The following is a 72089-nucleotide window of genomic DNA, read 5'->3' as shown; positions in this document are numbered from 1 at the left end:
TTTTTTTTGTATTTTTTGATTTTTGACTCTTTTTATTGAGATTTTCTCAATAAGGACACTAAAACCAAGGATTAGTGTTGTCGAAACAACCCTAATCAAGGCTTTGATACCAAATGATATCCTAAAGAAAGGCTAAACACAAAATTGGTACTAAAGATAACAAAAACCAGCAAACACACAAAAGGAAAATAATACACAAGAGAAAGGGGACGAAGAAGAATTGCTTGAAAATTTAAGATAGGTAGAAAGACCCTTAATTCTATCAAATGAATAGCACAAGAAGGTGTCTCAAACCTTCAAACACACCTCACCAATAGAATTTCAAAACATCCTCTTAGGTGGACCAAAAAACTCACACCTCCTCAAGTTCACCTTTCTTGCCAAATAACCCAATACAAGTGAAAACCAATTCAAATGCATTCAACGCTTCCTATTTTCAAATTCTACACTAAAATTAGAGGGCTAAAGTTACAACTTAGAGTAATATCCAATGTCATTCGAAAACCCATGAAAAGAGAGTAAAATGGTATATTTATGCTATTACATTCAATGGACAAAATGCCCTTAATGTGGGAGAGAATTAGGGCACCTCTTGAGTGTTACTTTGGAGAGAAAAATGTCTTCGATGCCCTTCACTTGAGGTGCCTCTTGAGTGTATAAGTTCCCCTCCTTCCTTCTCCTGACCAAGGATTCAAAATACTCCAAAAAGTCTTCAATTGCTTGCTAATTCCGAAGCCCCCTTAGATAATACCTTGTTCTCTTGGTGCTCCTTGTGCTTGTATAATCCTCTCCTTCTGGAAGGAATTTGTCGTCAAATTTAGATCTTCCAAAACCAAAGAGAGATCAAACAAGCACACATTCCTCATGGTATGAGGGTTAGCATTAGAACCACAAGTAATAGAATTATGCCAAGGGGGTTGACTCTTGGAATACACCCAATCATCCTTTGTTATGAGTAAGAAACATCGACCACTAACATCACAAAGGATTCGACCATGGCAAACATCAAGAAATGTAGAATACAATCTGAAACAATCACATATTCCATCGCTCACCACATTCCAATGAACATGATCACCACAAACCATACTACCATCAAGGTCTTCATCCAACCAAATAAAAGGACCATATTCATCATCAAGACCTATATTATAAGCATCTACACTAACTTAAAGGTTTTCAATCACACTATTCTCATGATCAAGTAGTGAGTTATCCTTAGGAGCACATGGTTCATTATACACATCAATAGAGATAACAATAGGATAAACATGCGCATCTATATCAAGAAAAATTGAGATCACTTCATAAGGAATCACCATTAGTACGACACTCATATCATCAATCCTTGGTTATTCACACTAGATATACACCCACACATCTATGGTACTTGGCATAAAAGAATTGCAATAAAGGGTACCAAGGAAGTGGATAGAAATAATAGCAAAAGATAAGGAGCATGAATCGAAACTACGCTTCCAACACCTCACAAGTACCCCAGGGTCAAAGGTAAGTAGTAGACATGGGTCAAGGCCGTAACTACCTACCCTCTTCTCTTGAAGATCAAAATCATAACTTCCCAAGACATTAAACACAATTTTTGCATACACATGGTCACCTTGAACAATACTAACTTCATAGCTTTTATCACACAAGTTCAAAGGACCATACTCATTGAAAAAATCAACATCACAATATTTTAAACTTAAGGGAGTGTAGAGTGTACCAATTTCAACTTGACTTTTACTAGGGAAGCCTACTTGTTTTTCACAATGGCTACTAGTGTGTGAATACTCTTTTCACTTGGTAATGAAACCTTATTTATGTTATAAGTGCTATCACTAGATGGACACAAAACATTTTTACTAAAAGAATCAATTTTGTCATCTAAAAGATCAACTAATGCTTTCATACTCATAATAAGAGCTTGGTCCCTATTAAAACTAACAATAGCAAGAGCATCACAACAGGAAGATTCATACACTCCTATATTAGGTAATTCCAAAACTACTCCACCTTGGCCACTACTATCCACATCACCACAAATCAAGTTTCTAGGAGTGTAGAGAATAGCTTTGTTTCCTTGTAGATCATGGGAAGTGGGTTCTTCACTTGGTTTTGCATTATGGCAGCCTTCATGCTCCATATTACAAGGAAATATGTCAAGGTTTCCCTTTGGACTAACTTCTTCATCACTTATCCCAAAATTAGGATTATTACCCAAGGGCTTGAAGGAAACTTCCTTGGGCTTCTCCTCGGGAATTCTAGGGTCTTGAACTTACACATGAGAAGTGAAAACACTAGGAAAAATGATAGTATTTGGGTTAGATAATAATAAGGATTCTTTGTGGACAAGATCCACAATTAAGCATTTTTTTCCCCTTCCAACTTCACTACCCATGGTTTCCCTTTCCATTTCCCTTTTTTTTCATATCCTTCTTGTATCCCACCCCTTAGTTTCTCTATATCTTTAGGCTTGGCCTCATTTTCCTTGGGTGCTAATTCTCCCACTTCTCTTTCTTGAGTGGATTAAGTTCGATTTAGTGGATCTTGGGGAGGAGGCATTGGATCTGATTGGTGATGGATTTGGATTTGTGGCATAGAATTTTGTCGAGTGTAGGGCCTTTGGTTTTGAGAGCTTTGGACTTGTCGAGGCTTTGATGGACATAGACTATCAACCGTTGCTTTAATTTTAGCCACACTACCCTTCAAAGCATCCAAGTTACTCTTCAAGGCATCACCATCACTCCTCATATCTCTCCTCAAAGCATCATTATTATCCTCTATTTTTTTTAGGCAAAGGCCTCAAACCGAGCCATCAAGGTTCCAATAGCATCATTTCCCAAAGGTTGGGAAGTATTCCCTTTGGATTACATGGCAATGGTACCTAAAAAATCAAAGAAAAAACCTACAAAACGAACAAACAAGTTAGTCCAAATATGGCCTCACTTCACTCACACGCAACCTCACCTCATACTTGGTCTCACAAGTATTGGAAAATCAGCAATAATTTTAAAATTACTTGAAAGGTGAGAAGCTTTGGTCTAGAATCTATATTTGTTTGAATGACTCAAATAAAGTGATGCACGAACTTGAACAAACAAAATACTACGACTTTAAAATGAGAAAAGCACACAAAAAAATGAAGACAAGAAATTAACAAACTCTAGACTAATTACCAACCTAGTAGGTACTTACTAATTTACTAATTAGTGATAGAATTAACTTAAAAGGAAACTAGAATCAAAAAGGTGAAACAAAGAAATATAATTTTAGAGATGAATTCGGTTGATCACAAGAGATGAAATGGCACTACGTAGTTGGTTGTCACTTTTCCAATTTTCAATTTTTTTCCAAAACCTTGTTTCGGCCAAATACCACCCTTTGGGAAGGAGAGTTTCAGATTTGAGCGGGTAAGGAGGCAATGTAGAGCTCTTCAAGCTGCCTATTGAAATTGAAATGAAATGATCCCCCCTCCTTGTACTTGTAAGTGTACTTATTTGTTCCCTTGTCCTCTCCTCCTTCTGAAAGAATGGAATATTCTTTGAATATGCTTTTGGACTAACAATTTTTGCACTCTCTTTCCTCCCTCTTTTAGATCAAAAAACACCTTTGAATATTCTTATTCACTAAGATATGAAGATCATGGATGAACAAGATGAATATTCAAGTGTTGACCAAGTTTGACCAACAAGAAAATGAACTCCAAATCTGATTTTTTTTTGTAGATCTAGGTTCCTTAGGCCAAAACCAACTCAAGCAACTAAAATTCAGCTACAAATTTGTTCAAATCTCAAGGTCAATTTCGGATCTTGCTCAAAAAGCTTCAAAACACCATAGCCATGGTGGATCTTAGCTCAAACTCAACCAAACTTCACGCTAAAAGTAGATCTAGACTCCCTAGGTACTAGAGAGCAAGGATCTAGTACAAGAAACTTCAAAAACAAAGTAAAATATTGTAGATCTAAGAGTCTAAATTTGGATCTAACAGAAGACAACACTAAGCACCTTTTTTTTGTATTTTTGGATTTTTGACTCTTTTTGTCGAGATTTTTTTAATAAGGACACTAAAACCAAGGATTAGTGTTGTGGAAACAACCCTAAGCAAGGATTTGATACCAAACGATAGCCTAAAGAAAGGATAAACACGAAATTGGTACTAAAGATAACAAAAACCAGCAAACACACAAAAGGAAAATAATACACAAGAGAAAGGGGATGAAGAAGAATTGCTTGAAAATTAAAGATAGGTAGAAAGACCCTTACTTCTATCAAGTGAATAGCACAAGAAGGTGTCTCAAACCTTCAAACACACCTCACCAATAGAAGTTCAAAACTTCCTCTTAGGTGGACCAAAAAACTCACACTTCCTCAAGTTCACCTTTCTTGCCAAATAACCCAATACAAGTGAAAACCAATTCAAATGCATTCAAATGTATTCAAGGTTTCCAATTTTCAGATTCTACAATAAAATTAGAGGGCTAAAGTTACAACTAAGAGTAATATCTAATGTCATTTGAAAACTCCTGAAATTAGAAGTAAAATGGTCTATTTATACTATTACATTCAATGGACAAAATGCCCTTAATGAGAGAGAGAATTGGGGCACCTCTTGAGTGTTACTTTGGATAGAAAAATGTCTTTGATGCCCTTCAATTGAGGTTCCTCTTGAGTGTATAAGTTCCCCTCCTTCCTTCTCTTGACCACGGCTTCAAAATACTCCAAAAAGTCTTCAATTGCTTGCTAATTCCAAAGCCTTAACCCGTAGATAATGCCTTGTTCTCTTGGTGCTCCAAAGGTCTTGTACTTTTTGCACCCGTATCACCTAGTGATATTAATAATAGATTATTCGGGGTACATGGAATCCCCTAAGTTTTGGTTAATGACATTGCTTGCAAGCTATAGTTGGTATGACAATACCACTTAATAATGACTTAATAACTAATTCCTAGAATTGGTGATTTGGTTATATGTTAAATATTTTAATTGGGAAATAAGGGGGTTTTAATAGCTATCCTTGTAGGTGTGAGTTCGAAGGATAGATACTAAAAACTCATGTTTGCCGATATGAAGGGTGGTCTTGATGACCGTGAGCTTATGGGGTACAAGGGAATCTCCCAAGTCTTACTTGTATATATATCATGGAAAGTTAAAGGTACAAGAGAATCCTCGACCATCTATGATAACTTCAGTTCATGTGGCTACATGCACTAGGGCCCGTACTGAGGGTTACACTGGACCCATATATCCCATGTATGGATTTATGATGATAAAGCTACTCTACCCAGGTTAAGATTTTAAAATGCATGCTAAACCTTGTTCCCTATCCCGACATGGTATATATGTATATATGTAATTGCATATGGTTATTTGCATTGGTTTGATTTATTTTGAATGGATAGCATTATTTTATCTTTATCCCTTAGTTACATGCTTGTGTTTACCCTGATAACCATCTTTGGGCGTTGTATCCCCACACGATGCAGGAACCATCTATATTACCACTTCTTCTGCTCAGTGACTTGGTGATTTGATAAATCTATTGAGTCAGACTAAAGTGGTGAGCTTCCATACTCTAGAAAACCCTATTTCATGCTATGGACTTTATTATGTCATTATTATTATGTGTTTTTGGGTTTTAGCTATGGTCGGGGGCATGTCCTGACTGGATGTTCTTTGGTTTTAACTAGAGGCTTTACTGGACTACTATGGGCATGGGTGGTGTCGGTATTAGTGTTAACATTAGTATTGGTATTGGCATTGGATGGTTAATTGGTTGTGGATTTCAGTTTTTATTTTAAACTTATTATCATGTCTTTAAATTAATATTATCTTATCTTGTTATATGTTTGGAATTCATCTGACATGGGGTAAAGGATGGTCAATGGTATGGGTATTGTGATAGTCTCCTTACCTGGTTGGACTTGAGATACCCGACACGGCCAGGCCCTAGTTTGGGTCATGTCAGTTTTTGTCGCTTCTTTTCACTCTTTGTAATTGCAAAAACCATTTGATGAAGAAGCATCTTTTTTATTTTATAGATGAGTGATGATTAGGGCTGAAATATTATTGGACCGGGTATCCTAATCAGCATGAGATGCACCTATAAATTTGTTACACAATAGGACAAAACTGTGTAGTCACGCGTGCCAGTTGTACTGTACCATGAACATCCAGGGACCTGATCCCTTAAATTTAATTGCTCATCATCAAAACTACATACAGAAATTTTCCCCTTTTTTGATAATAACAAACGAACCATACAACTTTGAGCATTAATGCATATTCATCACATTTAATCAGTGTGATTACCACTCTGAAGATGAATGTTCCCCCAATTATCATGCTTTCCCCACCACCATTATGCAACACAGGGACCTGGTCCCTTATTATCATTTACAGCAAAAACTCTGAGAATATGAGCACATTTGCTTCCCTCTACCACTGTGCCTTACCATACTTCCCCTATCAACATACACCATATGAGCACACACACCTAGTAACTAGTAACTTGGTCCTTACATATGAAGTCAGTATCCTATTTTGTCATTATTGAAAATGGATTAGCAGTAAACTAAGAGTAAAAAAAATAAGTATATGTTAATTAACACATGGACACTAAGGCAACACTAACATAAATAGTAGATTTAAAATAAAGGAGACAAATAAGGTACACAAGCAAAATTCATTCATTTTCACAAAAAGGTCAGTACCTGTATAATCATACTAAAATAATGCATAAAATAAACTATCTTCAAGGTCCAACCCAATAGAGAACCTATGAGACTGACACATTATTGATAAGAGGATAAGGATAACGGGGATTAGGTAGAGGAAGGTTTGGGGGGAAAATACTTAAGCAGCATCTTTGTTCTTGCATTTTCAGCATTGTAGGTATCCAACAACTGTTTGGTAAGGACTTTCACTTAAACATTCAATCCTTGAAGTTCACCAATCAGTTCTACCACTTGTTCCTGGAGTTCTGCATTTTTAGCTGTAAGCTCATCAGTGGTACCTGATCCCTCAGAAGACAACTTTTGATTCTGCAACTTCAGATGTACTATCTCAGCATCTTTGGCAACCAACATAATTCTTAACTCCTCTATTTCTCTGCCTAACCTTTCCTAAATAGGTAGAAACTCAGATACTTAAGACACAGATCTAGCTTTGCCCTCTATACATTTATTTTCCACAAGAGTTGTAAGGTTGATCATCTACTTGGTTGTTCTAGGTGTTCCTCTAGTTCTATTCACACCATAATGTTCAAACACCTTGTGCAGTTCATATCCATATGACATTCCATGTTTGCCTTTTTTTTAATAAAGCACTTAATGCATATGCTCTATCATTAGAGCAAGAAGACTAATCAATTCAAACTTGCTCAAGCATTTAATTTAAAAAATATCAACACTAGAGGCAGTTGTTCCTTTTTCATACCTTGGCAATAATACCTTATTGATGAACTCAAATACCAGCTGATACTCACTCTTCAGAAACTTCTTTTTCACTATAGTTGTTGATGTCCCTCCTACCTTTGATGCCTCAACCATGAATTCAGTAGTAGGTTATTGATTCACCACAGTTCTCACCCCTAACACAGGTACATCCAAGATTCTTCCCAGTGTTTCTTCTTCCACCTGAAGAACCTTTTCCTGCACCTGTACAGTCAAACACAAACCATCTTCTAAGAATTCTATAGAGTAGTAGAATTCTCTCACCTCACCTTTAAAAACAATGGGAGTTGGTTCTTCTAGCAGGTGCAACCATCCTTGATGACTCACATACTCCACTAGTTATACCATCCCTAGTTTCTCATGGTTTTTTAGATCAAACACTCTCCCATACAGAACCTTCTGTGTTCTCAATTTTTGAATCCTCCTTTGTCTGGATATGTCATTCTTTTCTTTATTCTTTTTATTTCTTTTGGGCTCACTACTTGGATCTCTTTTTTCATTAGCTCTTATCTTAATGGGACCAGGTGCATCAGGGTTTTTTCTTTTCTTAACAACTATACATTTTTGCTTCTTTCCAGTAAAGCCACCAGTCATTGACTTAGAGGACCTGGTCCTTTCAGCAACCTCATCTTTCTTTCTTATTTCCTCAATAGTAGAAGCAACTTCTAAATCTATGTCCTCCCTTTTTTCAACCTCCATAACTTTCATATTTTGTTTCTCCTCTAGTACAATATATTTCTTGAGCCTTCTTCTTCTTATGGTTGAAGCTTTATTGGCCTTTGTGGCATCTTCCAATATATTCTTTTTAGAACCTCTTATAGAGTAGGTATTAGTCACCTTTACCTCAGAGTTTATCATTTTCTCCTTATCTATACTTCCTCTCAGTTTCTTTATCGACCATCTTAGAGCATTTCATCCTCATTCTCCTCATCTACCTATTTTGGTGATAACAACATATCTTTTTCCTCATTCATTTTATCCTTATCACCCACTTCCTATTCTTCTCCAGTTACTGAGCTTTCATCAGTGTCGTATGCAAATAAGAGTAAATTCTCAGCTACCCAATTTTCATTGAAGGAAAGATCAACCCTTTTCATTAAAATTTCTTCACCAAATAACTAATCAAAAATAGGGTTTGAATCTGAGGGTTTAGGAGAGTCAGTTTTTATTATGTTTAAGAGGGTTCATCTTTTTTGGATTTTTCAGATGACTTAGGAATTTTGAAATTTTCAGGTAGTTTTGAATATCTTGGAGAAGAAAGAGTTTCAGGTCGAGAAGTTTCTTGTTCTATTATTGATCCAAATCCTTGGTTTGGATTCTCTATCATGATTGGCTTAGCATAAGCTTCTGAGGTTAAGAAGGGTTCAATGGAGACTACTTGATTGTGGGTTCTAGAAATTCTAAAGAAAATTCAGTTAGAAGAATTGACTTTATTTGTTGTTGGAGACTACAGATGATGTTTTCCATGGTTTTGATTTCTGAATAATCAAGATGTTCAACTTGGGGATGTCCAGTTTGACTCTCTGAAGTTTTTTCTGCTTCATGGTCATTTGTTGGGTTTGAGAAAGTAGTAATGTTGTCCATTTGATTTCGAGAGGCAGAGATGAGCCAGCTTATTTTAGATTTAGAGAAGATTTGTAGATTAGGGAAGATAATTTAGACTAGTTGAAAACTAATGACAAGAAGGTCTAAGTTAGAAATTTTAAGAGGTAAACAATGTTATTAAATGATGTTCTTTTTGAACTGATATATCTAAACCTAAAAAGTGTGACTCATCATTTTGTACTGGAATTGACACCTTAGAGGATAGAACATACATGGCTTTTAAGATGGCATTTTATGATTACTTAAGAATCTTGTATAGGTACTAACCTGAGTGATGGGACCAGGTCCCTCTCTTTTTAAATAAAATCTGTACTTATGTTAGATTCAACTATTCTCCTCCTAAGATGTTCCTATGGGTGTATACCTGCAAAGGTATGGAGCTGTCTAGATTAACAAGCACCTACTTTATCATGGATACCTGTCTCCTGACATAGCCAAATTTTGGAAGATACATTGATTAACATATTAGGTCAGGTTGGATTGATCGATCCATGCTCTAACATCTTGATAAGGCCTTTTCTTTCTAAGATAAGTCTTCTAAGGACCAGGTCCCTTGAAATTAATAGTTTTAAAGTATGACACTTTCACCTTGGAGTGCCTTGAGAGAGAGAGAACTCAGTCAGATCTTCTACTATTTAGCACTTGAACAGTTACTTTTATTGAACATTCCAGACTGCACTCCCCTTTGTCCAACCTATAATTATAATCACTTATTTGATTTGGGAACCGACTTGATTTTAAGTTCCCAGTAAAAAGACAATAGTGTGATCAAAACCTTTTTAACCCATTTAGGTAGAGAATTCTTTTTATTTCATTTGGTTGTGTATACTCCTGCTAAACATACCTGAATTTTCTCATTACAGCTCTTATCTATCTTTGACTATTTCCCTTGGTGTGCCATATTTTCCATAATAATTACATATAGGTGTGGAAGCCTTATTTCTAGCGTCATTGATAGTCTTTTCTTTGGACCCAGTAGGCTGAGTTTTTTCTTAATAACCCAGGACTTTGCCATTATTAACACTTTGACTATTCAAATTAGAAAGATTCTATACAGAAACAGTCCATTTAATAGATTTGTTTAACTCTTCCTTCAAATAGACCAGATCCCTTTCTAATTTTTCATTCTTGCGAAGCATAGACCTAACGTGCTCTTGAGAATCCCTCGGCTTCTCTTCAATATCAATTTGAAGCTTTAAGGTTTCTTTCTTATCTTTACTCTTAGAAGAATTAACTTTCTTTAGTTGACTCACCAAGTTCAGATTGCCAGATTTTAACTTAGTAAAATGTTCTTTTGTTTTAGAAATTCAATCTCCTGATTCTCTACTTTTTCTTCTAGAGCATTTTTCTCAGTGGTAAGTTCATATACAGAGTCTATCAACACACTAGCAAGCTTTTTAATAGTGGAAACCCAGGAATGAAAAAACCATGGCTTGCCCTCACAAGTACCTCAAGAAATCCACTATAGTCAACCTCCTGATTATAGTCTAGATTTCAGCCCAATTCTAGGATCTTTTCGCTAGTAGAAACTCTACTACAAGCTTATCTTGATAACTCTACCAAGGACCCTCTCTACTGATTAACTCTAATAAGTCACAAGCTTAGGCAACTGTACCTAAGAACCTCTATCAACAAATGAAAACACTACTCTTATAGCATGAGTAGTTCAGTTACAAATCAGTACTCACTCAAGAACAATTTCACTTTAAGCTCACATAAATAGCTAAAAACTTGTGCAGTGTTGAAATAGAGTTTTTGCTGCCTCTCTTCACTCTTTGTAATTACAAAAACCATTTGATGAAGAAGCATCTTTTTCCTTTTATATATGAGTGGTGATTAAGGCTGAAATATCATTGGACTAGGTGACCTAATCAGTACGAGCAGCACCTGCAAGTTTGTTACACAAGAGGATAAAACTGTACAATCATACGTATCAGTTATACTGTACCATGAACATCCATGGACCTGGTCCCTTGAAGTTACCTTCTCATCATCAAAACTACATATAACATTCAGTGATATGCAAAAGGTAACTATATTTATTAATTTTTTTAATTTAATTTAGACCAAAATTAACTAACTTTATATTTTTGTTTTGAAACTGCAGGGACTGGTTGTTGTTGCAGAAAAAATATATCCTGGATATAAGCACAGAATGTGTCCTAGACATATATTATCTAATTAGTCAAAGAAATGGAGAGGCATAGAAAGAAGGAATAAATTTTGAGATTGTGCTAGATTAACTTTTGAGGCACAATTTAAGCATAATCTTGATACTCTAGCCAGGTTGGATAGAGGTATTGTTAAAGATATTATAGTTTACAACAAGGAGATATCGTGCAAGGCTTACTTCAACACCTTTTCTAAGTGTGACGGTGTAGATAATAACATGTCAGAAAATTTCAATGCTTGGATTTTGGTTCCTAGAAATAAGACTATAATTTCAATATTGGAAGAAATCAGGACTAAGGTGACGACAAGGGTGAGTAAGGCAAGAACATTTGCTAATTCTTGGAGAGATGACATCTACAATTATAATGATGGTTTTTAATGCAAATGTAGAAAGATCAATATAGTACAACATTCACTGGAATGGTGATCAAGGATTTGAAGTGATGTAAGGGGCATACAAGCATACTGTGAATTTGAGCAAAAAAAATATAGTTGTAGATCCTGAGAACTAAAAGGAATCCCATGTGCACATGGTATAGCAGCAATGAACTACTTGAATTTAGCTGCATCACAAGAAATTTCTAACTGGTATATAAAGAAGGCATATCTGAAGGCCTATTCTTACTTTATTCAGCTTCAGCCAGTTCCAAATATAAAAATATGGCCAGATGGTAGAAATTCTATAGTTGGGCCACCTGAAGTGACACGAATGCCTAGTAGGCCACCAAAGAATAGAAATAAAGAAAGATATTGGAGAAGTGACAAAATCGGGTAAGTTATTAAAATTTGGGGTACCAATGACGTGTTCAATCTGCAAAGGGGCAAATCATAACAAGAGGGGTTGTCCATAAAATCTCAATTATAAATCCAAACCAACCACAAAAGAGGTAATAATCTCATTAGCTTACTTACACTTTTATCATTAGATTACTTATTAACTAGTCTATTTTTCTAGTATGTTGCCTCACAATAGTCTTCTACTAGAAAAAAGAAAAGATACAACATAAGCAACACTGACAAAACAGGTGAAAAAAGTGGTTACAAGAGGCCAAGAGTTGTAGGTCAAGGTGTATTTGTTTCTGAAACTGGATATACTTGGGTTAATGTAAGTGTCTTATTAAATTAATACTTCTTACTATTTTCACAAAAGTTAGTCAAAATATAATCAAGGTATATATTTTTCAGCAATGACTAGCTAGTAGTAGAAGGGTTAACACAGGCATGGTGAGTTTTTCACATGTCACGGGTGATATTGGTTATCAACCAACTAAGGGACCAATGTGGAAAAGTATTCGTGCTATTACTCAAAGGGAACTTCAAGTTCAAACTAGATCAAAAGTTGTTGGAATTAATACAAGGGCACAACTGCTGGGAAAATCTCCATCAAAGACTACCAAGGCAAAGACTCCATCAAAGAAAAATGCAAAGGGCAGGGAAAAAAGTTCTGGTGATGGTGGTTGTTAGTTTTTTTTTTGTCTATTGTAAGGACTTATGGTGTTGTAAAATTAATCTTCAACTAGTCATTATTTATGTCTTTTGACAATCGGTGTTTTAAGTACTCCACTGGATTTTGGTTGAAACAATTAGGCACTATGGTGTCGTTAATTTCATGATCAGATTTATGGAATGCATCTATTATGTACAAATTTATGCTGTTGCATTATGCTTAAGTTGTGTTTATATCAGTATAGTTGTATTGCATTATGCTTAAGTTGTGTTGTTGTCAACTTATCATCTTCTTACAGAGAATCCAAAAATAACCAAGAAATATTAGAAGTATAACTACATATACATTGATTTAATCAACAAAAAAATATAACTACATCCGTCAAAATACACCATTACAAACTCCAACATCAATTTCTAATTCAGCGACACAAAAGGTAAATGAACATAATCACATTACATATCAAACTAGTGCACAAAATTAGCTTTAATATCCTTTTGCCTTTCAACACTTTTTGTTGCTTGTTGGTCTTCTTCAACAAATCAAAAATCACGGCATTGGCCTGACGTAAAAATTTTGGATCATACCAATAAAAAAATTACAACTAGTTCAAAATAGGAACTACAATTCATAGAAAAAAAAGTTATAAAATTTAATAATATAAAAATTACGTACACCATAATGCCTACAACCGAGGAATCTACGCATGAGATTGTCATTCGATCATGAAATTCTCATGATTGGAGGAAACCCATACGTACAAACAAGTCTCCTATTATAATTCACAGAGTAAGAAATTACAATTAAAGTAGATAAAGTAGAAGCAATTGATCGAATTTTTTTTATAAATTTTAGAAGTGATGGAGGAATAGGGATAATAAATAGGAAGAGAAGAGAGAGGGGCTTTGAAGTTTTTGAAAAAATTAAAGAAAAATGAATTTTTTTCATTTTTGACCGTTGAAAAATATTGATTTGGCAAAAAATTTACTCCATCACGCGCCTCATGGCGTTTGAAATTACTTATTGTTCCATATGGATCAAAAAGGGGTACGCTATGTACTAATTTAACAAGTTTGGGGGGGTATTTAAGACAGCTGATATTTTAGGTGTACCATTAATAAAACGTGACAACTTCAGAAGGTAATTGATACTTCTCTCATAATTATTTTAATGTTGTACATATAGAATTTTCCCCCTTATTTATTAGTTTCAACACTTGTATTTATACCCTTACAATATTGAAACATCCTGGGTTTTGAACCTTAGAAAATTTTCTGGAATTTCGTTCTTTGGACCCAATACGACTCATGGGTACGAGTTGTATGGTGGGGTACGAATGGTATGGTCCTACCGTATGTTGACCAATATTAGTTGGTGGGATGGTTTTGGTCACTGAAATGGTACGATTTAGGGGTATGAGTCATAAGGGGTTGGTACGAGTCGTATCAGGGACTCATATGATGGGCAGTGTTTGATCCTCCTGGTATTTTATTCTGCCAGGGATACGGGTCATGGGTACGGATCGAATGCTGTGGTTACGGCTTAGTTGGATGATTCGTATACTGGACAATGTCTGATCCAAGGTTGAGGCTTGGAAACAAGTGGTGGGTGTCAATCGTATTGGGAAGGTACGACTCGTATGGGTCATTCGTATCCCTGTGACGAGATTTTTAAGGAATTTAAGTGGGGATATTCTATACATTTCCCTAATTACCCTAATGAGACTTCTAATACACTTAGGAGGTTATTTACACTATTATTCTATTTATTAAAACTTAGAAACTATTCCAAAAAAATACTCCATAATTCTCTCAACAACTTTTGGGGCAAAAAAGCTAGGTTTTCATCTTGAGGATTGCTTTGGGGATTGTCTTGGTGATTTCTTTCCATCAATTTTTTGGTATAAGGCATTATTCTCTTCCCTCATTATAATTTCAACTAAAGGCATGGTTTATATGATTGATTTCATGGTTTTACTATTTCATGATTATGGCTTTCAACTATTATTTGGGGTTTTGATATTAAATGCTTAGTTATGGCTCCCTATGGTTTTAGTTATGTTTTTATATGCATTAATAGTGGTTTTGGACAATTGGGTTGCATGGATTAGGTTTAATGGCCTTTGGAATTGGTTTTGGTTATATTATGCCCCCAAGGTGTTTGATAAAATGCTTATAAAGAAATATTTATTGCATTAACTTCTTTTAATGGAACTCTTGCATGTTTTAAACTTGGTAAAGGAACTATACATGGTTTAAATGGTTTGAAAATGCTAAAATCTAAATGGTTATGCTTGTGGAGAACATGAAAGTCTCCCAAGTGATTTAATATGGTATATGAAAGGGCATTTGAAAGTCCGCTTAACCTAAATGATTTGGCTATGGATATTACTTGCAAGTAAGGGGTGGTATGACGATACCACTAATATTTGCCTTGGTTAATAAAACAACAAATGAATTTGGTTGGTTATTTGAAAACAGTTTTAATTGGGCATTAATGGCGGGGTGTGTAGCAAAGCTATGGAAGGTGGCGATCCCGAGGGAATCGAAATTGAAAACTCGTATTTGTCGATATGGGGATTGGTCTTAGTGGACCATGTGCATAATGTCACACTATTGGGGGATATACTAGTCATCCCATGGGATTCTGCCCTGGTCGTGCGGCTACATGTACTGGGGCCCTCAGCATGGGGAGCTAAACCTATATCGCCCGTGGATGGTTTAGGACGGCCAAGCTACACAGCCCAGATAAAGGTTTTTAATGCATATTAAATCCGATTCCCTTTTTGAGCACTTATATATGTATGGTTGTATACACTATGGATAGTTTTACTTGATTTTATAACTAGCATTATTTTATCATTATTCTGAGATTCATGCTAGCGATCACTCGTTAACCCCGTCTACTGGCAGTTGTATATCCATGCTATGCAAGAACCAGCCATTCTACTCCTCTTGTTTAGCACATGAATTCGTTATTGGCATTTGGATTGAAATGGTGAGTTTCCATACTTTCGGAAGGCATCATTTCATGTTATCGATTTCTTTAGACACTTTTCTTTTATTTTGGATATTGGTTTTGGCCATGGTTGGGGGCATGTCCCAATCGGATTTGTTTAATCTCTTGGATAGAGGCTTTGTGGTACTTCTGGGGGTTGGTATGGGCGGGATCAGTATTGGTGTCAGCCTTGGCATTGGAATAGGCTGGTGGGATGACACCACATCACAGGATTTCTGACTGTTCCTTCATATTACATTTTTGGGATTAATTATGTTATGTTTTGGTATTCTTTTGGTTATGGCCTAGTTTATGGCCAATGATTTGGTTTGGTGTGGTTAGCGGTTGGTGTGATACGGTTGGACTCGGTTAGGTCAGTCACGATTGTGACCCTATCCTAGAGTCTTGATGAGAACATTTACGCTATCTTGTTATATGTTCGAAATTCAGCCATCAAAGATTGAATAAAGATGGATGGGTTAGGTAACAGGGGCAGTCTCCGATCCTTGTTAAACTTGGGATGTCCATTACGACAAGACTCAAGGTCGGGTCGTGTCAAACATATGATGCTAACATTATTTGTGTTCACCTTCTTAATATAGATGAATTCCATAAAGAGAATGTGAATTTGTAGTCACCAAAATTTGTTGATACTCATTAAAAAAACCAAACTTATTTTCTTTTGAAAATTGATTATGTAGCAACCCTCTTGGGAGGACGCCGCTTTTAAAATAAAAATAAATATAATAGTTATAATGTTTTAAAAAGCATAGCTTAAGATTATTTCGTTATAATTTAATAGCAGAATGAGGCTTGTTTTTAAAACATTCGGCCATCAAATAACGGTGGTGGAACCTTCCAAAAGAAAAATAATCAAGCATCTTTTTAAATTTCATTGGTCTATTCAAACCAACACGGAGATCCTCGGACAACTACAATGGACATAGGAGACAGAATTAAACAACAAAATTAATGGATAATTACGAAATAAGAGATGAGAAGTGAAGAAAGAAAGGCTAAATTGAACCACAATTAAATCAAGAGGAATAGAAAATTCAATCAAATGCACGAGAAATCAAATTGAGTCCATTATATGATAAATTGATGATCAATCAAGCGAAGAAGATAACACAAGCAATTCGAAAATTCGCCCTAATCACTCGATCTAAGAAAATAATTGAAATTGAACCCAATTACTACCCTAACCTAGAGTAACTAAAGTTTGTTCAAGACAATTCAATCGTCTAAAATCTAAGTAGACAACTATTTATAATCATTGTCTTTATAAAAATAGTCTATTATAAAAATAATCCAAAGTGACTACAAATAACCCACAAGGAACCTTCTTGATTGTCCAAATTGCATCTTGAAGGAACCTTCTTGATTGTCCAAATTGCATCTTGATTGCCCATGACCTTGTGTATTTGTTTCTTCATGCCTTCCTCCGAACTCCAAGCTATCATCCATATATAAAAGTCTCTCCTAATGTGCTCCAAGCTAACCGTGCTCGTATCAGAAAGGAAAATACAAAATTTAAATAATAAGATAAATAAATGAGATGTGCCTGAGTTCCAATGCTGGTAGCCGACAACATCACAGAATAAGCTTGATTTTGTTTATGTTCTTCAGAACAATAAAAATATAAAGCTTAAGTAGACTTAAGAACACAAGGTAAGAGGATATTGCAGGTAAAATTAGCGATGGTCTTAGCTTGGTGCCCAGTTCTATACTTTCAGAGCTAGGTCGACTTTGTTGACATGACATCGACTCCAACTGTCTTGGCTTCAGATCTTCTATGAATATGATTCCCCTCATCTGTCATGCTCCAAAGACGATACTTGTGCCCTCCCTGCTGTGCCGCATTTGACCTATTCTTTTTGCCACATGTCGCTTCCTGATTCACCCATGTGTCAGCACAGTGCTCCAAATGGAGCATGGAAGGGCCGGTCTCCATTTATTTGAGCCACCAAAGTTTTTGTTTGTTGAAGAAATGTCTCTCCCTACAAGTTTAGTAATTTTGACCCTTAATTACCACTTACAGAGAAGCCGGAGAACTTTAATTATGTTTGTGAAAATGAGCACTTTGAAGAGTTGATCACTTCACAATAAGAAGAAAACCTGTGAGCTGCTCCAAGAGTCCTTTATAAAACGCACCCCACTATATACAAGAACCAATATCAAATTTTCTTGTCAAGTTGTTACCAAAATATGCTTTATTCCATTTGGGAGCAAGCTGTGAGAAATTCTTTTACCAATAGTCTCCCATGTGAATATACCCCAGTAAATCATCAAACTGAGCTGTGTTTGAGCTCTACTTAGAGAACAATGGAGCAGCATTCTTTTTTAACTTCTCATCCATACATAGTAAACAAGATACGTAAAGTCTGATCAGGAATATAAGTACCTTCCTTGACCCTAACTCCTCATTCCATTATGTTTTTGCAGTATCCTTTTCTGCATCATGGATATAAGCAGGACCAATCCAGCTTTTTCCGGATTCCTTTACAATGGCCCTTTCATTTATCAACTCTCTTACTCTTCTAGCATCTTCCCACCTTCCTGCTGACGCATACATGTTTGAAAGAATTACATAAGTTCCAGGATTTTCTGGCTCTATCTCCAAAAGTAGTTTGGCTACAAGTTCACCAATATCAACATACAGGAGAGCCCAACAAGCACCTAAAAGTGAACACAGAATTGCAGCAGTTGGTTGAAAAGGCATCTCTCTGATGAATTGAAAGGCCCTTTCTACTTGACCAGCTCGACTTAGCAAATCAACCACACAACCACAGTGCTCAATGCTAACCTCAACCCCGTCTTTTCCAGTACTTATAATATTAAAAATCTCCACATCTTTATCCTCCATTCCTCCATGGCTGCAACCAGATAACAGAGCCAAAAGAGTGATGCCATCAGGCTTAATTTTGTTTTCTTCTCTCATCATTTTGAAGAGTTCAACCACCTCCTTTCCCATCCCATGTTTAGCGTAACCAACAAGCATGGCATTCCAGGAGCTCACAGTTCTTTCAGACATTTGATTGAATATCGTCCTTGAATAAGTGAATTTTCCACACTACATTTCAATTAGAGAATTGTGAAGCACCACATAGAAGGGCAATTCCAATCGAATAATGCGGGCATGCAGTTGTCTACCTTGTTCAACTGCAGCAAGTCCTGACAAGGCTGTTAATACACCAGTATATGTAACATAGTTGAAAGACATTCCCTCTGCCTGCAATATGTGAAAAAGCTCTAGTGCCTCTTTAAACAGTCCCTGTTGAGCGTAGCCTGAGAAGAGACGACATCTCTCTTTGGCAAGTTGTCAAAAACATGTCGAGCTTGATGAATTTTGCCAGCTTTGGCATACATATCAAGGAGTGAGCTTCCCACATATACATGTGATTCGAAAGGGCTCTTTACTAGGAGACAATGGATTTGTCTCCCAAAGTGAAACCCAATGGCACTGGTACATGATGCAAGCACTGTTGCAAAAGTGAACTCATTTGGTGCAGTACCTGCAACAATTTTTGGTTAAGGTCTAGTCAAAGGAGGACAAAGGGTATTTCAAAGTCTATCCTTCATGGGTGAGTCCGATGCATTACACTATTTTTTCAACATAAAGAAAGCAAATAAAATGTACTCCCTCGGTTTCATTCTTTGTCTTGCTTTTCTTTTTTGAGAACTCTTTAATTTGAACTTTCACATAACATGTTCATGTTCAAGACCACAAGATTAAAGTACATTTTGATACATTCAACATATCTAAGATCAAAAAATTCAGAAGTCTTCTACTACTTTCTTAAACTCCGCCCAAGTCAAAACCAAACAAACAATTAAAACAGAGGGTAAACACTTTTGTATATTACAGATGCAAATGAACGATTCACAGAATGTGTTGGTGTTTTTTGTGTGCGTGTGTACTTAAAGCAGATCTCTGTGGCAACGCTGCATTGATATGAATATATACAGGTAAACTGTCAAAGAAATAGCACCTGATGTCAACATCTGAAGAAAAAGATGGATAACTTGAGACACATGGCCTTCTTGAGAATACCCAGAAATGAGGGCAGTCCAAGAAACAACATTCCTTTGAGGCATTTCATCAATACCCACCTAGCATCATCTAAAAGGACACATTTTATGTAGAAAACAATAAGCCTTGTCCTGAGGTACACTGGAGCTTGATAATGGGTTTTGATCATGTGAGCATGTACCCTTTGGCCTTCTCTTATAGCCATTTGGTTTATACATTCGTTTAACAGAGTATCGTATTCCTTGAATTTCACTTCTAGGCCTTGTTTGGCCATTTCGAATAAGGCTTCCGAGAGGGCACCATTGGAGCTTAGAGCTACAAGACTTGAGCCACAACAGTACAAGAGTTTTCTCTGGTGGTTAAAAAATGGTTTTTTTATCATGGAAGAAAATACGTGCTTACTTGTATAGAAAAATAGACTTGTCATGATTTGGTTCGGCCTACTGGTGGGGTTACCATATATAGCTTTGGGAAATTGTAGCGTACTCCAATCTTTGCCTTTTATTTGTATTTCAACTTTTATGTACTTACTCATACTTCTCAAACAAAAGTAAACTTTTGCATTCTTTAAATTAGAACGACAAACATTTAAAAACCATAATAGAGGTCAGATCAATGTAATACTAAAACACCAAGTTAACAGGATTGGGCTGTTCAACTTCAACTTAAACATTATCCAAACAGTACTTGCTAAAATTTGAACTCGATACCCTATACCAGAGTATATTTGGTGAAATATCTTTTATAGCACACTGCTGTAACAATCCCAAGTTCACCAATATTCAAAGTAGATCATTAGAGAAAGCAAATGCTAAGGGCAGAAGTACAAAGAGGAGCTAAGCAACAACCATTCTGTATAGGTAACTGAATTGGCCATTAATTTCATAGAGAGTCACGTAACTTTGAAATTTTTTCACCAAAATCACTTAACTATGTTTTCTAACATAAACAACACAAAACTTTGCTCTTATTAACACAAAAAACACATGCCAAAAAATCTAACTTCCGATGGGGTAATTCTTTAAAACTCAAATTTAATGGGTAATAATCTTTTTTTCTTTTTATTTTTAAAGTTTTAGTTGAATAAATACAAAGTCAATTAAAAAGAACCGTGACATGTTAATTTTCCAACATATGTGATTAGTAAGGGCAAAGTTTTGTGATCTTTTATGTTACAAAACATGATTGACTGATGAAAGAAAAAAACTCAGTTCTGTGACCCACCTATGAAATTTACCACCCCTGAATTGGCTGACTTTGGTCGAATATCAAAATCAGCCATGAGAAAACATAGAATGGGCCCGCTATACTGGGACAAGTTCAAATCAACATCACTTTGTGTTCATCAGGACAAGTACAAATCAACATCACTTCGTGTTCAGCATGAACACATAAATCCTTCGAATTTTGGAAGGAAAGGGGGTATTTACACCTTTATTTTTCTGAAGAGCAAATTTTACTTGCTGCTTCCTATTCATCCCTCACTGTTGGTAGGATCTTGAGTAGAAATTGAGCAAAGAAATATTATTTACAGTGGATGGCCTGAAATCCAATGGATTATTCCACCTCATTGATTCATCATTGGACCATTTCATGACTACGTTTTCGACAACCAAACCATCAATATGCTCCATCATGAATCCCGCAGTTTGGTGCTTCACAAGTTCTTGGCATCCTGGCCTGTAATCTACCAACCCATCTGTGAATTTTGTCCATCTCTTGTACGTCAGGTTCATGTTTATGAATTTCAGATTGCTCAAGACCCCACCTCCTGACCCTGATAAGAAGATGCCGTTTTCAGAAGTTGCTGTGATGTTGACAAATCGCAAATTGGAAATTGAACCTGCTTTTGAACTAGCATCCCTTGGACAGGTGGTCACATAGATAGGCTCTGCTCTTCCCCACCATGATGGGTGGTAATATCTTGTGCTGATGTTAATGTTTGAGAAGGTCATATCACTAACATACCCTGCTTGGTAAATAATTAAATAAGACAATGCATACTGAAATTCAAAAAAGCAAGATATGGAAGTAGAGGTAGATGCATGAGAATAAGATGACAATCTAAGACTTTAGCTTTTGAATTGGACATTTATTCTGCAGATCAGAGGTCTAAAAGCATTGTACAATCTAGTTCTTATATGTCAAATACATTGAACAATCATTTCAAGTAAGCCAAACAAACAACTAAATACACGAAAACTAATCTCAGCAAAGAGCTATATGAGCTGGAGAGCTACGGGCTCGGCTAACAATATGAAGTTTTGATGATTAACAAAGGATTAGCAAAACATAACAAACATATGCAAGAATTAGACATCATACGTCTCTCAAACAACAATTGGTAGTGATTATAACAAAGAAGTTCTGAAGAACCACTCCCTCAACATAACTCTTACAAGAGCTGTTATCAAGAGTACACCGGAGAGAAGTGAAGGAACCATGTCCTTCACAGTAGATTGGAAGAAGACACTTGATCGAGGCCAAACAGATTTCAAGAAGCATAGAAGGATTCCTTGAAGAATTACGATTACGGCTAATCCAGTGATGCAAAGAACAAGGAAGAATATGGAAACATTACCATTTTCAGATACATGGAAGAAGCTCTGGACATAGGAGAGCAAAACAGTGTCATACGCGCGAAGGAAGAAGCAAGAAGCAACAATCTGCTCTTATATAAAGCATCAGTTTGATGTTGTTAAAGACATCCACACAGAGAGGAGAGTGCACAAGGAAGACGAATCAACTGTGTGTCTTCGTATGAGAGAGAATCAATTAACAATATACAGCAGAACCTATTCCTATCAAGTGTTATTCAAAACAGTTCCTGTTGTTCAGTTAAATTCATTGTACTTAATTGTGAACCTTTACATTCCTCGTGATTTGTATTAGGTTGTTTTGAGTTGTAAGGGTTTCATCGACTGGCTAGAGTTGTTGAAGCAGCTAGCTACAATCAAGTGAATTGTAGAGGAACAGATGTGCTATAATGGTTAGCTCCATAGGTGCTACGGTGGATAGCTCCTTGGTTGGTTGCAACTTAAAACTTGTAATTAAAATTTAGTTGTAATTTGAGAAAGTGACCGTGGTTTTTTTGCTCCCCGGAGAGGAGTTTTTCCACATAAAAATTCTTTGTCTGCACAACAACATACCCAACAGGTGAGGTCTGGGGAGGGTAAAGTATACGCAGACCTTACCATTACCTCAGGGAGGTAGAGAGGTTGTTTCCGGAAGACCCTCGGCTCAACCGTAGCAAATCCAGGTACAAAGAAGAGGAAAAAAAGTGAAGAAAATACGACAACGTAACTGAAATATGATTGTATTACAACAACATACCCAATAAAATCCCACAGGTGAGGTCTGGGGAGGGTAAAGTATATGCAGACCTTACCATTACCTTAGGGAGGTAGAGAGGCTGTTTCCGGAAGACCCTCGGCTCAACCGGAGCAAATCCAGGTACAAAGAAGAGGAAAAAAAGTGAAGAAAATACGACAACGTAACTGAAATATGATTGTATTAGTTGCCATAAATCACATAAAATCCAATTGATTACGTTAGTTCAGCAAAGTTAAGCAATCAAAATATCCAAGTTCTTAATTTAGGTGCATCAAGTTGTTTTGCATTGCACTGACTAGTTCCTGGCAACTACAAGGGGGAATTAGTCGGCACAACATTGAGGCTTGAACCTAACAAAACCAAAATGGAATAATCAAAACATCAGAACAATATGAGGTTTAAGTCTCAATCCTCCTCCTACTGCATGAGTAAAATGTATTCATGAAATGCAAGTTTGAAGCACGGTGCAAAGATAGAATGGTGTAAATCTCATAATATAACATATAAATCGTCATTCTAGTAGAAAAAATCCAAAGCGGAATACCTCCATCTCGAATTTGTAGAGCGAGGCCTCGATGAGATTCAACGATTGTAATGTTATCAAACAAGAAATTCTTGAACGCGTAAAAGCTAGCACTTCCAAGTTTAATGGCAGAGGATTTTGTTCGAATCCAGCAGTCTGTTGCTGAGAGGTTGTAGACAGGCCCAGTTGATGACTTTGGACAGATAGCATCATCTCCTGTATTGATGTTGCATCTAGTGATAACTGTATTATTAGAATCCTCTATGTCTATACCATCGTTGTTGGGCGAATTGAAGTTCCCATATATCGTTACATCACGGATTGATGTCTTATCACTTCGTACAAGATGCAAACTGCAACATCACACCATTAATGACTTCTTGAAATGAATGCAGAACACTGGACGGGACAGAAAATGATGTTCAAAAACAACAGAATTTAAGTGATTGACCTTTAAAGGGGAAGGAAGAGATTGAAGGTTAATATCGTATCATGCAACACGAATTTATATTTATGATAATACTTGGACTAAACTAGTCATTTGGTTGAACATTCCTAAGTCAGGGTGTAGATAACAGAATAACCAAATCGCACTCTTAACTTTTATAAGAATAAGCTAAATCTTCAGGCTATTCTAATTACTAGCTAGCAAATTGATATAATTCTGGAACTTTCTATGGTTCTATAATTACTAAATAAACATATTCAATGGTCTCCTATTTCATGCTAGCGTTGAGACTTCCCCCTCAAGAAGCAAATAAACTAGTACTGTTGTATTATCCCACCCCGATTACTAGGGATTGACAATATACAACAACAACAACAAACCCAATGTATTCCCACCTAGTGGGGTCTGGGGGGGTAAGATGTACCTCTACCTCTGAAGAAGTAGAAAGGCTGTTTCCGATAGACCCCCGGCTCAAGGCACGAGATACCACACAAACACATAGTAAAGCACAGAAGCAGATTACATAACATAAATACGGCACCCATAAGTAATATAAAACAGAGGAAAGCAGAGGAAAGCACACAGATTCGTAATAAAACATGGAACACGGAACACGGAATCATAACAGGAATAAAACCCCCACCAAGTAATTTCCTACACTAGCGACCCAAACTGGCCCTAGTTCTCTGCCGTAATTCGCGTCCTCCAGACCTTCCTATCTAGGGTCATGTCCTCAGTGAGCTGTAACTATTCCATGTCCCGCCTAATCACCTCACCCCAGTACTTCTTCGACCTACCCCTACCACGCCTAAAACCATCCAACGCTAGCCTCTCACACCTACAGACCGGGGCATCCATGCCCCTCCTCTTCACATGTCCGAACCATCTCAATCGTACTTCCCGCATCTTGCACTCCACTAAAGTCACACCAACCTTCTCCCGGATAGTCTCATTCCGAACCCTATCCCCTCTAGTCAGCCCACACATCCAGCGCAACATCCGCATTTCTGCCACCTTCATTTTTTGAATGTGGGAGTTCTTAACTGGCCAACACTCCGCTCCATACAACAAGGCCGGACGGACTACCACCCTGTAGAATTTGCCTTTAAGCTTGGGCGGCACCTTCTTATCACACAGCACCCCCGACGCGAGCTTCCACTTCATCCATCCCGCCCCAATACGGTGCGAGACATCCTCGTCAATCTCACCGTTACTCTGGATAACGGACCCAAGATACTTGAAATTATCCCTCTTACATACCTCCTGTGCTTCCAGCTTCACTACTACCTCATTCTCCCGCCTCACGTCATTAAACTTGCATTCCACATACTCTGCATTAAACTTCCTGTCGCATCTCTCTAAACACTTCACTCCAGATTTGAAGCTCTTTGTTTTTTGTACCCAGAGGCATTCCTAAATACTTGGTAGGCAGAGAGGCTGTTTGGCAGCCTAGATTCTCAGCTAATAGCTGTAAGTTGTCCACCTGGTTAATTGGCAGTTAACATGCAGTCCAGAGATGCCTTCAAAGATGGTTAGAATGGCTCGTAGATGTCTAATCTGAGCTACATCTGCATCACAAAAAACTAGTGAGTCGTCATCATATAGTAGGTGTGTGATTTCCGTGGAACTTCCCCTGTTTGTTTGGGCACAGAAGCCCCTAATCCATCCATTTGCTTTAGCTTTTCTGATCATGTGATTTAAACCCTCCATGGCTAGAAGAAAAAGAAAAGGTGATAAGAGATCACCCTGTCTCAAGCCCCTCTGAGATTGAAAAAATCCCTCAGTATTGCCATAGATGATGAGAGAAAATTTTACACTAGATATGCAAAATCTTATCCACCTTATCCACTTAGTGCCAAATCCCATGTTTGTTAGTACTTTGAGAAGAAAGGACCAGTTGGCATGGTCATAAGCTTTCTCGATATCCAATTTGCATAGAATACCCAGGGTCTTCTGCCTTACTCTAGAATCCACCAACTCATTGACCAACAGAGATGAATCTAGAATTTGCCTGCCTTTAAGGAAGGCCATTTGATGTTCATCAACCAGTTTATCCATAACAGTCCTCATCCTCTCAGTAAAAAGTTTAGAGATGATCTTGTACACTCTCCTAGCAAGCTGATTGGCCTAAAATCTTGAGTTTTTCCAATCCTGGCTTCTTTGGAATTAATGCTATAAAGGTAGCATTGAATGGTTTTTCAAAGTTTTCATTTTGATGGAAGTTCTGGATAGTAAGCATCAAATCATTCTTCAATATACTCCAACATTTCTTAAAGAATTGCATAGTAAAACCATTTGGTCAAGGTGCTTTGTGCTGAGGCCGTTCTTTGGAAGAATCTTGTGTTGTTATCCCCTTCTTTCAACCAAAGCACTCTAGATTTCTGCCTCCATGTTGACTCTTCATTTTTAGCAATGTCCTCCAACTCCACTAAAATTGTAGCTCTGATTATCATCTCATCTTTTGTCAGGATTCTGCTATCTTGGATTAAGTCAAGCTCAGCCAATTCATTCAACAGACTGTTCTTTCTATTAATCAACTCTCCAAAAGTAGTTTTGCTCCATACTTTAAGTTTTTGCTTCAACATTTTTAATTTGAAGCTAAGCTTGTAGTCTAGACATCCCTCTACCACAACTTCATTCCACCACCCCCTTACCAGATCACTAAAACCCAATGTTTTGAAAAGCGAGAGGCGAAAAAAAGCGACGAGGGCTCGCTTCACAGAAGCGAGAAGCGTGAAGCAAAGCGCACGCTTTTTTCCATTAAAGTGCTATTTAGTACAAAATTTAAAAATATTAAACATGCATAAATAAATAACCAAGAGCTCCATAAATAACATAATCATCCAATACTCAAATTAAAAAAAGAATAGATAGTCATAACAAGTATTCAAGCAAACTACTAAAATACTAAAAATCAGTCTTGCATCTTAATCAACCAACACAAATAGAGAAACCAACAATCAGAGAAAAGTTTAGAACTTCTAATACAGATTACATACAGCCAAAAAAAAAAGTAAAAAGAAGAAAAACAAAGCTGGAAGTCACAGATTACATGCAACCAAAAAAAAGTAAAAAGAAAAAAACAAAGTTGGAAGTCTGATTACATACAGCAAAAAAATAAAGTAAAACAGAACTGGAAAACAGAGAAGAAGAGAAAAAAAAACAGAGATGAAAAAGAGTAATAGAGAAGAAAAAAAAACAAGAAAAACCCTAATAGGAGAAGAAGAAGTTGCATACCTTCAACAATTGTTCCAGAAAAGCCGTCACAGCAACAATGCAGTCGTATAGTCACTTAAGGGTTTTAACTAAAATAAATTAAATATAGCAATAAAACCCTAAAAAAAAACTTAAATATCCACTTAAGCGAGCTTTTCTGTGCTTTTTTTGCTTCAGCGCTTCTCTCTTCTGGACATAAAGCGAGAGCTTTTTTCTCGCCCCAACGCCTCAAGTGTAAGAAGCGACCCACTGTCGCTTCGCTTCACGCTTAAAGCGAGCGCTTCAGCGCTTTTCACAACACTGCTAAAACCTTCCACCTTGAGCCACCAATTATCTTTTCTTCTCCCAGTTATCACACTCGAGCATAATGGGGCTGTGGTCGGAGGTCACCCTAGTAAGTAATCTCTGTCTGATGTTTCTGAATGTTTCTTCCCACTCCATGGAGTACAAAAATCTGTCCAACCTCGCAGCGCTTCTATGGTTGACTCCCCTGAACCACGAAAACATCCCTCCATTTAGAGGAGGGTCATGAAGTTCCATATCTTCTATCCATCTAGAGAAATCTGACATAGCATTAGTAATTCTACTGCAACCCCTTCTTTCTGCCATGAATCTAACTGTATTGAAATCCCAGCAAAGTAATCCATGGTCCCTCGCACAGCTCCTTAACTGCAGCCAATTCCTCCCAGCACTCTAATTTCTCCTTTCTCGTGTGAGAAGCATACACCCCAGTGAGAAACCATGTAAAAGAACTTTGTAAAGATTCGAATTTGAGAGTGATAGAGTATTGGCCAATTTCAACGAATACACCATCCCAGATCTTGCTGTCCCACATCAGTAGAATCCATCCACTACTACCTTTAGCTTCAATGAAATTACACTTCATCCACCTGCTTGGCCAGAGCAGTTTTGCAACCTCCTCCACATTCCTGCTTATTTTTTTCCATGAAGACAGTACACATCAGCACCCCACTTCTGTAACGAGCTCTTAATCAAATTCCTATTGGGAGTATTGTTGAGTCCCCTTACATTCCATGTGATAAGATTGATTTTCATTTAAAAGTCGGACTAAGAGTTCTCCCTCAATTTCTGATACCATCTTCTTCTTCATTGAGGATATTTCATAACACGTTACAACAACAACAACAAAAAACCCAATGTATGGACATAGTAGGGTCTGTGGAGGGTAAAATGTACACAGTTGATACCACTACCTCCGGAGAAGTAGAAAGGTTGTTTCCGATAGACCCCCGTGCTAATAACATGTTATCAGCACGAAGCTCTGTCATCTCAAGAAATTTTTATTCGTAGCAAAATTATTGGTTTGTTATACATAATGTCGAAACAAGGTATTATCATTACATCACTTTCTCTATTAATCCTAATTCTAAGATATTATACGTATGCAGTAAAATGTTTGACTAAATCAACCATTCTTATTCTTTTATTTTCCCCTTAGGATTTGACTAGATTAAAATTGGGATAGAAATGGGTTAACTTCTTGACTGATTTATAGTTATATTTTTTCCTTTGGTCATTACGTTTCATGATTTTGTTTGTTTACCTTTTTTTTTGGTTATTTATAATGATATAGCCAATAAGCGACAATTGATTAAAATTATGCATTCAATTAGCATTGTTTGAGGGCTAAAGCAAATATTTAATTTCTTATCATTGGTGTGGATAATTATGTGCACCTTAAGTATTTTCTTTCAATCCATTGTTATTTCTATACGGTACTTTTAAGTTATTAATGATAATATGATTATGTTTTTAAATGATTAAGAATAAGACGTGGTTCAACCCATTGCACAAAAGGGTAAGACATTGGGTTAGAGTCCCGATGCACCATGATGATAAGATATTGGGTTCAACTCCCATTGATAGCCTAAGATGCCTTTATATGGGAAAAGACGTTGCGTTTGAATCTCAATGTACCATATTGATGATGTAATGATGGTTAAAGTAAAATAATGTATTTTTGATGAAAGGGTATGACATCCATCCCATCGACTTTGCTCCATTCTGTGAAGTGAATGTGGTAGCAATACATGATAAGTTTGAAAGACAATTTGCTCCACTCCTGAAGTGAATGTGGTAGCAATATATGGTATGTCTGAAAGATGACAATAATTATTGTGGTTATACGAATGTACGTGGGCATGACAAAGCATAAAACAATAATTGCTTTGAGGTGTGATCTACACTGAAAGATATGTTAGAGAAAAATTATCTATATCATATGTATGCCTCGATTTGTTCCTGAAGTAGCAATATCTTGAAAGAGGTTCTACGCTATAATAATTTGATATGCGTAAGGCACGATTATATTTCATTCCTGGGGAATGAGAATCTCAATTGTTATAAATGTAGATCTATACTCAGGTTGAATATGACTGCATTTAGTCAAGCTTATAAATTTGAACGTGCCCTTGATTGTAAAGATATCATAACCACTTTTATAAGAGATAAATAACTGAGAAGAAATATTCTGAAATTTACTCCCAAAGTAGTAAATTCAAAAATGTCTTCATATAAAATAAATCAAAAATTTACTAAATCAAAAGACACATGCCATGGTAAACTTAGAGTTTACTAGTATAAAAGTTCAAAAATTGACATGAACGATTGGGACATTCCGAAGATGTGCATATTCAGTATTAGACATGTATTGAAGAACTAAAAGATCCTTCAAGAATTGTTTATGTTGCTTATTCTCATGATAAATTGGTTGAACCAACTAATGTTGGAATTGAATCCCTTATAATTCTGAAAAGTATCAAAGGTGAATATGGGCCCGTTCACCTGTCATGTGATCTATTAAGATGCATCGAAATAAGATGATCACTTGCACATTTATTGTCAACCTGCAATTTGACATTCATAAAGTTACTTGTCAATATAAATTGAGTTAAGAGCATAATTTTCAGATTGTGTAATCAAGACAATTCATCTTGATGATGGTTTGGCATTGAATGCCTTCGATAAATAGCTGAAACATTGCTAATGAGAACAAAGCTTTATATGTTGGTTTGAAATATACAAAAGTATTTCTATGCATCAAACTAATAAATTATGATTAATTCCCCTCAAAGTTGGTTCTAAGTCAGAAACCACACATTGTCCATCTAATAGTTTTGATGTGCGGTATACAATTAATGAATATACCATGATGCACAAAGATGGATTCCTCAAAGAAGATGAAGGACGTATGTTAGTTGTCCTAACATAAGAGTAAGATTATAAGCAGATATGAAATATGTTAGGAATTATCATCAAATCCTCATTCAAAAGATAATTCAAGTCAAATGCCGAAAACATCTCATATGTAAGCTGCAAGTGCTCATATTTTGTCCCTAAAAGACAAAGTTTATACATGCGTGAAGCGTCGTAGATTAATCGGTCCAAATGAAATAATCCTTGAAAAGAACAAGGAGCAAATAATCATAATTAGAAGAAAATGTGCTCTTAAAGAGCCTACAACATAACACTTCATGAAACTTTATGAGAAGTTCAGCTACCTAAAAATAGTAAAGTGATGAGATCTCAAAATGTTATGTCACACTGTGAATCGATACGAAATAATATATCATCAATGATATCTTTGATACAATATTTGTGCAATATTGTGAAAGATTACGAGAATCTGAATTCTACGTTTATTTAAGTATGCTGACGTAAAAACATTTGTCAAGTGACATGAAAGGATGCATCTTGGTAAGCATAAAACTTATCTAATTTGCAGTTCAGACACTTGAAGATGTCACACATTAACTGCTGAATTGTCACTTGACAAAATTTATATGAAAACTTTTTAAGTATTCAAAATGTTTGAAGCATACAAAAGTATCAAGTGAACTCATTTATAATCCTTATATTGCATAAATTTATATCTTGAAAATCATTGAAACTCTGGGAGAGTTTTCAAAAGTAATAGATTGTTTGCTGAAATGAGAATACACAGAATTGGATTGGATTCTAAAGTACCATATCTTGTGCAATTGATGCATTTATACATCTTGCTATGTCTATAAGCATGATATAGTTTTACTCCTATATGGGGATAGTGAAGGAAGATCACTTGCATATAGCAATGAAAGCACGTGTATAAATGTGTTTATCCTAACGAATATTGTTAAGTTTTTGAAAATACAAGATATACATATGATCGACATAAGAGTTCGATTCAGACATATTATCTACTACCATGAAGGGATTACTATCAGACACGTCATTTTACATGATAGTCTAATCATGTTGAAATAATAATTGTCCATTAAGCAAGTCGAAAATCATACATCACCCAACTAAAGGGGAGATTCATAAGTAAAGATAGAATGAAGCACATTTCGCCAAAAGCTTTTGTACACATATAAAGCTTCAAAAGAATGGTGATATAAACATGAAACAAATTCATTCGAGTAATAATACGAATGATGATTCACTAAGTCCATGCCAACTACAACTTCGAGAAGAAGGTGCACAAGATTGGAATATGAAAATTCAAGATTATGAATTGATGTTCTCATTAGGGGAGCTTATACTCGTTGTACTTTTTTTCCCTTTCAAGGTTTTGTCCCACTGGATTTTCTTAATAAAGTTTTTAATGAGGCAACTAAAATGTGTATTATTAGAAATGTGTACTCTTTTCCCTTCACTAGTTTTTTTTCCACCGAGTTTTTTTTCTAGTAAGGTATTAAAGAAGCACATTATCTATCAATTAGACATTCAAGGGGATGTTATAGATATATTTACATTACAGTGAATGTCCATCAAGACATAATGAATATCTATCAAGATACATTGAGTACTTATCTAGATTTAGTAAGTATCTATCAAGACATGGAATACCTATCTTTTGGAGAAAAATTAAGAAGAATTCCCCCATAAATAAAGGGGTTCTCTTTATTATAAATCATCCCTCAAAAGAAATAAAAATTACTCTCTTCTCTTTTTATTCTTATCCTTTGATACAAGCATAAAGAGCAAAAAAGAGTACAAGGCATTATCAAAGGTTCAAGCTTCGGATTGAAGACCCTTTTGGAGCCTTTTCAATCCTTGTTCATGCAAATGGGAGCTTATATGAGCATGATGCCTTCAACCAAGGGAGTGTATTTGCTAAAACGTGAAGAAGAGCTTTTAATACACTCCAAGGCAGCCTTGAATACACTCTAAAGGCGCCTCAACTTAGGGATATTATGGTCTTTTGAGACTCCCATTCTACACTCCAATGGAGCACCCTTCATTAAGGGTATTTTAGACATTGTCTTGTAATAGTATAAATAGACCCTTAGCTTCTATTTTTCATTAGACTTTTGATGACATTGAATATTATTCATATTTTGTAGCTTTAGTCTTGTAGTTGTTAGCCTAAAACCGAAACTTGAAACCCTAATAGCAATTGAAAGTTGGTTTTCACTTGTCTTGAGTAATTTGGCAAGAAAGGTGTGCTTGAGGAAGTGTGAGTCCTTTGGGTCACCTAAGAGAGTGGTTTGAGCTTCTATCGGTATTGTGTGTTTGAAGGTTTGGAAAACCTTCTTGTGCTATTCACTTGGTAGGAGTAAGGGTCTCTCTACTATCTTTATGTTTATGCAATTTTTCTTCTTCATCTCCTTCTAGTGTGTTGTTTTTCTCTTTATGTGCTTGCTGATTTTTGCATTTTTGTGTCAATTTCATGTGTTTGGTAGTCAATAGCTATCATTTGGTATCAAAGCCTTGTTTAGGGGTGTTCCTACATCTCTAAATCTTGATTTTAGTGTTCTTATTAGGAAAATCTCAACAAAAAAGAGTCAAAATACGAAAATACAAAAAAAAAAGTGTTGTCTTGTGTGTTTGTTGTAGATCCGAAATTTCCAAGTTAGATCTACAAGTTTTTATTATATTTTGTTGGTTTCTTGTACTAGATCCTTGCTCTCTAGTACCTAGGGAGTCTAGATCTACTTTTAGAGTGAAGTTTGGTTGAGTTTGAGCTAAGATCCACCATGGCTATGGTGTTTTTGAAACTTTTGAGCTAAGATCCGAAATTGACCTAGATATTTGAACGAATTTTGTGGCTGATTTTTAGTGGGTTGAGTTTGTTTTGGCCTAAGGAACCTAGATCTACAAAAAAAAAACAGATTTGGAGTTCATTTGCTTGTTGGTCAAACTTGGTCAACACTTGAATATTCATCATGTGCATCCATGGTCTTCATATCTTAGTGAAGAAGAATATTCAAAAGTGTTGTTTGATCCAAAAGAGGGAAGAAATAGAGTGAAAAAGTTGTTAGTCCAAACGCATATTCAAAGAATATTCTATTCTTCCAAAAGGAGGGGACAACAAAGTACACTTGCAAATACAAAGGGGGGACCAATTCTTTTCCATTTCAATTGAAGGCTTGAAAGAGCTCTAAATTGCATCCTTACACCCTCAAAACCGAAATCCTTCTTCTCCTTAAGTGTTGTTTGGCCGAGACAAGAATTTGGGAATTGAAAATTTTGAAAGTCACGTCCAACCACAAGCTGCCACGTCATCACTTTTGTGACCAATCAAATTGGGTTCAATTTAGATTTCCTAGTTTCTAATTGTTGTTTCTAGTTTCAATTTTGTTGGTTCTATCCCTAATTAGTAAGCTAGTAAGTACCTACTAGTTAGGTAATTAGATTAGAGTCCGTTCGTTTCATGTCTTCGATTTTTGTGTGCTTTTCACGTTTTTGAATTCGTAGTAATTTGTTGGTTCAAGTCCGTACATCATTTTTATTTGAGTCATATCAAACAAAAATTGATTCCGGACCAAAGCTTATTCACCACTCAAGAAACTTGCCAAGTAATGCCAATTATTCAACACTTGTTAAACCAAGTGTGAGGTGAGGTTGAGTGAGAGTGTGGTGAGGCTTTTGAACTAACTTGTTTGCTCGTTTTGTAGGTTGTGTTGCTTGTTGTTTTTCTTTTTGTTCTTTTAGGTACATTTGCCATGGAATCCGAAGGTACTACTTCCCAACCTTCGGGAAATGATGTTATTGGAGCCTTGATGGCTCGGTTTGAGGCCTTTGCCCGAGAAATGAGGAGTGATAATGATGCCTTGAGGAGGGAAATAAAGAATGATAATGATTCCTTGAGCAGTAATGTGGATGCTATGAGGGGTGAACTGGTATCCTTGACAGGTGGTGTGATTAGAATGAAAGCGAGGGTTGATAGATTATATCCACCAAAGCCTCCACAAAATTCAAACCACCAAGTCCCAAATCCACTTTACCAAGGACACCACACTCCACAAAATCCCATGCCACAAATCCAAATACATCACCAATGTAATCCAATGCCTCCTCCCCAAGATCCCCTAAACCGAAATCACCCTATACAACTAAGAGAAGAGATGGTGATAGAATCCGAGGGTGATAAGGTCGGTTTTCAAGATGGAGAGAAACCTGATATTGAGATACAAGAAAAGTGTGAAGAAAAGAAGGAAAGGGAAAAGAAAACCGTGGGTAGTGAAGTAGAAAAGGGAAAGAAATGCTTGATTGTGGATCTTGTCCACAAAGAACCCTTGTTACTTCCTAAACCTAAAGCTACCATTTTGCCTAGTATTTTCTCTTCTCATGTGCAGGTTTAGGACCCTAGAAACCCCGAGGAGAAACCCAAGGAAGTTCCCTTCAAGCCCTTGGCCTAAAGTCCCAATTTTGGGATAGGTGATGAAGAAGTGAGTCCAAAGGGAAACCTTGACATATTCCCTTGTAATGTGGAGCATGAAGGCTGACATGATGCAAAAACAAGTGAAGAACACACTTCCCATGATCTACAAGGTAACAAAGCTATCTTCTATACCCCTACAAACTTGAATTGTTATGATGTGGCTAGTAGTGGCCAAAGTGATGTAGTTTCGGATTTTCTTAGTGAAGAAGTGTATGAATCTTCCTTTTGTGATACTCTTGGTGTTGTTAGGTTGCATAAGGACCAAACTCTTGTTGTGAGTATGCAAGCACTAGTTGATCCTTTAGATGACAAAATCAATTCTTTTCGTAAGAATGATTTATGTCCATCAAGTGCTGGCACTTATAACTTGAATAAGGTTCCATTACCAAGTGACAAGAGTATTCACACACTAGTTGACCCTTGCGAAAACCAAGGTGAGTCGACGTTGGTATGTGAGTTGCCAACAACTAGTGAGGATGTGAAGGATGGAATGCATCTTGTTGAGGAAAGTCTTCTAGGCCGTAGATCCTCATTCTTGAATGTTAATCTTCCCTTAAAATCAAATGCTTTGGGTGATTGTGAGTATGATGCCCTAGAAAAAGGAATGAGTAACCCCGGCTTATATCCTTGTCTACTTCATCCATTTGATCCCGGTGCACTAGTAGGGTGGGGAAGGGATTGTCTTGATGTCTCTTCATTTTTCCTTGATAATTGCCTTAGCCTTATCCTTTGTACTTTGTAATACTAAGTGTTTCATGGTTAAAACAAAGGATTTCTGATTGTATTTTAAAAGTGTACCCCCTCGGCATGATGTCTTCACACTTGATTCCTTCCTATACTACCTCTTTACCTATGATGATAACCTTGATAATTTTGAATTGGTATTATGTAGAGGTAGCAAGTTTGGTGGCTGGTTTCCTTGTTTGAGTGATGATGATATATGGGTGAGGTGGACCTTAGGATCAATAGTGGCACCATATTTGATGAGGTCCTTTGTAGAGGTAATGAAACAAATGTATCTTATGGTTCCTAAGCCAAAGGTAGTCTTACCTTTTGGTTATAGTGAAGCCATTAAGACCATTGTAGTTTCCTTATCTCTTGATATTTTCCAAAACCACCTCCTTTGTGTCATTCATGCTAAGCTCTTCATGTCACACACAAAGGACCCATGGATGTATTTCAAATGTGAACAACCTTGGCTTGTTGATATATGTGATAGTCTCGAGTTGCACCCCTCTTTCCTTGATGTCTATCTTAGCCAAGTCCTTTATGATGCTTGTAGTAAGTGTTTCATGATCATAACAAAGGATTATTAGCTATATTCCAAGAGTGTACCCCCTTGGCATGGTTATATCATTTGTGGTACTAATGCTAACCCTCCTATCATGAGGATTGTGTGCTTGTTTTCTTCTCTCTTTGGTGTTGCTAGATGTGAATTTGAGGACAAATTCCTTTCAAGATGGAGAGGATGATACAAGCATAAAGAGCAAAAAAGAGTACAAGGCATTATCAAAGGTTCAAGCTTCGGATTGAAGACCCTTTTGGAGCCTTTTCAATCCTTGTTCATGCAAATGGGAGCTTATATGAGCATGATGCCTTCAACCAAGGGAGTGTATTTGCTAAAACGTGAAGAAGAGCTTTTAATACACTCCAAGGCAGCCTTGAATACACTCTAAAGGTGCCTCAACTTAGGGATATTATGGTCTTTTGAGACTCCCTTTCAACACTCCAAAGGAGCACCCTTCATTAAGGGTATTTTAGACATTGTCTTGTAATAGTATAAATAGACCCTTAGCTTCCATTTTTCATTAGACTTTTAATGACATTGAATATTATTCATATTTTGTAGCTTTAGTCTTGTAGTTGTTAGCCTAAACCGAAACTTGAAACCCTAATAGCAATTGAAAGTTGGTTTTCACTTGTCTTGGGTAATTTGGCAAGAAAGGTATGCTTGAGGAAGTGTGAGTCCTTTGGGTCTATTGGTGTTGTGTATTTGAAGGTTTGAAACACCTTCTTGTGTTATTCACTTGGTAGGAGTAAGGGTCTCTCTACTATCTTTATGTTTATGCAATTCTTCTTTTTCATCTCCTTCTAGTGTGTTGTTTTTCTCTTTATGTGCTTGCTGATTTTTGAATTTTTGTGTCAATTTCGTGTGTTTGGTAGTCTATAGACTATCATTCTTCTCTACTTTATATTTCATAACATTCACCCTTTTTTACACGACGTGTCTAAGTCAAACTAACTTGAGGTAGATGGTAAGAAGTAAGAAAGTGGGTGCAATAGCTTAAAAAAGATCGCGAATCACTAGCACTTGTTTTTAACAAAGTAAAAAGTTTTAGCAAGAATAACGAACTCTCAATCGTGTAATTATTTTTTTATTAGTCACATGTCTAGCATGTGATCACAGCTGATACCGCATTTTTTTTTCTTTAGAAAATTAATATGTGATTAAAAAAAATTACGTGGTAGACCATGTATGTCAATTCATTACATTGAGACTGTGTTTGGTATGAAGGAAATGTTTTTCATGGAAAATATTTTTCTAGAAAATGGTTTCATGGAAAACAAGTTGGTTTCTAACTTATTTTCTCATGTTTGGTTGATGAGTGAAAAATATTTTTCAAAAAATATTTTTTAGTGTTTGGTTGGTGAATGATTTTGTTTTTTCAAAAAATACATTTTAGTATTTAGCTAAAGAGTAGAAAATACTTTTTAGAAATTAATTTTTGACCTTGGAAAATACTTTTTTCAGGGTGTATTCGGTATGGAGGAGTAAAACATTTTTTAGAAAAATAAGTTATTTCTTACTTATATATTAAGGAAAATATTTTTTAGAAAAATAAGTTGTCTGTTACTTATATTCTTGTGTTCATTATGCAAGTAGAAATATATTTTCTAAAAGTATTTGTATATATTTAATAAAAAATAATAAAAACAAACAGGTTAAAAGGGTGAGTTAAGAAATAAGTTTTAAATTTTTTTTTAAATCAAATTAAAAAAATTAAATCTTTTTCTTTTGGAAGGGGGTTCGTGGGGGGGGGGAGGGAGCCGTCAAAATAGGTGGTAGTGGTGGGATAAGAAAAAAGCTTTTGATTTTTTTGGGGGGTAGGGGAGGGTGCGGCGGCTAGTAGGGGGTGAGGTTGGGGTAGGGTAAGAAAAAGAATTGGATTTTCTTAAAGAAATAAATTTTAAAAATATAAATTTTTGTTTGGGGTGGGGGAGCTAGTAGGGGTGGGACTCAAGTAAGAGGTGCGGTAAGAAAAAAGTTTGTATTTTAAAAAAAAAAAATATATCTTTTTTGGATAGGAGTGGTAAGGGGTTGACGGCCGAAGCATGGATGAGTGATTTTGAAAATGGTATGAACATTTCAACTTGAAAGTTTGAAGAGAGTTTTAAAAAATGTTTTCCTTAATTTCTGAAGAAAGTCATTGTCCTTAAATTTAAGCAAAATAAGTTGATTTGAAAAATATTTTTCAAAATATTTAAGCCAACCAAATATGAAAAATTTGAAAAACATTTTTTGAAAAATGTTTTCCTTCCTACCAAACACACTCTACGGTAAAAATAATCAAATATTCGAAGTTAGAGAAGTAATTTGAAACTATCTAGTAATTGATATACCCCCATTTGGCCATTTGGCCATGAAAATTATAATTTTCTGGAATTAGAGTTGAAATTGAAGTTGGAGTTGTGTTTGGCCATAATATAAATTAAAGTTTTTTTTGAAATTTTGTGAGAGAAGATGAGTAAAAAAAGTAAAATTTTCAAATACAATTCCAAAATTATATTTAAAATTTTTATGGCCAAGCGCATCTTGTTTTCAATTTGTGAAATACTATTCCAAAAAAATGTAAATAATTTTGATGGCCAAACCGCTACTAAATTTAGAAGGAATTTGCCTGACAAATAAAATTCCCTCAGCCAAATGAACCTTTTAGTTCTCCTTGGGGTGGAAATCTCAATCCATAGATTCTCTTCTTTTTTTTAAATTCACATTATGAAAAAGTCATCCCAGAATAGGAAGAAAGTTGAAGAGCACGTACCACCAATAAGCAGGTTCGATGAGTCTAACATCGGAGACCTTAATATTCCGGCAGCGGATGAACCCTACTAACCTGGGCCTACACTCATCCCCAAGGCAAGCTCCGGTGCGGTTCCAGCTCACCATTACATTCTTCTTCTCATCAAGTCTCTGTACAAACTTCAATCCCTGTCCATTGATCTCTCCTCCTCCGATGATTCCCACATCCACCGCATCCTCAGCCAGTATCACATACCACCTGCTCTGCTCCTTCGGGTAATCTTCCAACTTCGGTCCTCCCAAAATCGTTGCGTTCCGGTGAATATCCAATACAACTCCAGATTTCAGCAATATTGTTGCCGTTAAGTACTTTCCCGGAGGAAAGATAACGTGGCATTGACGACGATATTTGGAGACGGCGGCCGAGCATGCGTTTATAGCCTTCCGGATTGGAACTGTATCGTATTCGACGCCGCCGCCGGCAGCACCGAACCCGATGACAGAGATGGATAAGAAGTAGGGTTTTGGATGATAATGGGATTGGAGAATTGAGAGTTGTACCATGGAAGAATATGATTGGGTAATGAATGATAAAGTAACAGTTGAGACGAGAAATTGAAGTTGAAACATAATTTAGGATGTAATGAATAGGCTGAATTAGGAGGCGGAAGACTAGATATTAGAGTTTGTGTCGGTATGTTAATTTTTAAAATCTTAATTTAAATGGCATATATGAAATTTGAAAAAATCAATCAGATTTATTGTATTATTAGTTTAGTGTAAGCGATTTACGCGTGTATCTATATATTTAACGTTAATAAAATAAGTGAGCTAAGATATTAGATCTTTTTCATAAAATTTTGGAATTGACATATAGCAAATTTTTACAAGATTTTTCTTTCCATCTTTTTCTTTCTTTATTCTTTTTTACGTGATAGTTTTTTTTAGGTTTCTTTCCATGTTTTCCTTTCTTTATTTCCTTTTTTTTTTATGTAATTTTCCTTCTTCTTTGTATATATTCTGTAATTACTCTCCTTTCTTTTACCTGATTTGTCTATTGTGGTATGTCTATTAAAATTATATTAGGAAAAAGAACTCTAAAATCAATTTTCATTAATCTAAAATTTTAATATTTTAAAATCAATTATCATTAAAAAAATAATAAAAAGACGATTTTGTCTATTATGGTATATCTATTAAAATTATATTAGGAAAAATAACTCTAAAATCAATTATCATTAATCTAAAATTTTAATATTTTAAAATCAATTATCATTAAAAAATAATAATAAGACGATTTTGTCTATTGTAAAGTCTTTTAATGAAGGAAGTCTTTTAACGAAGGACAAAAAGTTCAAACAATATTTTTATGAGAGAGAAATACCTTTAATTTTTCGGACTTCATTCGTCGGTCATTGTTAATTTTCTCAATGAGAAACTTTCAATCGAAAAAAAAAACACAAGAAATCATTAAAATAGATTGTCAATTGTTTATTATGTATAAATCAAATAAAAATAAAAAGAGAATCTAGAACATGAAAAGGGATGAAAAACACAAATAATAGCATTAATAGGAATGTGAAACAACCATTTGTTGCTACTTTTTTTTTGACACATTGAAGGTTTTTCTTTTTCTATATAGAGAGTTCTAAATCTAAAGGAGCTAAAACTGGTAAAAGTTTACCTGAAATATAGTTTAATTGATTTTACAGTCATAAATTTTAGGTACATAATTTAAATTAAGAAAGGTTAGATAATTAAATTTTAATGAATTTTTAATTTTTAAAAAGTAGAAAAATAATGAAAAGACAATTTTGTCTAGAGAAAAGTCTTTTAATGAAGGGTAAAAATTTCAAATCACTTTTCTAAGGGTCTTCACACTTTTAATATATTATAGATTTTTAAATATTTTATTTACTAGTAAAGTGTACGTGTACTGCACGTGTATATCACGTTAGTCAATTATAATAAATATAAAAAAGATATAGTTATTTTAATTGTTTTATATATATAACTATACTTCCAAAACAATGAATGAAAAAAATATTCTTAAACGAACATGGGTGGATTTATTTTTGGATGAATAAAAATTTACACAAGTAAGAAAGAAAGGTGTGAAACTAAAACTTGGTAAGTTCATATGACACTGTAACTTAATTAAATTAAGAAATATCAAATTTTTGAATTCATTATAAAGGTATAGTGTTAGTCGAACCTACAATAGATACAAAGTAAAAGGCTACCCCCGATATTCCTCTTCTATGATCCACAAGTTATCCATTAAACAATTGCATCAATTTGTTGAATTCATTAACAATATCCGCTCAAAATATAATCAACTCTTTTGCCATTATTATTGTATAGTGATCCAGCTATCCAATTACCTGTAATATTTTTCAAGTAAACTTATACTACAATGTTGATTTTAAAAATTTGAGTACGCATAATATATCTTGAAATCTTGTAAAAAGAAATCTATAGATGTAATGAGAATAGACTAATTTGGATGAATGATTGGAATAAGAACTCGATTCTACATATAATATACGAAGCAAAAAGAAAGAAAAATTACACTCTCCCCGTCCCCTTTCAAATTTTAACATTCAAACGATTAAACTTTATCTTTACATACAAATTTTGTCAAAGTTTGACCAAATATTCTATTTACCACCTGTATTAAATAAAAAAAATACTAGATGATAACATAACAAAAACTACAATATGATCGCGTTATCAAAACAATACAATTAAACATAATCTTTACCATAAAATCAAATTATAAAATTATATGCAAAATACATACATTAAAAATAAAAAATAAATACAAACAAAATCTAGACGATATATTGCAAAAAAATTGTGAAATAAGACGTATATAGATTGTATCATAGAATTCATTGCAAATTAAAATATCACAACTGAAAGTTTGTTGCTAAAATAAGAAGTACCTTCATATTAAAATAGAGAAAGAAAAAATAAAATAAATAAAAGACCCTAATTTTTTTCTTTGTTTAAAAAAAAATTAACTAACTATTGCTAAAATATGGAAGGAATTAATAAAGTACGAAAAAAAAAACTAACTAACTAATTCTCACGTCTCTACCATACATTCTTGCTAAAATAGGAAAGAAAAATTGATTTACCTAAATTAAAGAATATTACATGAATTTTATACCTAAACTAATTCTGTTCCTAATAAATCATACATTTAAAAGGACTCATAAATTAATTAATTAATCTAATAAAGTTCGATAATATTTTGAAAAAATTAGTGAAAAGACGATTTTATCTATTGCGGAGACTTTTAGTGAAGGATAAAAAGTTCAAATCACTTTTCTAAGGGTCTTCACACTTTTAATATATTATAGATTATAGATATAAATACAGATTAATAATTGATTTATTATATTTTTACATAATTTTTGGATATTATATGTTATTCTTTTTGTTTCAATTTATGTAGCACTGATGAAATGTTTGAGAAAGTCAATCAAATATGTTACTATATAGTTTTAGTTGTTAATTATTATTATTATATGATCTTTTTGCCTAATTTTCACGTAATATATGTTACTCAATTTATCCTTATTTATATGACATTGATAGAATTTTAAAAGTCAAATAAGTTTTTTATGCATATTTCAAATATATTTAAATTTGATTATCATTGTGGTTTATATTATATTTCAAAAAAAAAATTCAAATTTATATTTTCAATTTATGTTGTATTAATAAGATTTTTAGTCAACAATTTTTTTATGTGTCTTTAAATAATTGAAATGTGAAATACTTTTCCAAAAAAATGTAAATAATTTTAATGGCCAAACGGCTACTAAATTTAGTAGGAATTTGTCTGTCAAATAAAATTTCCTGAGCCAAATGAACCTTTTAGTTCTACAGATTAAAAATAAAAATAATTAAATTAAAATAAAAATCTAAAATTATAAAAATGTCCTCGATCAAAAGCAGACAGCTGGAAGCAGGCATGACAACTGTGAGCTGCCTGCTCACTGATGCTTATATATAGTAGTAATATCAATTTTATTAGGTACTAAAAAAATGTAAAAGAACAAGTAAAATTATGTACTTGTATATGTTTGTATTGTGGATCCTGCTATTCATTCTTTTACCAACTGAACCTATAAACTCGATCAAAAAAAGATTTTTAAACCCCCTCCTACATGTAGCTCAGTCGCCCTTAAATAAATGATATGTTAGATTATGTCACATAAATTAATGCCCAGAAACAATTATCTTCATTAACTTTTTAAAAAAATTATTAATCAATAATGCTAAATGAAAAGCAAAACAATAAATTATAAATTTATTTTTTTAAATAAAATTCATATTTCTCTTTCTCATCTAGTCAGCTTTCCTCTACCTCCCCTAACCCATACCACTAACCTCACCATTCCCACAACCACCAATTGTATTTCTCTTACTCTCCTACACCTCATTGATTTTGTATTTCAAAATGCACAACCAAACACAACTAAAACAAGCACCATCGTGCTCTATTTTCGTTCATTAACGACGAGCTCCATTTCCGGCGAAGTTCTCCAACAACTACAGTTCCCCTGCACAATAATTTTTATCGTTGTTACGTATAAACCTCTCATTTAAAATTTCATGCTATAATTCTTTTCAGATTTAAAGTTATGAATTTCAGGCTAGGCTAGTTTCGAACGAAATCTGAGTGAAGTACGATCTAGGTCAATACGTGAGTTTAGATTTGATTCTTTGTTAGCAAAGACGATAAGAAGCCCATAGGATTTTATGAAATTAAATTTGGAAGAGTAGAATTCCAGAATTAATTTTAGCGCAAAAGGTATTGTTTGGGATGCCTTGAAATTAAAGTATGTTGTGAAAAGGGAGATTTTCTGGGTAAAATTAGGCATTCTACCTCGGCTATGTCACTGTAGTTACATGCCTAAAAGTGAAACAATTCCGCTATAGTACCCAATCAACGCCGCTATAGCGCCCAATCAACTCCTTTATAGTGATGCTGCTACAACAATGTATGTCACTATAGCAGCGAAAATTGATAATTTATTTTTAAAATATTCCAAAATGATTTATTTTTTTGAAACTTATTTTGGGTAAGAGAGAGGCAAATTTTGGATGAAGATCATCATAGAATCATCGTTTTGCTTCATTAAGGTAAGGAATTCATTTTCGTTAGCTAGTTGTCACACCCCGATTTTTCACCGCGTCCGACCCCGCTAGGGAGTTGGTTTTAGAGAAAATGTGTCTTTCCAATTAAAGTGACGTTTTGAAAAGGGATTATTTTATTTACAGAGTCACCACTTGGAATTGAGTTTGGGTGTCCCAAGTCACCTTATTGAATCCCTATTCAAAAAGAAAATGACTCTTTAATTTTTATTTTTCCGATCTGCGAACTAGAAATCCGGATAAGGAATTCTGTTGACTGAGGGGAAGGTGTTAGGCACCCCTCGAGTCCCGTGGTTCTAGCACGGTCGCTTTAATGACTTACGTCCGGCTTAAATTAAACCCTTTTTTTTTTTTTTAGGATTTATAATATTTGTCAACCTAAAAGTTGTTTGCCTCCCACTTTTAATTTATTTTGAAATTATTTATTGACGTGTGGCTTACCGATAGTAGTACTTTTCGGCCTCACCACAAATTTTGGCACGTTTCTCGCGCCTTTACGGCATTTATAAGTCGTCCCTATTTTCCCAATCTAAATATGCACCTAATGGGTTTTAAACCTCCCCAACCCAATTCAATTGGCTTCAAATGGTAAATTAATTTAATTATGACGAATGGTCGGTAGCAGGGCTTTCCAACTTCATCGTCAATTTTTGCTTGTATACAATTTTAATTTTCTAGAGGTTAAGGTACTAATTCATTCTTTTATGAATTAAAAAATCCTTTTAATAATGGGTTTGAAAGTAATACTCGTGTCTCGTCTCATTCATTTTTTATACTAATAAATAGTAAATTAATTAATCATACATGCTAACTCTAAGCCACAGTAACATTAGCGTATACCAATAATTCATTCCAAGCTAAAGAAAACACAGTATCAAACAAGCGAACAACCAATCATGAAATATAGAATTGATTTAACAAAAGAAGAAAATTCTAACTAAAAACTGACTAAGAATAATGTAAAGGTAGTTGGACAAATTTCTTTCGGAAAAAGAAAAAGAAAATACTTAAATTTATATTATTTTAGCATCCATACCATAAGTTCATCTAATTATTTTATAGATCATGGAAATATAATAAAATGATCACTTTAGCATCGTTGACATCATTTGTTGTTTAGACAATAAATGTACAAATGTTCAAATATTTTAGTTAATTTGCCATGCCTTTTTTTCTTTAGCAAGTTTTTTTTTTCTTTTCAGTTTTTTTTTTTTACTGATTTTCGTCTCTCTCTCTTTTACTCACTGCCTTTTTTTTAAAAAAAATAATTGTGTTTACTGTTTTCACACATCTATTTTATTCATTTATTATTTTATTACAGGCATGCATGAGTTCTAAGTTGTAATTTATATCTCAACTATACCAATCACATGTCAACTAAACTTAAAGTTACATTTTCAACGCTAATTACTTTAACAAGTTATCTCGTATAAGTTCAAAATTAATTCACTTAATCATTATTCTGGAACGACAATAAGTTATAAACAAAGACCTAGAGCAAACTACAATAGAAATAATAAATACACACTAAATAATCTAAAGAAGAACCATTGAAATAACTTCATTCATGCTCTGTTTTCACAACAAAACTTGTAAAAGAATAGTACGGGATTTGAATAAAAACCTGTATGACGAACTAAATCAAAAGAGAAGCTTTTATGTCGAACCAGAAACTCAAACGGAGATCTTAAACTCCAAACCCGAATTTCTTTTCCTCTTCTCCTTTGTTTTTTTCTTTGTTTTTAAATCTTTTTCTCACTTACTCCTCTTCTGTTTTTTTTGCCTTTTGTTTTTTGCTTTTTGTTTTCTTTTTTTCTCCTCCGTGTGTGTGTGTCTTATGTATTATATATAGTAGTCCTAGTGCATGTGTGTATGTAGTGTGTTATATAGGTAGTGTGTGCATGTGTGCATGTAGTTTGTGTCGTGTGTGTGTGTGGGAGAGTGGGAGAGGTCAATTAGGAGTGGGGAATTGTGGGTGGTTTGGGTAGTTTAGGTTTTTTTTTTTTTTCATTATTATTATTATTATTAATAAGATAAAAATAATTAAAAACTAATAAAATATAACATAAGCTAATAACTAGTCTTGGGAATATGATTAAGAAATATCACACCACTTTTTATTAAAATTGGAAGAAGAAACAAATTTTTTATTTTTTTTTTTAAAATAAAAAAAAAATAAAAACTAAAAATGAAACTTATTTAAAATGTGACTCTATTTTTGTAGTTTTCAAAATTTTTAAAACAAACTTTGTTAAACTAAGATAAAATTGAAATATCTAACTTAGACCTAAAAATAAAATACATATATATATTAAACACTAAAAATGACGTAAAACATTAGGTTTTGGTCAAAAATTAGGTGTTTACACTAGTAAATCAATATACTAGCCTTAAAATTGCTAGTTTGCGTAGTTTGGGGATGGTTAACGGTTGAATTTTGCTAGTTTTCTGGTGTAAGGGAGTAAACTAAGTATAGAATTAATGAATTTTAGTTAATTATTTTTAATTTACCCTTGCATGTCATTAACTCACTAAATTGTTCCTGAATTGATAGTTTTAAGTGTATTAAGGCAGTAAAGCCTAAGCACAGGGAGTGAATAATCATGAACTTGGACTTAGGGGTTGGGAGTGAGTTGTAATCCCAAACTTTTAGGTTATTTTATTCAGAGAAAATAGTTTATTACCCTCCTAACCTTTACCCTAAATCCCAACTGCACACTCAACCTTTAAAGGTGACCTATTACCCCCTAAACTTATTTTTACTGAATTTATTACCCCTAGTTGCTGACATGTCAACGAGTGTGACTACATCGCCCATGAGCACGTCAGCTGATTGCCACGTCATTATTTTGCATGATGTGGTAATGGCGTGGCATGACATGGCAATGACGTAGCATGACATGACAATGATGTGGCATGACATGGCAATGACGTGGCATAACGTGGCAGCGCGTGCATCACACCACATTTTCAAATGACTGGTTGTCAATTTTTAGGAGGATAATAATTCCACTTTAAAATAGTTCGGGGGGGGGGGGGTAATAGGTCATCTTTAAAGATTGAGTGTGTAGTTGGGATTTGGGGTAAAGGCTGGGGGGTAATAGACTATTTTCTTTTTTATTAATTATGTGTTTGTAAGTATTTTTTACATCGAGATCAAGCAAAAATTACACAAAAGGGCAAGGCTCCGACTTAGTGGAGTTATGTAAGTTTGGTTTGAGGTAGGTGATAGTATTATAGCCTAACCTAATTTGAATTATATGTGCATGCTAAATACTTCTTAGTTTGGCTTGTTAGTACATGTTGCTTGGTGTAGTCAATTTAATGATTTTTATCTTATATTAGGAATGCTTCGGTAACTGAATATTATGCTTCGGTAACTAAATATTCTCTAGTCTTATTGATGTGATAAGGTTGGCAGACACTTACACCTGAGAATTTAGTACATGGACAAAATTAATCCCCAAGTCATGCTTAGAGGGTGGTTATGATACCCATAGCATATATGTATAAGGTTTGGATGAGTTTAATAATTTCATGAGTGAACCGGTAAATATATATATATATATATATATATATATATATTTAATGCTTAACTTGTCTAGACTTGTTTTGACTTGGCTTGATTTACTTGAATTAGTGGTAAATAGCTTGACTTGTTATTTGTAATCCTAAACTGCTTAATTGATACTTGTTATGCTAGGTGTTGGTTAGAATGAGCATGGATTAACTTATTGTGATATGTTTTGGGTTAAATGTTTATATTCTCATCTTGGGTTTTTCAAATGACCTTACCAGTACACTCTTGTTCTTGTGTGATGATAATACACTTACTCATACTTTATTGAGTGCAACACATATTCCAGTGGCTCCTGCAAGACCTCAATTGTGACTCAATCTTAAGATCTAGATTTCAAGGGGGAGCGACTCATTCGGCTATCGTGGAATCTTTCCTTTATGTCATGGTCCTTTATTTGAAAACTATGCACTTTCTTTTAGTCTTTGGGGTTGCATCCCTTTCTTGACATTCTTAGTATGTTTTAGTTCATCGACTTTCAGATTTTTGGAGCGTTTCTATTTTAGTTTTATTTTTGCTTTTCCTTAAGTTGTTAGACTGAATGATCTTAAAATTATTAATGAGATAGTTTTCTTCTACTCTATCTAACTGTTGGTTAATGTTATTGGGGTTATTGATTCTCCCACTGAAGAATAAGGTGGGTGTCACTCACGTCTAATTGGATTGTGAGAAAGTTGGTATCAGAGCCTAGTTTCGTCGTTCTTGTTATTATACCAAAACGTGTCCAGTAGAGTCTCGCAGAATAATACGGAGACGTCTACACTTTTCTCGGGAGGCTATAAAACTTTAAGAATATTGTCCTTCATACTACTTTTGTGTTATAACTTGATTCCAATAGGTAACCAATTTTTTTCACTTTTTTGTTTGCAGATGGTGACTAATAGGTCAAATGAAACCTGACCATTTAAGCACCCCACTGGCTATTCCAGCTTAGAGCTAGCCGTAAGAAAAAAGGAAATGAGCGATTGGGAGAGGTAGGGGAAGAAAGGACAAGCCACACTCGCTAGGTGTAGATCTCAAGCAGCTCCTAGCCAGGCTCATGAAGTTAGTATCACCCCCTCACTTCAAGATTATTTGGAGGAGATATAGGCAGTAGAAGAGCAGTTAATGAAGCCTGAGGTGGCAGAACCAACTAGGGTCGCAACCTTATCTCCTATGTCTGTTGAGGTTGTTCAACAAGTGTTAGCTTTTTTTAGTGGGTTGTCCAGTACTAGAGCCACCCTTACTATGATGGTTATTTAGGCTCCAAGTGTTATCCCATTACTGTTATGGCTTCTATGATGGATGCGGCTTCAGGGACTGATGTTTTTTCTCGTACGATTTTGGGTTTAGTGATGACAGGTGCTGAACATGATCTATTGACAAGATTTTTAAAGATGAACCCTCCAACATTCCAGGGAACTAAATTTGAACTTTTGAGTTCATTATTGACTATTATGAGAGGTTACTCAAGATGGGTATTGTACAACAACATGAAGTTGAGTTTGTCACCTTTTTGTTAGAGAGGGATGTTAAGCAATGTTGAAGGGCGTATAATGAATTTTGGTGACCAATTTTACCTACATTTACTTAGGAGCAATTTCATGCATTTTTCTTAGAGAAGTATGTGCCGCAGGCCCTCCGTGAAGGATGAGTTGTTGGCATTGGAATAGGGTGATCTGTCAGTTGTGGCATATGAGGCTAATTTCCATGCTTTGCCTCACTATGCTACTTAGTTGTTGGCTACTGGGGAGGATAAGATTCAAATCTATTCAAGGGTTTGAATTATGATCTTTAGGTTTTGTCTGTGCATATGACTTCTGCAGGGAAGAGGTTTAATGGGGTGTTAGATTATGGAAGTTAGAGGGGGTAATGCAAGCGGGTCAAGATAAGATGTTAGCCAAGAAGTCCTATAATTTTGGAAATTCCACCGAATCCTTCTTCAAGGGACATGGTTAACATGTCTACCCAGCTTTTCCTATTCAGTCAACATTGTTAACATCTACTATAGGTCCAACTAAGGTTTCCTCTCATTCACAAGTTATTAGGATCCAAAGGGCTTCCTACTCGTCTACCAGTCGACCTTCTCTCGAGCAGGGATATTATTATTATGGTATTTTTTGTCACTTTAAGAGGGAGTGTCCCCTGAGATGAGAAAATACCTAGGCGCAACAGTAGACTAGGGCTATAGTTCGAATGGGTAGAAGGAGATGAGGTAACGACAGGGGTTATCCACAAGGTGGACGAAGGAATCAGGTAGGCGGTTGGGGTAGTCGAGAAAATAAAGACATAGGGGGAGAAGTGTATATAGAGAAGGATTTAGCTAACTCATTAATGACCGAGATCACTGTTATGCATTTTTTAGAAAGCCTGATATCGAGGCTTCTGATGCGGTTATTACATGTACCATTTTTTTGCGATCGAATGGCTTTTGTTTTATTTAATTCGGTGTCTACTTTTTCTTATGTTCTTGTTCAATTTGTGCTAGGTCTGAATATGGTTTGTGATGGACTTGACTATCTTATTTTTGTTTTTACTCTAGTTAGTGAGTCTTTGGTAGTAACCCATACTTACCGTTCTTGCTATCTGTTGTTTGCGAATTTTTAGACTTGGGTAGATTTAATTATTTTGGATATGTTGGACTTTGATTTATTTTGGTTCTAACCTAGTTATATCCTTATCATGTTGTCTTAAACTTTAATGCTAAAATAGTAATTCTAGTTATGCCTGGAATGGATAAACTAGAGTGGGAAGGAGTGTACAAGGCCAAACTAGTGAAAATTTCATTTATCCGGGCTAAAAGGTTAGTAAGGAAGGAATGTTCAACAGTTTTAGCTAATCTCTAGGATGTAAGTATGGAATCCTCTTTTGAAGAGTCAGTTTTGGTGGTTTCGAAATTCCACGATGTGTTTCCTTCATACTTACTGGGTATGTCTACAAATAGAGCTATTGATTTTTGTATTGACTTAGAGCCGAGTACTCGCCCTCTAACTATTTCTCCCTATTATATAGCTCCAGCAGAGTTGAGGAAACTCAAAACTCAATTATAGGAACTACCTGCGAAGTGTTTTATTCATCCAAGTGCTTCACCTTGGGGTGCTCGGATCATATTTGCTAAGAAGAAGGATGGTAGATAAGGATGTTCATTATTAAAGACGGTTGAATAAGGTTACTATCAGAAAAAAATATCCATTACCTCATATAGATGATTTGTTTGACCAGTTACAGGGTGCGATAATGTTTTCTAAAATTGACTTGTGGTTGGGTTATCGTCAGTTGAAAATAGCTTAGAGGATATACCAAAGACAACTTTTAGGACTCGTTATGGACATTATGAGTTTCTGGTGATGTCCTTTAGGTTAACTAATGCGCCTGCAACTTTTATGAGTTTCATGAATGGTATCTTTAAGTCATTCTTGGATTCTTTTGTTATTGTGCGTATTGATGACATTCTAGTTTACTACAAGAGTAAAGAGGAGCATGCAGGTCACCTTCGTATAGTGTTGGAGATTCTAAGGGAGAAGTGATTATTTGCCAAATTTTTGACTTGCGAATTATGTTATCTTTAATTGCCTTCTTGGAGCATGTTATTTCCAAAAAGGGTGTAATGATGGATCCATAGAAGATTGAGGTAATTAAGAATTAGATCAGGTATAGTCTAGTGACCAGGGTAAGAAGCTTTGTGGGTCTTATTAGTTATTACCACAGATTTGTCAAGAACTTTGCATCCATTGTAACACACTTGACAAGGCTGACTTAGAAGGAAGTGCCATTTGTTTGGTCAGATCAATGTGAAGAGAACTTCCAAAAGCTCAAGATATTCTTGGTTACAACACCTAAACTTTCTTTACCAGTTGAAGGTAAGGATTTTATAGTGTTTTGTAATGCTTCACTTTAGGCTTGGGTGTTGTGTTGATGTAAGATAGGGATTTATTGCTTATGCTTTGAGGTAGTTGAAGCCTCATGAGAAGAACTACCCAACCCATGACTTAGAGTAGGTATTTGCATTAAATATTTGGAGACACTATATTTTTAGTGTCAAGTGTGAGGTCTTCACGGATCACCATACACTACAACATCACTACTTAGAGAGATTAGAATCTAAGACAACAAAAATAGATAGAGTTGTTGAAGGATTATGATGTGATTATTCAATACCATCCAGGTAAGGACAATATGGTGGTAACGCATTAAATGGAAAGGCTATGAGTATGGGTAGTTTGTCATTTTTTAAGGTGTCTAAGCGACCCTTGCTATAGATTTCAAAGTCTAGCGTCTCACAACATATAGTTTGGTGTTTCAGACAGAGGTGGAGTGTTGGCTAGTGTTGAGGTGAAGTCAACATTCCGGCATCAAATTACGGCAAAAGAATTTGAGGACAAGAAGTTGAATGTACTCCAAAATAATTGGGTGTTGTTGGTCTAGTGGAGTAGATAAACTTTTAAAAGTTTTATTTGACCTCTATAGAAGCTCAACCTACATATTTGATATAGAATAAATGAAAAGGATTGACACTTATGAACGAAAAAATATCATCTCACGATGGATGGTATGATTTAGGTCATACTGGAGGAGGATGGAGAATTTTCACTAACTTGAGCAAATTGAAACTCACACAGGAGGAGGAAATCGTCACAGTAGTGATTGTATTTTTCCTAAATTACCCTAATTTTAGGATTGTTGTCTGATCAGTTTTTAGGCTAGGTCACTTTTGAGTCTAACCTTTGTAAACAACTATTTTTTTAATAAATGGGTTCTAAACCCAATTTTAATTAAAGAAAAAGTACTCCAAAATAAAGTGGTACGTGGGGGAGGTGGTGGACGTCACTCTTGATGCGTGTGGTGTTATGGTTTAAGGAAAGGTTATGTGTTCCTCGGGTTGGTGATTTGATTTGTGATATACTTTCAGAGGCTCATGGTTTTCGTTATTTGATTCATCCAGGTATGACCAACATGTACCATGACTTAAGGTAATATTATTGGTGCACTAAGATAAAGAGGGACATAGTGGATTATATGTCCAAGTGTCACAATTGTCAGCAGGTGAAGTATGAGCATTAAAGACTTATGGGGTTGCTTTAGAGGATGCTTATACCTATGTGGAAATAGGAGGACATTACTATGGATTTCATGGTTGGTTGTAATGACCCTTCAGGTCATTTTTTTGCATTCCCTCAAATTTTCGTCATTTAGAGCTTTCCTATAGCTGCCCAAGTCATTTGTTATTTGCTGGAGATGACAGTTCAGTTACCGGACAATTTGTTTAGCTTTTAGAATCAATTTTCTATTTTGAAGTTTTTGTTGTTTTACATTGGCTATCAGGCATAAACTTTAGGTTAACAACCTTGTATGCAAATTCTGACAGCTCCACCAACTCTGAAACATTATCTTAGGCTAGGGGGACCTTTGGTTTGGGTCCTAAGGCTTTCAGACTCATTTCGGGCTATGAGTTGGATTGTGATAAAAGTGGCACTTAGGTGTGGAGCTCACATTTCATCAAAACAACTCCAAATAGAATTTTTGATGGCGCCATTGAGTCCAAAATATCGAATGAATCTCAAGGGGTCGATGGAAACTTGAAAAAACCATCTTTTAGCTAATGCAACCGCTAAAGCAGAACTCTGGTCGCTTAGCGAGGGTCTCTTAAGCAGCCAAAGGGTCTCTTAAGCAGCCAAACCGGTCCATGCCCTATCACTTTAGCGGAGGCCTGACCGTTTCAGAAGACGTCATTTAAGAGATGTGTTATCCGTTAAAGAAAAGGTCAACCAGGTTCAAGGGTCATTTAAGAGACCATGTGTCGTTTTAGCGATGATCACTTAAGCAATAAAGTGACCATTTAAGCGGTAACTGTAGTGGCTTTAAATTCTCCCATTCACCCAATTTTCTTCCATTTTCTCCAAGTTCCAAGAGACATAAAACGTTAGATAACTTAGTAAATTAGGAGAATGATCCTTGGTTGATCATGGGGTGTTGGTAAACTCGGAAAATTCATCGTAATCCCTAAAATTTTTTATTTAATTCGTGATTTAATTCTCCAATTTAGTCATACATGCTTAGTTCCTTGATGAGATGAATTGAGTGTCATTTGAGCTCAAAATTTTACTCATTCTTGAGGGTAAATGATCCTTGAGAATAGGGGGATATGTTGTTAATTCCAAAAGTGTGATTTCGCAAGTGGGACATGGAATTTCAACTCAATTTTGTAACCGAAGCATTAAAATGAAATATGGGTAGAATTATTCTTGTTTTAATATATAAATTAGTATTTTGATAGTGTTGTATCATATAGAGGCTTATTAGAATGGAAAATCTCTAAATTAGCAGACCTTACTGGGGATTTTTTTGGCGCCCAGGTAGCCTTGGCTTATTCTCCTCAAAAGTTGAGCTTTATCATGGTATTGGTATGATATCATGCTAGTCTTGGGTTGGGAATTATAACTTGTTCTCATAGTTATCAAACTTTAGATATTTTGTCGGTTAGAGAGCCGTATTTTGGTGGACTTAACCTAACTACTCATTCCTTGGGTTAAATTGCAACCCTAAGACTTAATGATACTTATTTAGCACCTTGTAGTGTATTTTAGAACTTTAGTCTATCTTGGGGTAGAAATTTCTTTAGAATGGACTTTTGAGGTTAAAAGTAGGCCTCTTCAACCCACTTTAGGTCAAAATGATAACTAGCTCTTTTTAGACTTAAAAGGCTTTCGTAGGTCATCCTATCTATATTTTTTAGCCCAAGGAGGATTTAGACATATTCTAAATTTGTCTAGGCTTGTGCCTTGGATTTATTAAGACCGGTTCGAGTCCGATAAATTATGATCTTAAGATCGGTTTGAGTTTGGTAGTTACGATACTAAACTGGTTAGAGTTTAGAATTTGTAATGAATATTTTTGATTTTAGTCAAGTATTGAAATACTATTTTTGGTTCAAGTTCGACATTGAAGGATTAATAATGATGGTTATAGAACCAGTTCAAGTCTGATGTGTATGTCTAACACCCCAGAGTTTGGTTCTTGAAAATTTCTGAGTTTCTAGACTTAATATCTAGACGACGACCCTCCCTACGAGTCGTCATGGGTCATTACGGGTCTTAAGGACCTAATTGTAGCCTGGAAAGTGTGCTGGCCTGGAGTTTCTATTTTGACTATGACTAAGGGTTACAATTTGTAAAGACTCAAAATGAGTCGTATGGTCCCACTTGTAGCCAAACTAGTGTGATGCCCGAAGTATTCTGTCTTTACTACGACTGGACCCTTCGAGAAGTAGGGTCTCTTAATGAGTCGTGGGGTGTAATTCGTAGGATTACCAAATGGGGTGGGTGTCTCAGCTTTTGTCCAGACTACGACTCATGGTGACTAGCCGTAGTGAGTCCTTTCGAGTCATATAGTGATCTGTAGTCATCGGCGATTATCTTTCAATTTTTTAACTAAGGGCACTTTGGACCCTATTACCCACTTAATACCCACGACCATAAAACACCCTTGGGACGTTATTTTCAACACTGTAGCACTCAAAGCACTCTCTCAAGCTCCCTAAATTCTCTTAAGCAAGATACTTAGGGTTTCCAACAAGTTGATTAATTAAAGCTCCTGAGGGAAAATTCTTTCCATAACTCTTAATGTTTCAGGCATGTTACTTTCCCAAACTATTACTTTAAAAGCATATGCTTTAAATATTTATCCATGTGGTTTTGATGGTGGTTTTGGAACATGGGTTGAGGGTTTTGAATGATTATTGTTTATGTGATGTTTCATAATTACATATGCATTGTTTATGTTTAAATGGTGGCTTTGAAATCAATTTGATGTATGAGCATGGTGAATAAACTAGGGGATTGTGATTTCCCCCAATTTTATGAATATTGACAATTGAATTGGTAATAACCCCAACCCAATTTTGTGAAAGTGATTTTGAGTACGAGTAAAAATTGCATTGAACTATTTTCAGAACAATTGCATGAAAAAGAGGTTGTTGAAACGATTGTTTGATTTAATGAACAAAGGGGGTCAGTGTTTCCCCACCTTGTATGACGTGATCCGAATCGACCTTAAAGCTTTTGACTTGTCACGACCTGATTTTCTCAGGTCATGATGACACCTAGTAAGCAAGCCAACCCGTAGTCTAGAACGGCTAATAATGGACTACTCAATAATATAAGGACAAGAATGTGGAATATATGAAATAAAGATCAATACATAGAAGAATCCCAACACCTGGTGGTATCAGTACAACAACTTCTAATATAAAAAGAGTACGAAAGTGAAACATCAAGAGAAATACATGGATACAACTTATCTTCGAATACAACTTAGAGACTAGTGTAATACATAAGAGAGAGATAAGTAGTACTCTGAACGTCAGGATCTCACTCTAAGTCTTTGAACCAGGCCTACTCCGCGCGATGCACACATCAATGATAATAACCCGTACTATAATCTGCAGGTTGCAGAAGTGTAGTATGAGTACCAAACGAATGGTACTCAGTAGGCTACTGCCAACTGAGCTCCAAAGATAAAGCAAAAATATATAATATATAAACAGAATAAAAACTACACCCAAGAGTTCAAAAATCTTATGACAAGTCAATGAGATAATAAGGACAACTATCCTATTCATGTCTAAGAGTCTAACATAATAAAACTAAGGAAGTATTAGGGTGAACTATCTTATTCCCGCTACATTCAATATACGTCAATTCTATATCGTATATCCAATGTCAATATACGAATAAAGAGCGAAAGAAAGATATGTAGTAATATACAAGGCGAAGAAACGACTATACAATATGAACAACGAATGAAGGGATATACGATAGTATCATAGCTTTATATAGCTAGATATATATAGGTATATATACATATAAACACCAGGTCATCTCAAAGCATAACCTATATCATCCTGTTCTCATTTTAAGACCTCATTACAATACTATAAGGATTCAAATACTATCATACTCATGGTTTCTAATCCACACGGCTAGACATGAAATAATCGTGCATAATAATGCAATAATAAGATAGGAGAGGCTGAAGACATACCTCAAATCCCAATACTGGATCAATGACCAATCTTTCATAAGCTAGCCATAATAATAATCATAACAACGATAACAATAATATCAATAACAACATGAATAACTGGCTACTCTAGACAACCAAATACTTAGCTTAGCCTATGCGTACCCCCACCGCCCCAGGCTTAGAAGGTCCAATCAACATACAACAAAAGAAATATTCTTCACCCATATCTATGCAATTGTCCCATCCGACTGATGAATATAGGTGCATGCTGGTGATAGGCGATGTGCATACAGGAATAAGTGCAAAGTATACAATCAATCACAACTTATCATTATTGTCCTCATTAGGACTATCATCATCGTAATCAATCTACGGCCTCGCCGGGTATCAATATTATCTCAATAGTATCCTATGGACTTAAATCGGGTATCAATATCATCACAATATCCTTCGTCCCTGCCGGTTATCAATATTATCTCAATAATATCCTCAGGACTCGAATCGGGTATGAATATTATCATAATATCCTCTGGCCTTGTCGAGTATCAATATGTCATCACAATATCCTCCGGCCTTTTCAGGTATTCATATATCATCACAATATCCTCCGGCCTTGCCAACTACTCGTTATTAGCTAACCAATGCTTATGATTATTAAACCGCTAATTTGCTATTTATCACAAGACCATAATCACCATTTATCCACTATTCATTATTATCAACTAATTATCATATATCCGATAATCATCATTAGCCAACAAATAACCAATTATTATCTAACCATCTTTTATTAACTAACACCTATCATTAACTAACTATCATTTACCAACTAATCCTCATTATTCAACTAATCCTTATTATTTCCTAGTCAACATTATTAGCTCTGTATTATCTTCATCTAGGCATCGTTATTAACTAGGCGTCATTATCACTAACTTCCTTTAACATCTAGTAATATTAAGCCACATTATCCTTAGTTAACAACTAATCGGCATCACAACTTTGTTATCAATAGCAACTAGTCATTATTATAGATAAATCCATTTTCATGGCCGCGTATCAACTTTAATTGTTAGCTACCATATCCACCTAAAAGACATCTAGCTACGACTTAACTTAACCCTTAATTAGGAAGAACATTCATAAGATCGTATTTTAACTAGAATTACATCAATTATCTATAAAATAATCATGAATGTACCAAATCTATACATGCCATCACCAGTATTCAATTAGTGGAATAGTAAGCATCATACTGCTTCTCCCTCTGTCCAATACCGGAGAGATATGTATACAAACGTATACTTATTCATAAACTGTAATCACATCACTCATAATGACAAACACTTATCAGATATTCAATCAATGTCATAATGCGGCCCTTGGCCCATTAATATATCCGTAATAATCTCAACATCATAATCATGGCCTTAGAACCATATTCATATTCGAAACTAATATCAATAATCATATTTATAAGCCATAGCATATCTCTAATCATCTCACATATAGGAGGGGCATCTCGCATATAAGAGACATAATATCAATTAGCATGTAAGCATCTCTAGGATATCTTATATCAATAGGTCATACATCATGACGACGAGGAATATCATTTCTCTAGGCCAATTTACATATCCAAGAGGAACATCGTCTATATAGGTCCAATAATCATTACTAAAGGAAATAGAAACTCTATAGGCCAATTATCAAGTCTAAGAAAAAATAGCATCTCTATAGGCCACATAACGTATCTAGAATAAATATCATCTCTAAATGCCCAACGTCACTTCTAGAAAGAGTATCATAATAATAACTCAAAAACCTCAATCTGATAACGTCAATACAAGTTACCAAGTTACAAAGTAACCTTATTCTAAGGTTTACTAGCCTCATCTATGTGTAACATTCGCAATTAAGTCCACAAGACTTAACGCAAGCTTAGGCCTAAGTGGGCCAAACAATCCCACTTCTAATCCACAATTTCCATAATTAGGCATACTATGCCTCAAACTAGGCTAAGGTATCTAGTTCACCTTCTAGATGTAAAGTAAGCCATATTCAAGCCTAAGATAGAAACTTCGACTAGAAATAAGGGTACTCAAGTCAACTCTACCTAACATACGATTTCAAGACTACCATGCAAGCCCAATAAGGCTAAATATACAAATCACGCTTCAAATGCTAAAACCATATTCCAAACATAGCTTTATATCATACCCATGTTATAACTAATCCAAACTAAAGAGGAAAGGCAATATGATACAAAAGGGTTATAAACATGTCATCTTATGGGTCCAAAACCCTCATCTAATCCCCAAACATCACCAATCAAGATCAAGTCATCCAACGCATAATCAAGCCTAATATCCATATTCACACGCAACATGTATCATACATCATCTATGAAGAAAAGTAGACAGAAGCCTACCTCAAGGCCAAACCACAAAACCTTACTTCAGATACCACATGCTCGTCTTTACTTTACAATCCTCAAAATGTCATCACACTATCAAAACCATAATCTACTCATCAATACGAGTCTAATGACACCCATATTGCAGTATTGTGCTTCAGGTCCAAAAAGACACCAAAAACCCAAGTGGGTCCCACATACAAAAAATGAGTTTTCGAGGCCAACCCAATGTTCACACATGAACAAGGAATCATAACCCTTAAAGAATGGGCAAAGACTAAGCATACTTTGGGCTAAAATCAAGCCCTATGCTAGTTTGGAGTTTTGGGTCCAAACTACGAAATTCAAGCACGAATTCAAGAAATTCTTACCTTAATCTTTAAGATGGTCGTGATACAAGATGATAATTAAGCTCCCAAGTCACCATCATGACCAATTTTGAGTTATTACACTCATTTTGAGGCTTGTAGGTCTAAATGGTAAAGGGAAAATGGTCCAAACGCGTCTTGGGACCTTTATATAGCCCCTACAGGTTCTCAGGTACCACTATCGTGGTCCTACGGGCCGCGATCGCGCTCCCACAATCGTACAATCATGGCTACAATCGCGGTTGCACCAGATGACAACAAACTTATTTTTAAGTTTATGACCCTCCGAGCTCATTCGAAATTCAAATAACACGATCCAATAGTGAATTTTCAGTCTAAAAAATATTTCAAATCCACTGAAATCATTAAAATTTTCATTAGATATTGTTTATGCCATAAAGTAAGGCCCGCACCTAAACTTTCATCGTTTTTCATAAATTTTGCTCAATAGCCCAAAATAAGTTTGGGGGCCTTAAGACCTGAACCAAGGGTCTACCTAGCCTAAAATCAACATTTTGGATATGATGGAGAAGTCGTATTTGCAATCCAAGACCGTTTCAACCAAATATGGGTCCCACACCTATTTTTTCTAATTTTTAACTTTCCAACCAATAGTCGAAATAAGATCGGGTGTAATGGGACCCAAACCAAAGGTCTACCTAAAATAAAAGTGATTTTCCAGATCTGCTGGTGCAGCCATAATTTTCATCCGAGATTGTTTCATTGAAGTTTTTGCTCGGTGGCCTTTTGGAACCAACAAAGACTTTTAAATAGGGAATTGACTCTAAAATCCAAATGAACTGCCCGGTAACTGAACTATTAGTCCCACGAAGTAATAAATGACTTGAGGGAGCTATGGAGAAGCTCAAACAATAAAGATAAGCATAAATATGGATAATGACCTGAAAGGTCATTCTCCATATTTATGAACAGGCCAAGAGCTCAAGGACTACATCTTTCGAGACTAATGCAAAGAGGCCCAAGCCATGAACAAGCCATGAGCTCAAGGATGCATTTGGTGGACCCCTTTTGGGCTCCTTAATTTTCTAACTTTTGACGGAATATTTTAAGCCTTTTTCTTAGGATAATTATGTATTTTTAAGCAACCATTATTGTATTTAACATGATAATTTAGTGTTTTCAGGGTAAGGACTGAGTGTGAGGGGTAACTTGGACAATCTAAACAAAACAGAAGAAAAATGAGCATCTATGGCTTAGGCGATGGATCGTCGACCTTGCAATGATCCGTCAGTTTAAACCATCAACCAAGAGTAAAAGGCATAGCCTCTGGACATCACGCAATGTTCCAGGTGATGGACCGTTGGAACTACGATGAACAGTCGATCTAAACCATCGTTATTATACAGATAACATCATTATTAGAAGTCCTGCGATGGTCCAGGCGATGGACCGTCGACCTTGCGATGGTCCATCGCACTACTCGTCATCCAGAAGTAGATCATGGAGTCACTAGACACCCAATGATGGTGCAGGCGATGGACCGTCGGCCCTGTGGTGAACCGTCACTTGACTCGTCCACCAAGACGTGGAGAATCTGAGTCTGAATTTTAAAATTCTCAGTTCTAAAATCATATAAATACCTAGTATTAGGGTTTAGTCAGGATATTTTGTCTTCAGTTTCATACTTTCTCCTCTATTGAGAGCTTTGTACTACTTTTTTATTGGGATTGGAATCTACAAATTGAGAGTTGATTATTAGTTTTCAAATTTTCCATCAAAGATTGAGAAGAACAACATTGTGACATTTGTAAGTACTTTTCTGTAGTTATTTATGAACATCAATATAACTTTGATTTCTTATATGGAGATGAGTGGCTAAACTCCCATAACTAGGGTTATGAGAGCCTTGATGTAGAGAACTTTTTTGGGGTTGTGAATGGGTTTGATTTCTAACATCTATCGAAATTGCATAAATCCTTCTTCCTCTTAATGATATCTCTTAGTTGCAAACTTGAGAAGTAAGCCCATAAACTCCACTTGTCTGACAAGAAAGTGGATGTTGGGAAAAAAAGTGATTCATATGAACTCCATAGGTTTACCCTTTGGGTTAACGGGTTGATGCCTTAACAGGATCAACCCTCATGAGAGTGTTATTAAATAAAGCATGAATACTTTAAGTTCAAGAGAAGTAAAGGATGAAATACTCATTAGGTTGAGAAACACATGGGTAATCCTTAGAATTCAATAATTCTTCCAATTGGATACCTAAGTTAGATTTCAAACACAAACTCGCAACCCTAATTGTTTGAATATCTTAGCGAGCATAACTCTAGTTAATTCATTCTCATTGAAATTACATCTACATTTACTCTTAGTATCTGGACTTTTGTGTAACACAAATACAAAAGAGCACCGTTAACATTTCCAAACCCCTTTTATTTCAGAACCTTAGATCAACAGTCTAATAACAATCATAATACTTAGTGAACACTATATTCCCTGTGGGATTCGATACCCAACCCAGTTGGGTTCTATATTTTACAGTGATCTCTTACTCTCTTGTAATAGAGGTGTAATTTGGGTGTATCAAATTTTGGCGCCGTTGTCGGGGAATACAGTTGTCAATTAAGTTTGTGTTTGTTAATTGACCTTTGGTCAAGTTTCCCAAATTTTACTTTTGTTTGTTGTTTTTGTTTGTGCAGGAAAGTTATTGTGTAGGCCAAGTACACGGAGATCGGGTACACTGTTAGTACTAATACATCCTAAACTACAACTTATTGGCAAAATGACAGAACCCTGAGATGCTGAGAGACTAGTCGCGTTGGATAGAGCTCAACTAAATCAGAAGAATGATGGCCAGCAGGTATGTTATCCTAACCTGATGATCATGATTTGAGGGATGACGACTTATTTGATCCTTCTAATTAAAGGCGTGCAGAGAATATAGCTATACCAGTGAACAGAAATGTGAACAGAAATTATTCTTTCAGGGCAAGAACTGATCGCCAAGCTGTTCAATTTAATATTAATGATGATGAAGATGGAATGGACGGAGCTGGTGCCACTGGAGCTATTATTCCTCCACCTCTAGCACCAGGAGCAAAGTTCAATATTACCAGTACATTGATCCAGCTCCTTCATCTGAAGGGGTTGTTTGGTGGACTCTCGAGAGATAATCCAAATATGCATTTAGTGAATTTTATTACTATTTGCAAGTCCTTTGATAACCCAAGAGTGGGACAGAATGCCATTCAGCTGCATTTATTTCCATTGTCTCTATCTGGGGAGGCAACATTATAGCTTAATAAGCTGACGCTCGATTCTATAACCAACTGGAGGCAACTGGAAGAGGCTTTCCTAGAAAAAAAAATTTAGCCTTCCAGAAGGGTATAGTTGAGAGATGAGATCAACGACTTTAGGTAGCTCCCAACCAAAAGCTTTTATGAGACATGAAAGAGGTTAAAAAAAAGCCAAAACAGTGTCCAACCATAATATGATAGATATTCATCTAATGGAGACTCTTTATCGAGTTTTAAACTCTATTACGAAGCTAGTTATTAATAATGCTGCAGGGGGATCATTTATGGTTCTCACTTTTTAGAAGGCCTCGAAGATGCTTGATCGAATGACCAAACAAAGCAAAGCTTAGCATACCAGGGATTCTGTGGTAGCAAGCCCTACTATATCTATTGGAATGACTATAGAACAACGTAAAAAAGAGGAAGAACATGATCAAGACATGGCACACTTAATGTAACACCCCGATTCACTAAACCGAAATGCTACACGGTTCTCATGACCCCGAGGGACCACAAGCTAACACATGACTGATTTTTGTACCTGTATATTGCAAATCATGATATAATAATGTGGAATACATAGAACTGTAAGGCCATAAGGTTCAACTGAATTCAATCATGTGGGTGAAAATATCCAAAACAACTCAGTCTGAACGTAAATCTGAACATAAATCTGAACATAAAGCTGAAAGCCTCTAAACTATCTAAATAAGGAGTTGAAGGAACATGTCTCCAACTAACTCCGTAAAACTGAACTAAAGAAATAAATAAATAAATCAAATCATATTATCCTCGAATCAATGAGGACTCACTGTGTCTCTACGACTAGAATGCTACCGCTACTACTGGGCTGAAGCTCGTGTCTCAGAACCTATGGTGTAACATGAAAAGAAAGTACCATAGCATAAATGCGTCAGTACAACTGGAGTACTGAGTATACGAGGAAGGTAGGCTGAACATAAAGGGTTTCATGCATGAACAACATTGACTGACTAATATGAAGGTGGGAGTTCAAACACACATATATAGAAACTGGGACCATGAATACGTGATAGCATGACCTGTAAGCTAATACATGGTTTGCTGATAACTGTCACGATTGATACTAAAACTGATAACATGGACGACTATAGCATAGAAGTTGATATGGATTATATGGTTATCATACATCTTGTTCATAAGTAGGATTTTCAAGTAAACATAGCATAATCTCATAGGAATAGTTCATGAGTATTCCAACAACATTTACAAAGCACATTATCAACATAGAAGTCATTGGAACGTAAGGGAATATCATGAATCCTTCACTTAGCCATAATTTAGCTATATTGCATGATTTCTAGTTTCTTAGGCATTTTATCAAACACCTTACATGCGCATCTTCATCATAGGTGAAATCATCAAATTATACATCATGAACAACTAAATTTACATGTTTCCAACTCATATGATATCATGAAATTAAAAAAACATATAAAGATTCTATCTTGGGAATCACCCAATATCAACAACATGATCAGCAACACCCAACAATATAGAAATCATAATTTATAATGAAAAAGAGGGTTTTTGAGCTTTATGGATGAAAGGGATCCATAAATGAACTCATGCATACCTTAGAAGGAAGATTCTTGATGATTGACGGAGGAATTTCCTTGAAATCGGATCTTTAAGCTTAGTTACGCAACCCTAGTTGTTTTTCTTTTTTAGTGCTCTTGGATGATGAGTTTTGAGATGATAATAGGGTTGTAATATGTTTAGAAGCTATATATTTTGTAGGGTTAAGTTTAGGGACATGTAAGGAGTGTTAAAAGACTTAATTACCCTTAAAATAACTCAAAATGGAGTGTTTTTGGCACCTGGAATTGACTTAGGCGGCACCCAAGTGATTGTCTAAGCTAGGTTAGGCCGCGCCTAACCAATCGTTTATGCTTGGGTTGGGCGGTGCCTAACCAATCGCCTATGCTTACTATCTCTCACGAAAATGGGTATAACTTTTTGCTCGGGTATTGGATTAAGGCGAAATTGGTATCGTTGGAAAGCTAATTCGATTCTCTACAATTTGGTGGGTCTAAATCAGCCAAAATACCACATTAACATTGAGTTATACTCATTCAAAGATGACCCTTAAAAAATTAAATACTAAAACTTGATGAATTCTAAAACTCTTAGCTTGTATTACCTTAAGTGACTCATATGAACATGTTTAATGGATCATAAGCTATCCTATTACTAAGATATTCATTGTAAGTCATGTACTCTAGTATGAATCACAGGATCGGAGATTTCATACGTAGGAATACTTATTCACTTCCTAGCTTAGAAACATGCGGGGTATTACACTTAAAGACACAGATGGATCTGTTGTCCAAGTATTTATTATCTGCAAAGATTGAAAAAGTAAAGGTTGTTGCAGATAAAGGCAGAGATGATTCTGATTCGAAAGAAGAGGCTAACTATTTGAATAATCAGGGGGTTTCTAAGGCAATAACCAAAGAAATCAAGGTTGAAACTACTATGACAAGGCTGGTTAAAAGGATAGGGAGCAAGGAAATTAGAAAGGTAAGAATGATAGGAGTGGGCTAAATATACCTCCCGAAAGCAGAGATAGTGCTGTAACTAGCTATATTGTATGATTTCTAGTTTCTTAGGCATTTTATCAAACACCTTACATGCACATCTTAAGCATAGGTGAAATCATCAAATTATACATCATGAACAACCAAATTTACATGTTTTCAACTCATATAATATCATGAAATTAAAAAAACATATAAAGATTCCATCTTGGGAATCACCCTATATCAACAACATGATCATCAACACCCAAAAATATAGAAATCATACTTTATAATGAAAAAGAGGGTTTTTGAGCTTTATGGATGAAAGATATCTATAAATCAACTCACGCATACCTTGGAAGGAATATTTTTGATGATTGACGGAGGAATTTCCTTGAAATCGGATCTTCAAGCTTAGTTACGCAAACCTAGTTGTTTTTCTCTTTTAGTGCTCTTAGATGATGGGCTTTGAGATGATAATAGGGTTGTAATATGTTTAGAAGCTATATATTTCGTAGGGTTAAGTTTAGGGACGTGTAAGGAGTGTTAAAAGACTTAATTACTCTTAAAATAGCTCAAAACGGAGTGTTTTTGGCACCTGGAATTGACTTAGGCGGCGTCCAAGTGATTACCCAAGCTAGGTTAGGCGACTCCTAACCAATCTCCTATGCTTGGGCTGGGCTGCTCCTAACCAATCGGCTATGCTTACTATTTCTCATGAAAATGGGATAACTTTTTGCTCGAGTATTGGATTAAGGCGAAATTGGTATCGTTGGAAAGCTAATTTGATTCTCTACAATTTGATGGGTCTAAATCAGCCAAAATACCACATTAACATTGAGTTATACTCGTTGAAATATGACTCTTGTAAAATCGAACACTAAAACTTGATGGATTCAAAAACTCTTAGCTTGTATTACCTTAAGTGACTCGTATGAACATGCTTAATGCATCATAAGCTATCCTATCACTAGGATATTTATTTTAAGTCATGTACTCAATTATGAATCACAAGATAGGAGATTTCATACGTAGGAATACTTATTTACTTCCTAGCTTAGAAATATGCGGGGTATTACAATATCTCCCCTTGGGAACATTCATCCTCAAATGAGAATTTACTGAGAAGGGATACAAGACAATAGAACCTAAACTGAACCTGAAGAACTAGAACTTGATCTCATGACTGACATGCTAAATATACTGAACTCGTGCATATCTGATGCACGGACAACTGACACATGAATGCATGATTGAGTATGAAACGGTTAATAGGTACCAACTTTATACTGGAAACATGAACGTAAAACTGAATAAGATTAAGGAGAACTGTTACCTTGAGCTTGATCTAAATTGGAGGGGAAAAGGTGAGAATACTTGGTACGCATATTTGCGTCTGCTTCCCAAGTAGCTCCCTCATGAGACTGATTTTGCCAAAGAACCTTGACTAGAGGGACTTCTTTGTTCCTCAATCTACGAGTCTGATAATCTAAGATTTCGACTGGAATTTCTTCGTAGGAGAGGCTGTTCTGAATGTCGATGCTCTAAATAGGGACAACAACTGCTGGGTCACCTATGCACTTCTTTAGCAAAGAGACATAAAAGACTGGATGGACTGAGGCTAGATCTGAAGGCAACTCAAGCTTATAAGTTGCCTTGCCGAAGCGATAAAGAATTCTGAAGGGACCGACATACCAGGGACTGAGTTTCCCTTTCTTGCCGAACCTCTTCACTCCCTTCATGGGATATATCTTAATATAGACATAGTCATTGACCTCAAACTCGAGATCCTTTTTACGAACATCTGCATAGGACTTCTGTTGGGTCTGAGCAGCCCGGAGTCTCTCTTTGATCAACTGAACTTTCTCTAAGGCATCGAATTCTAAGTCAGGACCTATGATTGAGGCCTCACTAACTTCGAACCAACCAATCGGAGATCTACATCTCCTACCATAGAGAGCTTCGAATGGAGCCATCTGAATACTAGAATGATAGCTATTGTTGTATGCAAATTCAATCAAAGGCAAGTGGTCATCCCAACTTCCATTGAAGTCAATTGCACACGCCCTTAGCATATCTTCAAGAGTCTGAATGGTCCTCTCTGCTTGACCATTTGTCTGAGGATGAAATGTTGTGCTGAGATAGACTTGGATACTGAGACCCTTTTGGAATGCTTTCCAAAAATGAGAAGTGAACTGGGTACCTCTGTCTGAGATGATAGATAGTGGAACACCGTGTAACCTGACTAACTCCCTGATATAAAGTTTTGCATAATCCTTGGCGGGATAAGAAGTACGAATAGGAAGGAAATGAGCTGACTTGGTCATTCTATCTATAATGACCCAGACTGAATTATACTGATGATGAGTTTTAGGCAAACCCGTCACGAAGTCCATGTTAACTTCTTCCCACTTCCAAGTAGGAATGGTGAACTATTGCATGGAACCACTAGGTTTCTAATGCTCTATCTTAACCTGCTGGCATGTAGAGCAATTAGCCACAAACTCCACAATATCTCTCTTCATCCCACTCCACCAATAGATCTCCCACATATTGCGGTAAATCATAGTGGCCTCTGGATGAATAGAGTATCGCGTACCATGCGCTTCTGCAAGTATTTTCTGCCTCAATTCATCTATACCTAGAACACATAGTCGACCCTGATAATAAAGAACACCATCTCTCCCTTAGGAGAAAACTTGACTTTCTGATTCTGAACTGACTCTTTGAGCTTGACAAGGCTAGGTTCCCTGTCTTGTTTCTCTTTTACCTCGGAAACTAGAGATGACTCTAAACTTCTATGAACACATACACCACCCATTGAAGAATCGACTAAGCGAACGCCTAGTATGGCAAGCTGATGGATCTCCTGAGCTATCTTTTTCTTACTATCCTCAACGTGATAAATACTACCCATGGAGAGTCAACAGAGAGCATCGTCCACAACATTGGTCTTGCCCGAATGATAAAGAATACTCATTTCATAATTTTTTAAGAGCTCTAACCACCTTCTCTGGCGAAGATTGAGATCTTTCTAGGAAAAGACATATTGGAGGCTTTTATGGTCTGTGAAGACATCTACATAAACTCCATACAGATAATGCCTCCAAATCTTTTAGGCAAAAACTACCGTTGCTAACTCAAGTTCATGAGTAGGATAATTCTTCTCATGTGGCTTTAACTGTCTGGAGGCGTAGGCTATGACCTTGCCATACTGCATGAGGACACAACCTAAACCTACTCTGGATGCATCACAATAGACTATAAAACTGTCTGAACCATCTGGAATAGCTAGAACTAGAGCGGAGGTGAGTCGAGTCTTTAACTCTTGAAAGCTCGTCTCGCATGAATCTGACCACTGAAACTTAATCTTCTTTTGAGTCAATCTAGACATGGGAGATGCAATAGAAGAAAATCCCTCGACAAACCATTTGTAATAGCCAGCCAAATCTAAGAAACTCCTAATATCTGATGGAGATACGGGTCTGGGCCAGTTTCTTACTACCTTAGTTTTCTGAGGATCTACTCTAATTCCATCACCGAAAACAATATGGATAAGGAATGCTACTGATCTTAGCCAAAATTCTCACTTGCTGAACTTAGTGAATAATTGGTGATCCCTGAGAGTCTGAAGAACAATTCTGAGATGGTCTGTATGATCACGCTCTATGCGAGATTAGACCAGAATATCATCTATGAAGACTATGACAAACATGTCCAAGTACTGCTTGAACACATAGTTTATTAAATCCATAAAAGCTGTAAGGGCATTGGTAAGACCTAATCACATGACTAAAAATTCGAAGTGACCATACCGAGTACGGAAAGCTATCTTTGGAAAGTCACATTCTCTAACTCTGAGTTGATGATAGCCTGATCTGAGGTCTATTTTAGAGAAGTAACTGGCACCCTGAAGTTGGTCGAATAGATCATCAATCCTAGGAAGAGGATATCTATTTTTAACCGTGACCTTGTTGAGTTAACGGTAATCAATACACATCCTAAGAGAATTGTTTTTCTTGCGCACGAATAAAACTGGCGCACCCCATGGGGAAATGCTGGGTCTGATGAATCCCTTATCTAAGAGATCCTTCAACTGATCTTTCAGTTCCTTGAGTTCTGCTGGTGCCATTCTGTATGGTGGAATAGAAATAGGTTGAGTATCCGGAAGAAGGTCTATACCGAAGTCTATTTCCCTTTCAGGAGGAATGCCTGAAAGATCTTCGGGAAAGACATATGAGTATTCATTAACAACAGGGACTGTTTTGAGGCTGGAATCTTTAACATGCATGAGATGATACACACACCCCTTAGAAATTATTTTCCTTGCCCAAAGGTAGGAAATAAGTTGACCCCTGAACACTAAAATGCTACCCTTCCACTCTAGGACGGGCTCATTCGGGAACTGAAACTGAACTATCCTATTTCTGCAGTCGACTATGGCATAGCAGGAATGAAGCTAATCCATATCGAGAATGACATTAAAATCAGTCATCTCTAACTCCACTAAATCCGCTGACGTGGATTTCTGAGATATCCTAATTGGGCAGCTCCTTTATACCGGCCGGGCTATGATGGTTTTACCCACTGGGGTAGAGACTAAGAAGGGCTCTGCTAGGACTTTGAGACTAATTCTAAAATTGTCTGCTATGTATGGAGTAACAAAAGACAAAGATGCACCTAGGTCTAGCAAAGGATAAACATGAACATGGAAAATCTATAACGTACCAGTAACGACATCAGGAGAATTTTCCTGATCCTGTCGGGACTAAAGAACATAGAGTATATTTGGGCGTTGCCCACTGGTAGCACTGGAAATAGCATCCTGTTGGTTCGGGTGACTGGACTGAGCTGTAGAATGATTCTGCTGACCTTGAAGACTTGACTGTAGACACTCCCTAATCCTGTGGCCTGGCTTGTCACAACGAAAACAGACATCACTATCAGCTCTACAAATGCCCTTGTGGTTCTTACCACAAGTTTGACAAAGGGGATTTGTTCGGGCACTGCTAACACTACCCTGAGATTTAGAGCCTGGCGCTTTGTCTCTATTGTCGTCTCTGAACTTTGGCACTAGAACACTGGCAGTGGAAGGAGCTGGAATGGCTGACTTGGAGCAAAACTGTGAACGATTTTCTCCATCTGACTTGGGGTGAGCAAAGTTGAAATTACATGACCTTGCTCTCTTATTCTGCCTCTTCCTAGTCTTAAACTTCTGCTCTTCTACTTGCTGGGCATGGGTCATGAGTCTAGATAAGGTCATATCACCGAGCAGCATCGTATACCTACACTTATTTACCACGCTATTGTTGACCCCTGACATGAACTTGCTCATCTTAGCTCTATTGTCTACAACCACATGAGGAGCATACCTGGCTAGCTGAGTAAATCTGAGAGAATACTCCCTAACCATCATATTCCCCTGCCTGAGGTTGATGAACTCAAGAACTTTAGCTTCCCTCAGCTCTTGGGGAAAGAATCTGTCTAAGAAGGTTGTGACAAATTCCTCCCACTTGATAGGGCCTGTATCATCTAACCTCTCAGACTTCCACTGTTTGTACCAATCATGAGCAATATCTTGTAATTAGTAGGTGGTTAACTCAGCACTCTCGATAGAAGTAACACCCATGATGTCAATGACTTTCTGGACTTGGTCAATGAACTCCTGAGGGTCCTCATCAGACTTAGTCCCATGAAAAGATGGAGTGTTAATTCGGGTAAAGTCCCGAACCCTAGCTGCTTTGGGAATGTCCACTGGATTGGCCGGAATGACTGGTAGCCATTCATTTTGTGCAGCCATAGACTCAGCAAGTGTGGTAAACGCGGCTCTAAACTCCGCATGGGAAACATGTTCTCCCAAAAGATCTTCGGGCTGAGGAGCTGGTTGGTTTCTTTTATTTGGGGCCATGGTCTAGAATAAGAGAAGAATGGATTAGACTGAGAATTTAACTTGTGATTATGCTCACTAGCATGTCATAAATAATGAAGAAAGAGGACTGTTCCTCAAACATCTTATAGCCTCCTGCACATAAATGTGGCGCGCAACACACCCATGTACAAGACTCTACTAGATGCAACTTTCAGACTTTCTAGGACTCTATTGAACCTTAGGCTCTGATACTAAGTTTGTAACACCTCGATTCACTGAACCAGAATGCTACACAGTGCTCATGACCCCGAGGGACCACAAGCTAACCCATAACTGATTTCTGTACTTGTATATTGCAAATTATGATATAATAATACGGAATACATAGAGCTGTAAGGCGATAAGTTTCAACTGAATATAATCATGTGGGTGAAAATACCCAAAACAACTCAATCTGAATGTAAATCTGAACATAAATTTGAACCTAAATCTGAAAGCCTCTAAACTATCTGAATAAGGAGTTGAAGGAACATGTCTCCAACTAACTCCGTAAAACTGAACTAAAGAAATAAATAAATGAATCAAATCATATTGTCCTCGAATCAATAAGGACTCAGTGTGTCTCTATGACTGGAATGCTACCGCTACTGTTGGGCTGGAGGTTGTGTCTCAAAACCTATGGTGTAACATGAAAAGAAAGCACCATAGCACAAATGTGTCAGTACAACTGGAGTACTGAGTATCTAAGGAAGGTAGGCTGAACATAAATGGTTTCATGCATGAACAACACTGACTGACTAATATGAATGTGGGAGTGCAAACACACATATATAGAAACTGAGACCGTGAATACGTGATAGCATGACCTGTAAGCTAATACATGGTTTACTGATAACTGTCATGATTGATACTGAAACTGATAACATGGACGACTACATCTGACAGTCT

The 72089-nt window shown here is 35.9% G+C and overlaps 1 protein-coding gene and 1 pseudogene across 2 annotated transcripts; both read right to left on the bottom strand.

Moving 5' to 3' along the window:
* Nucleotides 1-16755: 16755 nt before the first annotated feature.
* On the bottom strand, nt 16756-20560 carry LOC107863731 (annotated as a pseudogene).
* Nucleotides 20561-20807: 247 nt separating this feature from the next.
* Nucleotides 20808-39694, bottom strand: LOC107863730 (probable polygalacturonase). 2 transcript variants are annotated; one of them, XM_016709837.2, is made up of 4 exons: nt 38941-39694; nt 23586-23917; nt 21552-21677; nt 20808-21485 (listed from the first exon to the last, which is right to left on the bottom strand). In XM_016709837.2, the coding sequence occupies exons 1-4, from the start codon at nt 39546-39548 to the stop codon at nt 21190-21192; spliced, it is 1362 nt and encodes a 453-aa protein (XP_016565323.1). In that variant the 5' UTR covers nt 39549-39694; the 3' UTR covers nt 20808-21189. The 2 variants fall into 2 exon arrangements, with proteins under 2 accessions (XP_016565323.1, XP_016565322.1); XM_016709836.2 differs by having other exon boundaries at nt 21028-21677.
* Between the last annotated feature and the right edge of the window lie 32395 nt (nt 39695-72089).

The sequence above is a fragment of the Capsicum annuum genome, chromosome 3 (assembly GCF_002878395.1).
Source record: "Capsicum annuum cultivar UCD-10X-F1 chromosome 3, UCD10Xv1.1, whole genome shotgun sequence".
NCBI lineage: Eukaryota > Viridiplantae > Streptophyta > Magnoliopsida > Solanales > Solanaceae > Capsicum > Capsicum annuum.
This window is presented reverse-complemented; position numbering and strand designations above follow the sequence as displayed.

Excerpts from the sequence above, each read along its gene's own strand:
- LOC107863730 (XM_016709836.2), bottom strand. The coding sequence starts at position 39,548 with ATGTTTCAACTTCAATTTCTCGTCTCAACTGTTACTTTATCATTCATT. Across the intron at positions 23,918-38,940 it reads ATCGAACCTGCTTATTGGTG|TTTGCATCTTGTACGAAGTG; the intron begins GTACGTGCTCTT and ends GTGATGTTGCAG. Across the intron at positions 21,678-23,585 it reads TCTACAAATTCGAGATGGAG|GGTATGTTAGTGATATGACC; the intron begins GTATTCCGCTTT and ends TTTACCAAGCAG.